General features: G+C 60.8%; 7 protein-coding genes across 17 annotated transcripts; 1 reads left to right on the forward strand and 6 right to left on the reverse strand.

Moving 5' to 3' along the window:
- Window positions 1-3315: 3315 nt before the first annotated feature.
- TCF15 (transcription factor 15) lies at window positions 3316-6779 on the reverse strand. The gene is made up of 2 exons (XM_009093044.4): window positions 5585-6779; window positions 3316-3753 (listed from the first exon to the last, which is right to left on the reverse strand). The coding sequence occupies exons 1-2, from the start codon at window positions 6059-6061 to the stop codon at window positions 3679-3681; spliced, it is 552 nt and encodes a 183-aa protein (XP_009091292.1). The 5' UTR covers window positions 6062-6779; the 3' UTR covers window positions 3316-3678.
- A 4983-nt stretch (window positions 6780-11762) lies between these two features.
- Window positions 11763-13428, reverse strand: SRXN1 (sulfiredoxin 1). Its single transcript, XM_009093045.3, has 2 exons — window positions 12898-13428; window positions 11763-12736 (listed from the first exon to the last, which is right to left on the reverse strand). The coding sequence occupies exons 1-2, from the start codon at window positions 13411-13413 to the stop codon at window positions 12533-12535; spliced, it is 720 nt and encodes a 239-aa protein (XP_009091293.3). The 5' UTR covers window positions 13414-13428; the 3' UTR covers window positions 11763-12532.
- A 1244-nt stretch (window positions 13429-14672) lies between these two features.
- On the reverse strand, window positions 14673-19600 carry SCRT2 (scratch family transcriptional repressor 2). Its single transcript, XM_050982020.1, has 2 exons — window positions 19419-19600; window positions 14673-17309 (listed from the first exon to the last, which is right to left on the reverse strand). The coding sequence occupies exons 1-2, from the start codon at window positions 19540-19542 to the stop codon at window positions 16603-16605; spliced, it is 831 nt and encodes a 276-aa protein (XP_050837977.1). The 5' UTR covers window positions 19543-19600; the 3' UTR covers window positions 14673-16602.
- Window positions 19601-23144: 3544 nt separating this feature from the next.
- On the reverse strand, window positions 23145-26134 carry SLC52A3 (solute carrier family 52 member 3). 7 transcript variants are annotated; one of them, XM_050982018.1, is made up of 5 exons: window positions 25520-25584; window positions 24883-25138; window positions 24071-24618; window positions 23694-23817; window positions 23145-23570 (listed from the first exon to the last, which is right to left on the reverse strand). In XM_050982018.1, exons 2-5 carry the CDS (start codon window positions 25093-25095, stop codon window positions 23358-23360), a joined length of 1098 nt encoding a protein of 365 aa, XP_050837975.1. In that variant the 5' UTR covers window positions 25096-25138; window positions 25520-25584; the 3' UTR covers window positions 23145-23357. The 7 variants fall into 7 exon arrangements, with proteins under 7 accessions (XP_050837975.1, XP_018772833.1, XP_009091294.1 ...); XM_018917288.2 differs by having other exon boundaries at window positions 24071-24177; window positions 24268-25138; XM_009093046.4 differs by lacking the exon at window positions 25520-25584 and adding an exon at window positions 26011-26134 and having other exon boundaries at window positions 24071-25138.
- A 143-nt stretch (window positions 26135-26277) lies between these two features.
- FAM110A (family with sequence similarity 110 member A) lies at window positions 26278-34108 on the forward strand. Of its 2 annotated transcripts, none has more exons than XM_050982019.1 (2): window positions 26278-30046; window positions 32300-34108. In XM_050982019.1, exon 2 carries the CDS (start codon window positions 32368-32370, stop codon window positions 33367-33369), a length of 1002 nt encoding a protein of 333 aa, XP_050837976.1. In that variant the 5' UTR covers window positions 26278-30046; window positions 32300-32367; the 3' UTR covers window positions 33370-34108. The 2 variants fall into 2 exon arrangements, with proteins under 2 accessions (XP_050837976.1, XP_009091295.3); XM_009093047.4 differs by lacking the exon at window positions 26278-30046 and adding an exon at window positions 30053-31207.
- Window positions 34109-35846: 1738 nt separating this feature from the next.
- Window positions 35847-45487, reverse strand: ANGPT4 (angiopoietin 4). 3 transcript variants are annotated; one of them, XM_018917292.3, is made up of 10 exons: window positions 44614-45486; window positions 40245-40400; window positions 39915-40036; window positions 39386-39618; window positions 38799-38914; window positions 38273-38374; window positions 38037-38203; window positions 37141-37271; window positions 36862-37055; window positions 36667-36763 (listed from the first exon to the last, which is right to left on the reverse strand). In XM_018917292.3, the coding sequence occupies exons 1-9, from the start codon at window positions 44929-44931 to the stop codon at window positions 36895-36897; spliced, it is 1506 nt and encodes a 501-aa protein (XP_018772837.2). In that variant the 5' UTR covers window positions 44932-45486; the 3' UTR covers window positions 36667-36763; window positions 36862-36894. The 3 variants fall into 3 exon arrangements, with proteins under 3 accessions (XP_018772838.2, XP_009091492.2, XP_018772837.2); XM_009093244.4 differs by having other exon boundaries at window positions 36622-37055; XM_018917293.3 differs by lacking the exons at window positions 36862-37055; window positions 37141-37271 and having other exon boundaries at window positions 35847-36763; window positions 44614-45487.
- A 642-nt stretch (window positions 45488-46129) lies between these two features.
- RSPO4 (R-spondin 4) lies at window positions 46130-54892 on the reverse strand. 2 transcript variants are annotated; one of them, XM_009093049.4, is made up of 5 exons: window positions 54257-54892; window positions 51150-51338; window positions 50736-50879; window positions 50467-50652; window positions 46130-47494 (listed from the first exon to the last, which is right to left on the reverse strand). In XM_009093049.4, exons 1-5 carry the CDS (start codon window positions 54333-54335, stop codon window positions 47421-47423), a joined length of 672 nt encoding a protein of 223 aa, XP_009091297.1. In that variant the 5' UTR covers window positions 54336-54892; the 3' UTR covers window positions 46130-47420. The 2 variants fall into 2 exon arrangements, with proteins under 2 accessions (XP_009091297.1, XP_050837978.1); XM_050982021.1 differs by lacking the exon at window positions 54257-54892 and adding an exon at window positions 51485-51629.
- Between the last annotated feature and the right edge of the window lie 10580 nt (window positions 54893-65472).

The raw sequence follows: 65472 nt of genomic DNA on the forward strand, positions 1-65472 counted from the left end.
TGCTGTGCATCCCTCGTGATGGTGAGGATCTGGCAGGTGTCTTGGGGGTCTCAGGCAGACCTTTTGCCTGTTTTCTTCCCCAGGGACCCTGGCAGGATGCTGGAGGGTCAGTACAGTCTGGGTCTGCTTGTATGGGGACGCAGGGACTGCCCAGCACCCCCACCTGGAGGACCATCGTGCTGCCCCTTGGTCATCCCATCCCATCCCATCCCATCCCATCCCATCCCATCCCATCCCATCCCATCCCATCCCATCCCATCCCATCCCATCCCATCCCATCCCATCCCATCCCATCCCATCCCATCCCATCCCATCCCATCCCATCCCATCCCATCCCATCCCATCCCATCCCATCCCATCCCATCCCTCCCTCCTTCTCTCCACCCTGCCTTGGGCAGCAGAGATGTGTCACCGTGTCCTCACTCAGAGCCATCTAGACCTTGGAGGTCCCTTCCCAGTCCAAGCCCTCGGGTCCAACAGGGCTTGGAGTGACCTGTGACACTCAGTTGATGGCTGTCACTGTCACAGGGAGGATTCCCCAGGCAACAAGCAACTGAGCTTTGCTCCAGGATACACTGGGGTCTTTATCATAAGCCTCCACTCGTGGGGAAGCCCAGGGAGGGTCAGGCAGCACCCAAAGGTGTTGCCAAAGGACAAGGAATGAGTAGTGCTGAATCCTGGCACCAAAATCTGTCTGTGTCCTCTACCTCTGTCTGGCTCCTCTTGCTCCACTGACTCAGACTCAGACATGATTTGACTCCACAGCCCCATCCTGGGGGCGGTGAGTCGGGAAGGCAGCGCTGCCCATGGACTGCAGGCTCTGCCTGACCCCTCTGCCCTCTGTCCTCCCACACCCCATGGCCAGACTGACCCTCCTGTGTCCCTCCTTGGCCATGGATCCCTTTTGAGCAGCCCTGGTGCATGGCAGTACCAGGGGCTGTCAGGTCCTGGCCCCTGTCACTGGGGGTGAGCCCTGGGCTGACCCCTGACCACAGCTCCAGCAGCTCCTGCCTGGCCAGACCCAGCCTCATCCGTCCCACCAGCAAGGCAGCTCCCGGCACCCGCGGGTGCAGCCCTGCTGCATTCCAGCCTGGCTGGCCAGCCTGCGGGGAGGCTGAAATATTTGGGAGGGGAATGGAGAAGGGAAAGGGGAAAAAAAATAATAAAATAAAAATCTATAAAAAGAAAGTTTAAAAACACAAGTTAAAAAAAAAAAAATACCAGGCACAGAGTGCAGCTGCGGTTCTGGTTCCAGTTCCCAGGTGATGTCAGGCCTGGAGCCTCTCCAGCCCTGGCCCCTCAGAGACGGTCTTTGTGGGTTCAGCACTGAGTGTTTTTCCTTCCTGAGACTCGGGGACACCTTCCTGTCTCAGAGAAAGCGGCCAAGAGCCTTTCCAAGGGTGTCCGCACGCAGGAAGGGGAGAGGATGGGAGGGGAGCGTGGCTGGGCTCGGTGCGGGGCTGTGGCTGCTGGGGAGCCGGCGGTGGCCGGGAGCAATCAGCGGCCACAACACTCACCCCTCACGGGGCAAAGGGGCACTCGGCTCCCACCAGCCCAGCAGCTCTGAGTCACCGTTTCCCTCTCATGGTGCAGGGAGGGGCTGGAATGTACTGGGACCCACAAGCTTGTCACTAGGACATGCTGGGACCCGTGGCCCCAGTGCTGGGATATGCTGGGATCCATAGCCTCAGCAGTGGGATGTGCTAGAATCCACAACCCCAGCACTGGATGGGGTTGGGTGCCCAACTTCTGGACTAGCACATGCTGGGACCCAGAGCTATTACACTAGATCTTGCTCTGGGGTCATTGTGCCATCCTTGGCACTGGGGTGTGGTGACACCCATGGCCCTAGCACTGGGACATGCTGGATCCCACAGCCTCAGCATTGGGATGTACTGGGATGCATTGCCTTTATACTGGAGCTTTCTAGGGCCCCAGTCTCTGGCACTGGGACATACTGGATGCACAGTTCCTGTGCAGGGATTCGCTGGGGCTCATGGTCTTCATATTGGAGCTTGCTGAGGCTCCAGTTGCTGGCACTGGGACATCCTGGAATGCTGGTGCTCAGCCCTGGGACATACTGGGACCTATATACTCAGTGCTGGGACCTGCTGTGCCCCCAGCACTAAGACCACCACCCCTTGCTGACCTCCTGAGGGCTCCAGAGCTGCTACTTCACGAGGACGGTCCCCTTTTATGTGCGGGTTAGGTTGTTTGCAGAGCACAGCATCCCCCACGGCCCCTGCCCCCCGATAAACCCGGGGGCAGGGATTCTGTGTCCTAGGCTGTTTGGAGAATCTCACGGCTGTTTATTGGGGTCTGGGACACATTAGCCACGCTGAGAACAAACCTCTCCCACCCACCCCGGTCCCTGCTTGGGACCAGCTCTCACAGCTGCACCGCGCTGTCAGCTCCATAAATCAAACCCGGGGGAGGGAGCCCGGGGCAGGCTCACCTCGGTGAGCAGGGGGCCAAGAGGTGCTGTGGGCTCCCAACAGAGCTCCTGCCTGGGGCAGGCTCCAGCAGGACCCCCAGCATGCTCCCCCTGCTCCATGCTGGCTCCAGGACCCTAGGGAGATAGGGCAGCTCCAGTTCTTCAGCCCTTGGCGGGAGCCCCCAGCTGCCCCATCCACAGCTGCCTCTGCTCCGTGGGACACGCCGGCCCCTGGGAGCCACCAAGCCCAGCACAGCACCATTCCCAGGCTCAGCTATCTGCACCGCCCAGCCAGTCCAGCCCCCTCAAGCAGAATCCCATGTGGGGATCTGGCCTGGGAACCCCCCATGTCCCCACCCGACCCTGTGCAGGTGCTGCTGCCTGCAGCCCCACTGTACAAGGCTCTGCATGGTCGTGGTGGTGGCAGTGGCAGTCACAGTGGGGACAGTCATTGTGCTGGTGGCAACAGTGGCGATGGTGGCAGTCACAGTGGCAGTAACATCATGCCAGTCTGAGGTACCAGGTGGAGGGCAGGGCACCAAAGCAGTTACACCAACTCGGACCCACCACTTGGGCACCCCTGGCTGCAGCATAGGGCTGGCAGTGCCATCCCCATCCCATGGCATGGCACTGACCCCCTTGGGGCTTCTGACGCCTTTGTGGGGCTAAAGCTGTCATCAGGGCCTGGGGACACAGGGACAGCTTACCCAGGGGTCTTACCCATGTGAATCCCACTGTGGCACAGGCTGGGATGGTCCCACTGTGGGTAGGGCTGGGATGGTCACACTGGTTCCAGCGGCACAGAGTAGCAGTGGGGCTCCAGAGCCATCTTAGGGACCCCCACCTCACCCCACATGGGGGTGACAGGCAGTCACTGGCCCATCAGAAAAATAAGGCTTTATTTTCCAAGCAGCTGCACATGCACAACCAGCATCCCCAGGGCCACAACACCGTCCCCCTGGAGCGCCTCGACGCTGGCCGCACACAGGCCCCTTCCAGTCCAGCCCCGGGGCGCGGGGACCCCCCTCCCCGGCCCTGCCCCGCGTGGGCAGCCTCAGCCACGGGAGTGTCCTCCCGCCCCACTGCCGGCTCCAGGGCCAGTGTCGGTGTGGTGCCAGCCTGGGCTCGGCCACTGCCACCTCAGGTGAGCAGCTCCCTCCCTCCCCGCTGCGGTCTCTGGGCTGGCGTGCGCGGGCTCCGTCCGCCTCTGCCGCTGTGTCAGGTGGGCGCTGCCGGAGCCCGGCTCATCTCCGCGACACTCGCAGGGGCGTCACCCCTCGCACCTTCAGACAGTTGCCCCCGAGGTCCCTCCGACTGCCCTGCAGAGAGAGGAGGGAGAGCTGCAGGTACCATGGGGTATCTGGGTGGGGGGCACCCCGTTCCTGCCCACTGTCCACCACACCGACTCCTCCATGGGGACCCACTGTGAGATGGCTGGTGGCTCAGTGCTGGGGTAGCTCTCTGCTGCCTGGAGTGGATAGACAGACAGATGGGGCTATGCCTGACGAGTGGTGGAGTGTGTAGCTGAGAGGTGGGCACTGTGGTGGAGCCCTCCAAGGTGAGTCTTCCTTGGCCTTGTCACCCTGCAGGACACAGTCCCCATGGCTGCTCAGCACCGCAGGGCTCAGACCTGTGGCAAGGGCCAGTAGCACCCCAGGACAGACACACGGCCCTAGACAGACCCACAGCCTTGACAGATAGAGTCCAAACTGGGATGGGGAGACTCAGCTCTACCTCACAGTTTATGAGAACAACATCAGCCCAGTACTGCCCAGTATAACCCAGCATGGTCCAGATTTAGCCCAAAACATTCCAGTATAACTCAGTGCAGATCAGCAGAGCCCAACAGAGCCCACTTCCAACCCAGCCTATTTCCAGCCTTGCACTGCCAAGCATGGTCCAGTACAGCCCATTTCCAGACCATTTCCAGTGCAGTACAACCCATTTCCAGCCCTGCCCATTTCCAGCCCTGTACAGCCCCTTTCCAGGCCAGCCTCAGGGCTGGGATGCAGAGTCAGATCCCAACCCAGCTCCCCCCATTGCCCTCTAGCAGGAGCTTCCCAGCCCCAGTGCCTCCACAGGGTTCCCTGGGGGATCCAGCACTGTGCCAGACCCCTGGCTCCATCCCCAGGAAGCAGCTCAGAGGATCCCAGCTCTGCCAGGGACCAGGGCTGGAGGACTCCAGGAGGGCTGGAGAGGCTGCTGAGGGATGCAGCAGGAACAGGGGAGCAATTAAAAATGGAGCAGCAAAATGTGAAAAAGCTCTGAGGGCTGGAGTGTGACCCATGGCTGTATTGCTTGGGGTAACACATGGGACATCTTGAGGGTCTGTGGGGACAGTAGCAAGTACAGCAGTCCCTCCTCACAGCCCTGCCAAGGGATGTCCAAGAGGTTGGGCATCTTCCAGCCCCTCACCCTGCACCCCATATCCTGCACAGCTATTCCTGGGTCAAGCACACCCTGGCACGGCCAGCAGGGTGGGCTCACCACAGGAAAGGTGTTCCTTGAGCCACAGGGTGCTGGGGGGAATCAGCTGGGTGAGCAGGACAGGGGTGCTCTGCCATGGCCCAGCTCAGCTGTGTCGGAGCTGTGCCAGTGCTGTCAGCAGACCTTGCATGGGAACATTGGATGGGGAACTCTATCTAGGCCCCCTTGAGGGGTGTCTGCTGGGCTCTTCCTGTCCTTATCACATCAGGGAGCTGCTGGAGAGGCCCTGCTGCAATGCTGGTGGGCTGGCAGGGTTGGGTATGGAGATGGGGATGAGGACGGGGATGGGGATGGAGAAGAGGTCAGCCAGCAAACTCGAAGCCCCCCTGGGACAACCAGTGCCGCCAGCTCCGGGGTGACTGTTTAACCCCTGAGACCTCCCAGCCCGGATGGACGTGGGGGAGCAGCCCAGCCCTCTGACGTGAGCAGGAGCTGTAGGCGTGTGGCTACAAGCAGGATTTGGCCAGGAGCAGCCAAAACCTCCAGTGGGAGCTGGAGCCAGAAGCTGTGGTTCTCACTGAGCCATGCCAAATCTCCTGCCCCGTTCAGCCCAGGCAGGGTCTGCTGCCCCCCATCCCTTGGGGACATGCTGAGTCTCCTGCCCCATTCAGACCTCCCCAGCAAGGGGAGGAAGAACCTAACCCATCCCAGAGTCCCACTCACCCCTTTCCGCTGGTTGCTGAGGCAGAAGGTGCAGATGCTGCGGGGCTGTTTGCTGTCCAGGTCGCCCTTGGCACCATAGATGGCACTGAAACAGGGCTGCCCGTCCTCGCAGCCCTCGCCCAGCAGCAGCACGTTGGCCAGGTGGGAGATGTAGCTGGAGGCCAGGCGGAGGGTCTCGATCTTGGACAGCTTCCGATCCACTGGCTCGGTGGGGATGAGGGTTCGCAGGGCGGTGAAGGCCGTGTTGACGCTCTGGGTCCGGTCCCGCTCCCGTGCGTTCGCCGCCTGCCTCTGCTTCACCATCACCATCGGCCCCGGCTTCCGCGGTAGCTTGCGGCGAGCCTCGGCGCCCTCGCAGCAGCCGAACGACTGGTCCGACGTGTCGCTCTCGCTCCGGTTCTCCTCGTCCTCCGACAGCATGCTAAGGTCGGGGTAGAGCACGCGGGCGGCCACAGGGCGCAGCATGGTGAAGGCCATGGTGGGGTGCCCGCCCGCACCCCCGGCCCTGCTGGGGGCACCCCCGGGGCTGCGGGGAGCCTTCCCCCGCCGGCACAGCTGCGACGGCGGCTCCGGACGCCTTCCCGCTGCTGCTCCGCCGCGGCAGCTGAGCAGGGCTGGGACGACTGTCTGCAGGGGGAATCGGGATTTATACGGCCGGGGAGGGGCTGGCTCCGGAGCCCACCCCCAGCCGGCCCCCCGAGCTCCGGCCAGCGGCCAGCGGCCAGCGTCCTCACCCCAGCCCTCGGAGCCAGGGCTGGCTCTGGCGACTGGCCTGGCCCCACTCCGGCACGCTGGCCTGGCTGCGGGCACCTTGACCCCAGGTCATGCCCACGGTGGGAACTGAACCGTGGCAGTGCCCGGGGGCACTGTCCGACGAGTGTTTCCTGTGCCATGGCCTCTGGCGCTTGCAGAGCAATGTCACACACAGTACACAGGCAGCGTGTACCCTGCCCCTGCCCTTGCTGTCCCTTGCCAGCCGTGGGTCCCACACAGGGTGGCATGAGAAGAACCTGGGGCACAGGGGCTGGGATAGGGAAGGCAACCACGAGTGGGTGGCACTGATGCAGTGCCTGGAGTGTTTATCAGAGGAGTGCCAGTGGGAGACGTGCTGCTGCCCACACCCTACCATGGCCCCTTGGGACAGGGTCTGTGCCCAGGAGGATGCCCGGAGCAGTCAGGGAGCAGCAAGGGCAGGCAGCCCCCCCCCGCCCCAGGGATGCATTCCTTGCTCCTCTGTTCCCGGTGCCTGCTCACCATGGGAGGTGACAAGGAGACATGGAGAGGCACGGGCAGCACTGCCGGCAGTGCTGCCAGGAGCATTTCCTCCCGCCCAGGAGGAAGGTGTGTGCCGGCAGTGGAAACACGGAGTCTTTTCCTGAGAGGCGAGCGATGAGCTGGCAGCAGCGGGAATCACCGGTGTCCTGGGAAGGGCTGGGAGTGCCCCCCAGCCTGACCGTCGCTCCTTGTCATTCCTTGGCACTCAATACCACAGACTATGGCCCTGCTCCTCCTCACCAGAGGGCTCTATGCAGGTCCCACTCTACCTTCAACCCCCCAGCCCTGAGCCCAACACTCCCAGGAGCAGGCGGGGGGTCGCCAGCTGAACTAAGGAGGCAGGAGGCTTCCTGCCTGCCTTCCTCCCCTTCCTCCTCCTCCACGATACTCCAGGCATGATGCAGGTCAAGCAGCAAAAACATGTGGAGGGCAGGACCTGGCTCCTGGCGGATGGCCCCAGGGCTGCTGGGGATGTGGCTGGGAGACTTGGCAGTGCCAGCTGCAGTCCCCACTCTCCAGCAGCTCCACAGCCAGAGAGGGATGCTGGGGGAAATCTTGGAGGCTTGACAGGGCTGAGACAGTGGCCATGGAATGCAGCTAGGATATCACCAACACCCCAGTGAGGTGGTCAGTGGGGTGCCCTGGGGGCCATGGGGTGGGGTGGCATCATGTTCCTCAGTGTCCCATGGGCAAAAGCAGATTGCAGTACTGCAGTGTGTGGTATGGCTCCTGGGGTCTAGGTCCCCCCATGGGCTCTCCTACTGCTTCCAGGGCTTGTGGCTGCTGGACCATGACAGGGGCAGCTGTGCTGCCTGGCACAGGCACCACTTCACTGCCTCCCATTCTGCTGGCTGTGAGCAAACGGCCCCTCTGCCCCCTGCGGGGTACAGGCAGCCCCTGGCTGGCGGGAGCCCCTGCCCTGTTTTCATTCACCATTTGTCTGCCTGTGCAGAGCCTGTAAATCACGCAGTGGGGGGCAGAGAGAGGGGCTGGGGGCTTGTGGTCTGGCTGGGGCTGGAGACATGTAGGGCTGCACCAAGGACCAGGGCTCCCACTGGAGCAGGGGATATGCAGGGCCACACCAGGGGCTGGGGACATGCAGGGCTGAGCAAGAGGACAGGGATCCTCCTGGGGATGAGGATGAGCAGGGGTCTGCACTGTGTCTGCACTGGCAGCTCTCACCATGCATCAGTCCCCATGAGGGACCACAACCTTCTCCTGTAGCATTTGCCCAAGTGCAGACCCCCACAGAAGGGTCGTGCAGGCAGTGCCAGGGGCAAAGCTGCAGATGGGCAGGCCATTGGCATGACAGGCAGGGAGCAGGCAGGGAACAGGCAGGTGCCTGTACAGAGAGGGGAACCCCCGCTCTGCGCTCCTCTCACCCCAGAGTCTTGCTGGGCCATGGCTGAGGGTCCACAGCAGCCCCTGGCCCTGACAGGTGGTAAGACGGATGGCAGCGGCTGTGTACTCAGCTGCACATCCCACACATGGCCACCAGCTGGGAGGGACAGGCTGGGGGGGGTCATCCAGTCCCCACACCCAGCTGAAACGCCCCAGGGCTTTTCTGGGGGGGCATGGCCACGTGTGGTGTGCTGGTGGCCTGTGGGGTCTAGAACATGGCAGGGCACAGGCAGGGAAGGAACAGCAGACAGGAGATGGCTCAGTGTGGGGTGGGGACAGCACACATGTGCCCACGAGTGTGTGTGGGGGTGTGCAGCTGCACACATCTGTACATCCAAGCATGCATGGACATGTGCACAGTGTGTGCACAGAGATATATGTGAGTGTGGGGCTGTGTGCATGTGTTTGTGCAGTTGCACATGGATGTGGATGTGTGCCTGTGGATGCCAGGTAAACCCCAAATGCCATCACCTCCTGCTGCAGTGACACCTCCGTGTTGGCACAGACGTGTATGTGTGACCACTGCCTCACCAGATGCTGCACACAGAAGGATGGATGGACAGGAGCTGTCATCCCTGGCTGGGAGAGCAGCAGGAGCCATGGGAAACAGGGTCTGCTGCCGGCTCCCTGCCTGTCCAGCTGCCTGTGGAGGCTGTGACTGCAGGGCAGGAGGACGTGTGGCAGCAGCCAGGTTTTCCTGTGCTGCCTGGCAGGCATCTGGTACAGGTGAACCCCTGTGCCTGGGCCCCCCAGCTCCCCCAGCACTGTGACCTGGGCTCTGGCTCAGCTGGGCAGTGCGAGGTGCAGTTGAGGCATCACAAATCTTCTACCAGCTCGAGTGGGTGCCAGGACATGGTGTGGTTTGGCACCACAGCTAATCCAGCCAACTAAGTGACCCCCGGGCAGAGGGCAGCACCAGGCAGTGGCTCAAGCATTCATGGGACCCTGCATGCGACAGAGAGCATGGAGGGGACGTGGCCTGAGCATGGGGTCACAGCTCTGACTCCAGTCCAGCCAGGCATCTCCTGCTTGGTGGGAATTGTGGGGTCAGGGTGCTGGGCACCCTCAGGGCTGGGTCCTGCCTCTGCTGCCAGGGAAATGCCCCCCTGCCCCCCACTCCAGGGAGTGTTTATCTTCGAGGTGATACTTAAGTGTAAGAAAATAAACAGGGAGCAGATGGGGCAGGGGCCGGGGCTGCCCCCAGCCCCACGGGAATGCTCCAGCCCTGCTGGGAAAACACCACGGCCGGCGAGGCAAATGGATTCCAGACCCGCGGCAGTGCTGGAACATGTGGCCACCAGGACACTGGGCCTGACCCTGCTGAGCCCTGGTGAAGCAGTGCTGGACTGATGTATTCAACTCCACTCCACCCCATCCCATCCTACTCAGTGCCCTGAGTCCACAGCCCCTGACCAGACCTTGGCACTGGGAGATGTCCAGGACTGGTCCTTCTGCCTGTGACTTCCCAGTTTCAGGGTGATCAGGCCAGTGAGGCCAAAGGCCTGGGAGCTGCCCCATCCTGTCCAGCTGGGGACACACTGTGTCCAAGTCCAGATGAGCCCAGTGAGGCAGGGGTCTCATCACAGGGGAGTCTATCCCTGCTCCCCAACACTGAGAGACCAGAGATAGCAAATCAGGGAGCCCCTGGAGCCCCCTGGGTGGGGAGGAGCAGTGAGTGCCATGGTGATTGGACATTGTGAAACACTTGGGGGAAGAGAGTTTCCCCATTTTCCTGGATCAGGGCTGTATCAGGGTGACCTGGTGGGTCCCCAGGCAGTGTGGGAAGCACCAGCAGCCCCCGGCCCCCGGGCTGTACCTGAGGGCTGGGGCTGCTGGTCTGGAAGGCATTACACGCCTGTCGCACGGGGAAGTCTGTCCCAGTTCCGGAGCTGGACCCCCCCCCCCACCCGGCCCAGGCTGGGGGGAGCCCACAAAGCTCCTTTGTTCCTGCCCTGGAACGAATGGATTGGAGGCAGCCGGATCGGCTGTCAGCCGGCGACACCAGAGACCCCGCGGGTCAGGCAGAGGGAAGGGGGACAGGTGGAGGACGGATAGATGAAGGCAATGCAGAGACCCAGCCCTGTGCCAGCCAGGGGCTTGTAGCACCGGCAGCCCCAGCTGGGAACCAGCTCCCACTGCCCACACCATGCCAGCCCCACAGATGCACCAGTCAGCCCTGGAGATGCTCACACAGCACCTTGGACACAGCTTGGGTGCCAGGGAGCTCTGGGAGTGGTGTCAGGACACCCTGGGACTGGCACGGACCTTTGGCACTGTTTGCAGGGATGATAAGCTGGAAAAGCAGATTCTGCAGCAGGCTTCCCAGCTGGAAGGAGCCTCCATGGCTTGCAGGAAAGCGAGTTGCAGGATCTGGGCAGCCTCAGTTCATTCCCACTTTGTGGAATTCCCAGTTCTGCTGAGCTGCCTCTTATCCAAGGGATGAGGGCACAAGTCCGGGAGAGTGGGACAAACAGTGTTCGTGCGAGATGCCCAGCCGTGGGGGCACACAGGATATGGGCAGATATCAGTCCCTGCCATGGGACACCCGTTTGGGGCCACTCTGGAAATGTCCACATTGCCCCAGGAGCTGCCGCAGGAGCTGCTACCTCCTTCCACCACCCCCCTGCTCTCTAACAAGAGGAAACTTTTTAGCACGCCACAATTCTGAGGAGAAATTTATGGCCCATCAGGGACCTGTGGGCCCGGGCTGCTCTCCGTGAGTGCTTGCAGGGCTTCCTCCCAGCACACAGCTGCTTTCACGCGGCACATGCAACTCTGCCGCGCTGGAGTCTCCCTCCCGTCCCTTCCCCTCGCCCAGCATCCCCAGCCCACCCTGCTCTTCCTCCCCAGCGGATCCTGCAGAAATGTGGAGGCAGTGGGAAATTGTGCCCTGTCCCATGCCAGCACTGCCAGCTCCTGCCATGCAGACGAATCGGCCGTGCCCTCCTCTCCCAGCCCGTTTCTGCCCTAGGGGAACAGGGTCCGTTCAGGGAGGAGCACGGCTGATGGGGCAGAAGTGTCCGGCCGAAGCTCCTGCTCCAGTCCTTCTGCTGACTCATGGCGTGGTGAGTGAGTCAGTGGCCTTTCCTCTCCCTGGATGGAGGCTCTCAACTTAAGAGGGATGCTGGGATGCCCAGGGGATGCTCGAGGCGTTTTTCCAGGCTGCACGTGGGGTGACGACGTGGTGCTTGCAGAAATGACAGCATCCCAGCATGGCAGGACCACATGAGTCCCCACAGCCGGGCCAGAGCTGACCCTGAATTCAGCTCCATGGCAGGGTGGGCTAGCAGAACATTGTCCTATCACAGTATCCATCTCCTAACACAGCATCCATTCCCTCACAGAACATCCATCCCCTTGCAAAGCCTCTGTCCTTGTTCTGTGTGCCCACAGCCACTGCTCTTGCTGGTGCCAGGCCACCATGCTGTGCTGTGCTGTGCCATGTTGGACCACTGCATCCCTGCCCCCAACCTCAGCACCCTCTGACACCACACCAAGTAGCTGCAGAGATTTTGCTCATCTTTATTCCAGGTGCAGCAGCAGCAGCTGTCCCCACCACAGGATTTTGGAGATGCCCCCCACAGAGACTGGGACACTGGTGAGCCCAGAGTCGCTGAGGGAGGGCTGGGGACTGGCCACACCAGGTCGGCTGTGTCTCTTCCCTGTGTCCTAATTCTGTTGTGTCCCAGTTCGCCTGTACCCCTTCCCGGTTCACCTGCGCCCCGAATGAGCTGTGACTTGTCCCAGTTCCAGTGTGCTCCGGTTCTGCCATTCCCGCTTGAGCCATGCCCCGGTTAAGCCCATTCCATCCCGGTTCAGCTATTCCCGGTTGAGCCGTGCCCCGGTTTAGCCTGTTCCATCACGGTTCAGCTATTCCCGATTGTGCCGTGCTCCCGTTCATCCCACCCCAACCTGTTCATCCCGGCCCGGTTCGTCCCGTCCCGTCCCGGTCCGCGCGGTCGCTCCAGGCTGCGCAGCGCGGCACAACAGCTCCACCTGCCGGTCCTGCCGGGCACCTGCCGGTACCGGTGAGGGCCCGACCCATCCCGGCTGCCGGGACCCCGGGGACCCTCCAAGTCTGGGGGACCCTCACCTCATCCCGGCTGGAGGAACCCCGCGGACCCTCCAAGTCTGGGGACCCTGACCCCTCCTGGCTGGAGGGACCATGGAGACATCCCAGGGCTGGGGACGCCGACCACGTCCTCATCAAGGGCTCACGGGTCGGAACCAACAGGGATAGAAGGGGCTACTGGGCATCCTGGGGGTGCTGGGCTAGCGCAGGTGAGGCGTGGAGGAGCCGAGGTAGGTACGGAGGTCGCTGAGGGTAGAGGGGATGATCTTTGCGGGGATGGTCTCCCGGCGGAGTGCCTGGTGGGCAGCATAGCGGTGGCAGCCCCCGAAGGAGTAGAAATAATCGCCGCCCTCACTGCCTTTGATCCAGAGCACGTCGATGGGGGGAACCCGCTCGGGATCCTCCTGGAAAGGGGAAGAGCCATCCAAGAGCAACACACCCCGGCACTCCCATCCTCCCCTGAAATCCCCGACTGTGCAGGGCTTGGGTGCTGACAGCTTCCCCAGCAGTGCCCTGTGAACGGGTGCAGGAGGGGCTGCCTCTGCATCCCGGGGGCTGTGCTTACCTGCAGGGTCTCCATCAGGCTCTGCACCTTTCCCGGCTCCAGCTCTGCAGGGATGGGCCGGATGAGGACCCGCATGGGCACGTTGTGCACGGCCGAGATGTGCTGGGTATGGATGCTCCTGTCTTCGGCCTCTGCCATGGCTGTGGCTGCCGGCCGGCCTCGGCCTTCCTCTGTCGTGCTCAGCCGAGCCCTCCGCTCTGCCCCGAGCAGTGCAGCGCCCAGCCGTACCCCTCTACTTCCTCCTTGCCCGGCCATCGTCATCGTCACGGCCTCCGCCCCACTGTTTTGCAGAGTCACAGTGAAGGGGCAGGGCAGACTTCCGGGCCGGGTGCCAGAGCCGGCTGGCCCGCTGCCTGCTCCGGAGAGCCTGCGGTCAGGGCTGCCCTCGGCTCCTCCTTCCCATGGGACACCCATGGGCATGCGGCTGCTGAGCCCCCCACCGTGTGTGCTGGGGGTCCCTGTCCTGCCCCCTGAGAGTCTCGGGTCCCACCTGGCCGGGCCGGGCACTAGGATCATCCTGCAGCTGAGCGTTGGGATATGACCCCGCCTGCCTGGCTGTACCAGGAACATGTCCCCAACCCAGAGCCCCCTCCCGGCTGTGCTGTCACCTGCGGGTCCATAGCAAGGAAGATGAGGCATGAAACAACTGCAGAGCTGAGCAGTGATGCTGGGATGCTCCACAGTTGGGCAGGCACTGAAGAACTTCAGCCCTGAGTCTTTCTAGGTCATTTCTTCAGACCAGTGCTCCAAACAGGGAGAGGCTCCCAGGAGGAACTGGGTCTCCCACCCCTCTGGCTGCTGCAGCGGGACACCCTGAATCCACAGCAGGGACACAATGACAGGGCATGGCTGCTCCCAGTGCCCTCACCCTGGCTCCCTGGTGTCATGGAGGGTCCCCAGCCCCAGATCTGACTCGGAAGCGTGCAGATGATGGTCAGGGATGGTTTTGTGAGGCTCTGGAATTAGTTTCTTGCAAGGTGAATCTGGTAGGTGATCATCTTGTGGGTGAAAGATTGCACTGGCGTCACTGGGAGCCCAAGGCTCAGCTAGGTCTATGCTGACAAGCTGGATGCTAAAAATAATTTGCCTTCCCCCATTGGCACCCACATCCGGGAAAGGATGAGGAAAGAGGGGTAGGGAGCAGGAATGGGCAGGTAGCCTGTCTGCCCCTGGGAGCAGGGGCTCTACTGGGTAGTCGTCACCGGCGAGTGCAAATAAAATTTGCTCACAGAATCCTCCCCATCCCGCGCAGCGGCGCCCCGGGGGTGTGTGAGCATTACCGGCGCCCTTCCCGGGCTGCCCGCCGGGCTCTGCGCCCGCTGCCGGGATTTCACACTCCGCTTTACTTCCAGGTCAGCGCTCTGCCGCGCTCCCAGCCCCCGGCGCTCTCACGGGCAGGGTGGCATCGTAACCCCTCCTTGTCACAGCAGGGGTTGTCTGGCTGCTGCCAGCTGGCTGAAGGGCTGGCAGGGCCACGCGGGCAGCGTGGAATGCCCAGGGCGCCTCAGCCACCCGTTCCCAACGGGCTACCAGGACATGTCCCCTCTATTTGGGGCAGTTGTCTCCAGGATGCTCCAGCCCAGGAGTGGGCGTGGGCACAGGGCACCGTGGGATGGGCAGGGTGGCGGCTCGCGTGCCACCACCCGCCACCGCCGACACAATTCCCCGAGACACATGGTTAGTGGCAGAAATCCCTTTTATATCCCTGAATTGCATTACAAGTAATACTGCGGGTGGCCGGATCTCAGTAGACTTGTCATACTGGGGCTGGCGAGTACAAAACCTGGCAGAAAAAATCTATCATGCACGGAAAATTATTGCTGTAGTATCTGCTATTTACAGGAGAGAGGGGCAGCAGCGCAGTGCTCCAAGCCTGCCGGCCTCAGGACACCGTGCTCCGCGGAACGGCGCCGGCATCGTGGGGAAAACCCGGCGGGGTGCCTGCGTGGCCAGGGCGATGCTCATCCCCTCTGTGGGGTGCGGATGTGTGGTCACCGTGCCATGGCTGCGAGGACCATGACAGGGACATCCCCACTCAACCCGTGACCAACACAGGCACCGAGGCAGCGGGAGGAAGACGGTGCAGGGAGGAAGATGGCGCAGGAAGACGGTGTGGGGGTGCGCGAGTGCGGCCCCGCGGGGTGCCGGGCTGAGTCCGGAAGTGTTGGGGACCGGCACAGGGTGATGGGGCTGTGGCAACTCGCGGCCCGAGGTAGGAAGCGGAGGCGTGGGTCGGGCCCCGATCCGGAATGCCGTGCGCGGCTCTTGCTCCGGGGCCGGTGCGGGGGCGCTCCGCCGGGAGGTTGCATAGAGTGGCTGGTTTGTCCCCGCTGGGCTGGCGCGGGGCACGGAGCAAAGCAGGAGCCCGTGGAAGCAAGGAAGACAAATGAGAAGGGCTTTGCCTTTGTGGGAGGCTTGCAGGACATGCAGCCTGGGCTGCCGGGCCAGCTCGTGCCCTCCTGCCTCCGTGCCTGCCACACAGTCCGCTCTGGGGTCCTGTCCCCGTCCGTGTCACCGTGGCTGTGTCCTGGGCACGGCAGTTCTGCTGCAGCTCTGCCACCTCCTGCGAGCCAGCGCTGGCATGGCCCGGCCAGTCTTGACAAATAAATAGTGAAAAGCATAAGTTATAAATAATATAAATAAGAACATTTAAATAAACTCACCCAAACTTTACAGCTACTCTGACCCCCTCCTCCTGAGTGCAGGTGGGGGGCAATGGCGAGGGAGCCGGGACCCGGCTGGAGAAGGGGCTGGAGATACATGGGGGGTGGTTGGGGGTTTGGGTACTACCTGCCCCAGGGCTGGGTCTCCAGCCCAGCTGCCAGCCCAGCCCTTCGCATGGTGAGGGGGGCTACACCTGCCTGGGGGGGCTATTCCCCATCTCCGTGGCAGGGGCCAGTTGTGCCTGGCCAAGCTGGGAACTGGGAGCCAACGGAGGTTGTGTCCTGTGGATCTCTGCTGGAAGCCCCTGGCTCCTCCCTTGGCTCTTCCCCTGACTCCAGGGCTGCAGATCTGCAGTGCCAGGGTGAACGCTGTGCCATGGGGCAGAGGGGCAGCTGGGTGCCCTGTGTGGTGGGCTGCAGGGACCCGAGGGTCCAAGGGTGACTGGCAGCCCTGCCCTCTGTCAGCCTCAGTGGCCATCAGTCCTGCCAAGCTGGCAGTAACACCAGCCCATGGTCTCATCAAGATTAGGGTCAAGGGGAGGGTTTGCTCCTAGCGGGGAGCAGAAAAGTGTCTTTTCTCCCCCGGGATCCCCCGGGAAGAGAAGCAGCAGCTCTAAATAAATAATAGTAATAAATTAAATAAATAGAGGTGAAAGTCACAAGCTAGGGGAGGAAAGTCTCTCCTGGGTTGGAAAGAGGTCCCCAAGTGAGTCCCCCGCAGAGAGACCTGCCTGGCTGCGGGGGGGGGCTCTGGGACCCAGGGGAAATGAGCTGGGTCCCACTGTGGGGGACCCCCTTCCCAGGGAGCAGATGGGGAGTGAGTCTGTGGGGATGTGTCCTCCAGTCTGAGCACAGCAGCAAACCAGCTGGCTGCAGCTGCAGGAGTGCTGGCACAGGGACTGGGACCAGGATGGGATGGGGATGGAGACAGGATGGGATGCATAGGGGAATAGGGATGGGCGGGGGATGACATGGGGATGGGGATGGGGATTAGATAGAAGGATGAGGTTGGGAATGGGGATGTGCCACAGGGCTTGGGGGTCTAGTTCCCTATTGCACAGCTGTGTTCGGAGCCCTTGAAGCAGGCGGACTCGTAGTGCTTGTTGAGGTACGACTTGAGGGCGAAGGTCTTCTCGCACTGCTTGCACTTGTAGTGCTTGAAGGCGGAGTGGGTCTGCATGTGGGCGCGCAGGTTGGAGCGGTCGGCGAAGGCTTTCCCGCAGTGGGAGCAGCCGAACGGCTTCTCCCCGGTGTGGGACCGCATGTGGCCCTGCAGCAGCCAGGGCCGGCTGAAGGCTTTGCCGCACACGTCGCACTTGTGCTTGAGGTTGTGGGTGAGGACGTGCATGGCCAGGGCGGGCATGGAGACGTACGCCTTGCCACAGGTGGGGCATTTCCTCGCCATCTTGCTGTCCAGGCTGCGGTGGGTCTGCTTGTGCCGGCTGAGGTTGGAGGAGGTGGCATAGGTCTTGCCGCACTCGGGGCAGGAGTGGCGGTGGCTGCCACGGCGCTGGCTCTCGCTGCGCCGGCGCGACCGCCCGTCCGTGATGAAGAAGGCATCCATGGAATAGCTGTCTGTCACTGCCGCCTCCCCGTTGAAGTAGCGGGCGGAAAAGCTGGACTGAGGGCTCTCGGGATCGCTGTACTCCTCATGGCTGGGTGTGTAGGCTGGGTCTGGTGGCGGTGGTGGCAGGCCTTGCTTCTTGTCAGTGTCGTAGCCGGCTGGCGCCAGGCAGTGCTGGAGGTACCCTGTGGGGACAACACAGTGGGGTCATTGTCCCTCCAGAGCAGCCACACCAGGGACAGGAAAAAGCCACAAGCTAAAATTTCCCATAGAAGGTGCAGAACTAGGGTTGTCCCCCCAAAACTGTTTCCTGTCCGTGCTGAGCCACTGAGCACCAGAGCTGCATTGTCCTGCCCTAGTTCCTATCTGCATCTGTCAGCAGGATGGGTCCCATCCCGCAGGGCTGCCTGAGATGGGAACTGGGGATGGAGCTGCGGAACGTCCAGCTGCGCCTGCCCTGGCTGCGGGCAGCCCCCAGGGGCTATTAGCTGCCAGACAGCTGTCGGTGCCGGGAGCTCATTGTTCACCGGGGCCGTGCCGGTAATGAGCTACGCTCTGTGGGCAGCCGGGATGAGGCTGCTCCAGGTTCTCCTTCCTCAGCAAAGGGGCTGAGAAAGACCCCCACCTCTCTGCTGTCCCCACAGGGCCTATTCCTTGCAGATGGGACAGCACCAGGAGGGCAGCAGCACTGAGTCCCTGACCTCCTGCCAAACTGAGCTACCAACAGCCCCCCAGATGTGGAGCCAGGCTCAGGTACCACTCCACTGGCGTCACACACATGTGACATCGGTGCAAGTCTGCTCATGACACTGCTCTGTATGTGGGTCTCCCAACCTGTGTCAGAGCAGGCACTGCATTGGCATCCCAGTCCCTCTGTGCTGTCACACAAAGATCACAGCAGGAGAAGCAGTGCAGCCCCCTTCCCACCAGGCCAGCAATCTTGGGGATGTACTGGCACCCCCCAAATTGGTCCTAGCAATCCTCTGTCTTGTGCAAACTGGTCCTTGCAAGCTGCTTCAGAGGCCTCATCCTCACTGATAGTGACAGAGGGGCTATCAGGGGCCTGGGGTCAGTGCACAGCTGGGCTGACCCATGCACACCATGGGGCAGCAGGAACATCCCAGCACAGCTGCAGCTGAGCATCCTCTAAATCCACACAGCCTCTGGCAGCACCCACAGGATCCCTTGGCAAGCAAGTGCTACTGTTTGTCCTGTGGTGGCCCGGGGTGCCTATTGTGGGGAGGGGGCTGAGCCGGGCCCCCCCGTCCCCCGCGCCGTGCTGACAGCGCGGGCTGTGCAGAAAGCGCTCTGCTCAGCAATTTCTCACGCTGCCTCCGAGCATGCAGCAAGGTTATTTCCAGGAGAGCAGCGTCGGCAGCTTCTGCCCAGCTGCAGCACATCCCTCCCCCACCGGCTCCTGCTTGATAGGGGGAAGCAGAGGACCCCCAGACCAGACAGGTTTCGTAACCCAGTCCCTGGCAGGGAAAGCCCACCAAGGGCTGGGAATCACTAGAAAAGGGGGGACAAGCACAGCAGCGGCTGGGCGATGTTAGCTTGTGAGTGGATCGGGCCCATTCCCGCATCCAGCTCCGTTTCCCAATCCACGAGCAGCCAGGACTTCCCAGCCTATGCAACAGAGCCCCCGACCCACGGCCAGCCCCTCTTTCTGGGCAGGAGCCTGGGCTGCCCCGTTGTGGGGCTGTGCCAAGCCCGGGGAACTCCGAGCCCACCCCAGTGTTCCCCCGCAGGACGGGATTCTAAGGACCACGCTCACCCCAAGTCCAGCCTTTTGCACCTCTCCCTATTCCGGGGTACCCCCTAGTCTCCCCCCCGCTCCCCGTGCCCCGGACGGCGCCGGCCCCCGCCGTGCTCCCAGGGGGGCTCGGGGCACCGCTGCGAACAATGAAATCCTCCGGCACGGCGAGGCTGCCGCCCCCCGCCGCCCCCGCAGACCGGTTGCTTCTTACCCCCCCAACTTGTCGTGGGAAGGAGCCCACATCGGTGTCCCACGGGCGGGGGGGACTCGGGGCTGCCCACGGGGCTGACGCTGTCACGCAGGGGATGTTTCCCCAAGGACCAACTTCGGCAGCGGCCGGTGGCCCCGGAGCCGGGGACAAGACGACCACTAGGGATGACACACCCCACCCGGCACCCCTCGCCCGCTGCGGGACACAACGCGGGGACCCCCTCCCCGTCCTGCCCTGCGTCCCCCCGTGTCTCCTTCCCCGTGCCCCGCCGGGCGCACAGACAATAGAGGCGGGGGGGCCCCTCCGGACCCCCGGCCCCGCACTCACCATCGCCGGCGGCGGGGCCAGGCAGCGTGTAGGGGGGCTCCAGGGGGGCGTAGGGGGGCGCAGGGGCCCCGGCGGCCGGGAACGCCTCCGCTTTCAGCTTCTTCACCAGGAAGGAGCGGGGCATGGCGGGGCCGGGCAGCGCTGGACACCTCCGGTACCGGCACCGCCACCGGCCCCGGCCCCCGCACCGGCCCCGGCCCCCCCCGCCCCGGCCCCGGCGCTCGGCCCCGGCGGTGCGCACGGAGAGGCGCGGGGAGGCGAGTGCGAGGGGCGGGGAGGCGGCAGGGCGGCGAGGAGGAGGAGGAGGAGGAAGAGAAGGAGGTGGGGAAGAGGGGGAGGAGGAGGAGGAAGGCAGGCGGGAGGGGGGGGAGGGGGCCGCTTCGCCCGGCCGCGCCCGGAGCCCCCCCAGAGCCCCCCGAGCCGCCGGTAGCGCGGGGTGCCCCGGGCATCATGACACTGTGGGGTCCCTGGTCCCTCCCCCTGGTTCCTCCCCCCACCCCGGCCACGGACAATGGGGACACAGGGGGACGGGGGGAGACGGGAGGGGGGGGCACATGCCTCTGCCTCCCACCGCCTTTGTCTCCTGCCTCCAGTCCCCGGGGCCAGAGAAGGACGGGTCTGCCGGGAGGGAGTACTCACCCCCATCCCTGTCCCCTGCCCCTTCCTGTCCACTGTCCCTTGTCTTGTCTCCATCCCTGTTCCTGCTTCTTGTCCCTTTCTCCTTTCCTTGTCCTTGCTCCCTGTTCCTATCCCTGTTTCCAGTTCTTATTCCCATCCATCTTCCCTGTTCTCATCTCTGTCCACAGACCCTTTCTACTGACCCCTCTTTCTCTTCTCCTTCCCCTGTATGTTTTTCTGTGTTCTCAACCCTTTCCCCTCTTCCCTGTTCTCATCTCTGTCCCACCTCCCTCTTGTCCCCATCCCTGCTCACTGTTCCCATCCCTCTTTTCCCACCTTCTCTCCCTTCCCATGTCCCGGTCCCACTCCCAGTCCCCAGGAAGCATCGTGACCTTCGGAGCCACAACAATAACCGGGCTCGTGGCAGTTCATTGTTCCCGGCCAGAGCCCCCACTCTCACTCCCCCCTCATCTCACTGGAGCCCCCACTCCCACTCCCCCCTCCTCTCTCCGCTCCGCTGCAGGCAGCTGGTGCTCCGGGGCTGCCTCTCCTGCAGTGGTGCCATCTGAAGGCCGGAGTTGTGCCATCTGAGGGCCAGTGGGTGACACGGGGACCTGACTGGCAGCTGGCCATGCTCTCCCTGAGCCTTGTGCAATGCCCAGAGTGTTGCAGCAGTTAATAAGGACGATGCCTCTGCTGTCACCACAGGCAGAGTGCTGGCACGGTTGGCAAGGGGCAGCCCTGGGCACACTAGCCCCTTTGGCCAGGGATGTGGCACTGGGTCTGGGGGCCAAAAGCAGCATCCCCACAGGCAGCACCATGGGCCTGCCTGCTCACAGCCACATCTGCTCGTTCAGTCATGCCTAGAGCCACATCTGGAGCCAGCCCTGCATCGCAGTGCCCTTGCTCACTGCTTTGTGTGGTACTCCACAGCCCAGGGCATCCCACAGCATACCACAGGATCCCATAGCCCAGGGCATCTCACATGCCTACATCATTCCACTACCTAGAGCATCCCCCAGACCACAGCATCCCACAGCATCTGATATCCCACAGCATCCCACAGCATCTGACAGCATTCCACAGCTTAAGTGCATCCCATAGCTCACAGCATCCCCCATCCCAGAGCATCCCATATCCACAGCACTCCACATCCTACAGGATCCCAGGGCTGCTCCCCATGTGGGCTGGGGTCTCTCCACTTGCTCCCGCAGCCCTTGGCCAGGGATTGCCGGCAGCACCACGAGTCCCATCTGTCTCTGCAGTACTGCCCTGACGTCAAGGCTCTGCCAAGTTCAAGGTCACCTCTCCCGCAGGGCTGCAGCCCCGAGAGGACATCGCCTGCCGGGCTGCTCGCGGCATCCCCCGCACACACACTGGGCTCCCGGCCTCTCTCTGCTCCCTAATTTATTTATCCGTGCGTGTGCCTGTTCTCTCCTAGAAGGCACGCTCGCAGAACGGGCGATTACTTACGCCCTAGTTGGGCCTGCCTGCCCGCTGCCCGCTGCCTGCCCGCCCGCTGCCTGCTGCCTGCCTGCCCGCTGCCCTGGGATTTTGTCTCTCTCCAGGCTGCGGTGTAATAAGGGAGGTAATTAAGTGTAAAAGGCAGGAGGAGGGAGGGCTGGGAGGGGGGAGCAGCCCCGGCTCCTTTCGGAGGCAGGGGACTGCGATAATGTATGGTAATAACCGCAGCCAGCCCTGCCGAGCTGATAGCGCTGACGGCAGCGCCTGGGCCCCCCCAAACCTGCCCCCCGCCCCCACTGTGGGGAGGGGGAGCAGCGCCAGAAGAAAGGCTCAGCCTTCCTCCACCGGGTTTGTGCCTTCCTGAGCAGCTGTATGGAAATAATTCCCATCGGAGGCAATTGTTTCCCTGGCAAGAGGGAGGGGGCTGCGGGGTACTGTGGGTGAGGGGTTTTGGGGGCTCCCAAGGGCAGGATCATCCTCTTGGGGGGCAGGAGGAGAGAGGTCAGGTCCCTACTCCAGCTCCCAGTCTACCCACAAGGGACATATCCTGCTACTGGAATGAGACGAACTGCCCTGCAGTGCCTCCACATCTCCCACTAGTCCTCAGCTCCCCCATCCTCCACGGATCCTGGACATGGGCTCTGGGGTCAGCCAGGATCTGCCAGAGGATGCCCACTAGTGCCAGGAGGCAGAGCCCCCACTCCTGCCCTTTCTGCTGCCTCAGCTGCAGGACCACTCCCCCCCACCACCACAGTGCCAGCCTGGGGGGCTGCTGGCCATTAGGTATTCCAGTCTCGTTCTTCCCAGAGGCGTCCGGGTCGCAGCCAGAGCCCCGAAGTGGCTCCAATCCGTGCTGTGGTGCTGCCGCCGGTGCAGGGAGCAGATGCCAGACAAAGGGCCGGGGACAAAGGCCCGGCTGCCTTGTGGCCCAGGGAAGGGGCGCAGGCGCGTGCAGGGCACAGCCACTGTCCCATCCCAGAGCTGTGCTGCTCTGACCTCCCATGCATGCCACGTCCCAGTGTCCACCCGGTCCCCGCCCTGCTGGCATGGCTGGGGCACAGTTAAGTACCAGGTGGGTTAGCCCTGGCACTGGTGCTCTGCCACTCCTGCCATGGGCACTCTGCTCTGATGCGAGGCTCTGCTGCGGCCCCCCTCCTCTGCTCTGCCCACCTCAAGGTGCAGTGGGGCTGAAATGGGGTGCAGGGGAGCACAGGGCTATGGGGGGGGGAGCAGAAAGCACGGATGGGACCACAGCAGAGGGTGGCAAATATCACATGTCACTCCAGTCCTACTGTGCCTCAGTTTCCCCAGCTGCTATTGGGGGCCTTGTGAATGTTCTGTGTTCCCCCACCATCCCCCTCCCCATGGCCGCCTTTGTCCCCACTCCCCCCAGCTGGCTGCAAAGCCCCTGTCTGGGGGCAGCTGCCACAGCACAGGGCCAGGAACGTCACCGGTGCAGCTGGGGCTGTGCCCACACACAGAGTCCAGGGGGGCTTTAGGGCACAATGCCAAATGGTGCCAGACCCCCAGGGAAGGGGGGGGACTGGGCATGGCCCCAGTTGAGAGGTACCCAGGTGGGGGGCACTGGCACAGACAGCCCCCTCAATATGGAGGTTGTAGGCAGCAGGGAGGCAGAGGGCTGAGTAAAATAAAACACCTTCTATTGTTTTCACAGGATGGGAACACCCCATGCCTCGGCTGGGGACAAAGCCCTGGAGATGCTGCGCCCTGGCAGAGTCCATCAGGGAACTATGTCTGTAGCCGTCCTGGTCCCAGTGCTGCTTCCCAGCCAGCCAGTCTCACTGATTCTGGGAGATCATGCTGGCAAGAGCAGTGGCCTTGGGGTGTCCACCCCACTCATGCTGGACACGGCAGGCTGCAGTAGTCAGCAGATTTGAAAAGGCCATAGACATTGACAAGGGGGAACATGAGCAGTGCCCCCAGGAGGGAGCCCAGCTGCTCCAGCACCCCGTACCACACCAGCGCGCTGCGGCTGCGGCTCCGCAGGATCACCCCGGCCATCACCTTCATGTAGGAGAGAGTCCCGGTGAACAGCACCCAGGAGAGGACCTGGTGGCACAGGTGGAAAAGTGGTCAGGGCCAGGGGTTCCCCATTGTGGGGACATTGTGATGAGGACAGGTCCAGGTGTGGTGTCAAAGACCTCCCTGAGTGAGAGGGACACCGTGACTTACGATGATGACATCGCCCCACTGGGACTGCTGGAGGAGCGGGCAGGGACTCATCACTGCAATGGCCATGTTGTAGGCACCAAAGCCTGTCCCTGCCATAGTGAGGATGACCATCAGGGTCAGGGACCTGCAAGGGACATGTGAGTGTCACTGGAGAACACTACCTTTCCCTGGTGAGCAGCACAGACATGCAGCAATTCTGGCTCCTTGCTGGCTCCATCCTCCTTTCCTGGACTGTCTGTGCTGCCAGGGCATGGGAATCCCACAGGCCCTCTCCCACCCAGTGCCTACACCCCCAACCCTTGCAAAGTAGGGGCCACTCTTGGGGCAGAAGCCCCTGGTGTACACCCTGCTGCAACTCCCAGGGCCCTGCAACTCACCTGCTGGGCAGGAACATGGCCACGATGCAGGCCAGGGGGTTGGCCATGGAGCTGAGCGTGGCTGCCAGGTGGTAGGTGGTGTGTCCGTAGGGCAGGCAAGAGTAGGACTGCACGGATGGCAGGATCCCATTTGTCAGGGCGCTCACCCAGGCAATGAGGAGATAGATGAGGGTGAGCTGGGTTAGGGAGTAGGAGACCTTCTGTGGCAAGATGTCCCCAGGTCCTTTGGGATCCTTTGGGCATGAGCAACCTCTGCTCAGGTGCGAGTCAGCTCCCTCGTCAAGAATCTGGTCAAATGAGTTCAGCACAATGTTGCTGGGAAAGAGGTGCTGCTGAGAGAGCTCCCACACCTTGGGCTGCCGGGTGAGGAAGAAGAAGGCCAGCAAGCAGATCAACATCATTGCAGTCATGAGCAGGAAAAAGATAAGGGTGGAGAAATTGGGTGGGAGGTAGCGGGTCTCCAGATGGAAGGTGCTCTCCTCAGTCTCATTGCCGGTGGTGTTGTTGACTTCATAGCTGACATTGGTGCAGCTGGAGATACCAGAGCCCTGGCCCAGGGCAATGAGAGAAGGAATCAGCCCACTTAGCCCTTCACCTATGAAGAAGGTGTTTGTGTACTGGGGCTGCAGCTGCATCATGAAGGGCAGGAAGGTGACAGAGGAGGTGCAGTCCACGAGGGCCAGGAAGAAGGTAAGGATTAGGAAGGGGATGCTGTGGGATGTCCCGGCAATCAGGGACGTGTGGTTCCAGAGGAAAGCCAGGAGCAAGCAGGCCACAACACCCACAGACACAATCACATAGATAACAGCCACCTCCTTCAGCAAGCCAGGCCGAAAGCGATTCATGAGGGTGACGAAGAGTGGTCCCACGTTGGCCATCTGGATGATGATGGTGATGTAGGAGGGGAGGTACCACTGCTCCGGCAGCACGGTCACCAGCAGTGGCACCTCCACCCACAGCCCATTGATGGCCACCCAGGAGCCCATGCCGAAGGCACAGGCCAGAATGTGGGTGAGCAGTGCCATGGCTCAGGGCTGCGTGCCTGGGCCTGTGAGCGATGCTGCTGTGCTGTGGGGAGAGACTTTGATGAGTGGTGAGGTGAGATCTGACCCTTCCAGATCCTGACCCTGTCCTCCCATGACCACTGCCTGTGTTGGCAGATCAGCTTCCCTCTACGTGCCGTGGGGGTGTGGGACTCACAGCCAAGCCCAGCCCCACTTTGCCCTCTGCAGGCCCCGTGGACCCCTCTGCCCCCTTGATGACAGGGTGTCCTCCTGCCCTGGGTGTGGATCCTGATGAGCTTCACCTGGTCTCATCCCGGAGGACTGGGGCTTGGCAGCAGCAGGTGCGGTACCCAGGAGGGCATTGAACCTGTGCCAGCTCACGTAGCACCTCCGTGCCGCCTGGAAGGGCTCGGCACAGCCGGGTGCAGGGGAAGGGGACTCTCACCTGGGGGCTGAGTAGCCTGGGCAGCTGCTCTGCTGGGAATGGACGCCTCGTACCTCCCACTGCATCTGCAGGGCAGGACGACTCAGCGCCCGTCCCCTTCCAGTCAGGACCCGCGCGATTCCGACACGCTCCGGTGGCCGCGGGCGACAGGCCCCAGCAGCCCAACCTGCAGCCCAGCCTCTGCTCGTACCGATCAGCTGAGTCAGCTGCGCTCCGGACACATCCCTTGCCCACTCCCATCCCGATCCTGGGAGGAACCCTCACGTCCCGTGTCCCTATGCTCCGTGTCCCCCCGGTCCCGCGGAGCCATCTCCAGCCCTGCCCCGGGGCGCTGAGGCCGCCAGAGGAAACTCACGGGGCTGAGCCTGGCGGGAGCAACGACCCCGCCATGGCCCCGGCCCCGCGGGAGGCAGCGGGGCTGGAGCAGGAGCCAGGAAGGAAACGGGCTCCGGTCCGACCGGTCCCTCGGCAATCTCCCAAGGGTAACTCACTGCGCTCTGGGGAACCGGCAGCACCACGCGGTCGGCAGCCAGTCCGAGCTGCCGGATCAGTGACGTGAGGCGGGCGCGTCACCACCTCCGGATGCGGACCGGTGACAGCCTGGCTCTGCTCTGCTCTTCGTCTTGGTCCCGGCTGGCAGAGTCCCCAGCTCAGGGGGGTTATTATTCTTGGCGGTGTCCTGGACTTTGTCCTTGTCCCCGCCTGAACTGCGTCCCACCTATCACGGACTCTTCTTGCAGGTGCAAGTGTCACCCGATGACGGTTCCTGTCCCCATCAGGATCTCTGCGGGGTCATGGGGTTGGCATGGGGCGCTGGGGAACCTCCGAATGTGGCAGTTGTCCCACCGCGGGACACGGCGGGGACCAAGCCGCGAGCCAGCGGATGAGCCATTTGCACCGGTAGGGAGGTGACACGGGTGAGGACACAGACCCCTGGTCACCCCCAGCAGCAACCCCTCCCCCCTCCCAGCCCAGAACCCACCGCCCCAAGAAGCCTCATGGCGGCTCTTCCCCCAGCACCCACCGGGTGTCGCTGGGAGAGCGGGCTGCAGCCCTGCAAAACCTGGGGCTGCCTTCTCCCGTCTGCTTCCCCGCCTGCTTCCCTGCCCTACCTGTCTACAGGGCCCCTACCTGTTCCTGACCATCCGGGGGATTGCAGTTTGCTCCTCCACCCTGCCCTGCGCCTGTGGGAGCACCCATAGCAGCCAGGACCGTTGGATGTAGTGGAGACAAGTCTTTTCCCCGGGGCTGCAGGGACACTGGGTGACAGTGGGGGGGATAGTCACAGTTTGAAGTACTGCTATGATTTAATCCCAGCAGGCTGCTCAGACCCCCTCAGCTGCCCACTCACACACACCTCTGGTGGGATGGGGTACAAAATGGGGAAAGATAAAATGGTAAAAGGGACTAAACTGACAGATCAGCTTATTAGGAAAAGCAAGGATGTCCTATAGTCTGGGGTATCCCGGGGCGGGAGGGGGAGCAGCAGAGGTGTTCCATTCATGTCCCCTCCCAATTTCTATGCACCCCCACCGCGCTCAGTCGCTGGTGTGGCAGAGGGAGGAGCAGAGAAGTCCTTGGGGCTCTGTAAGCACTGCTCAGCCAAGATCAGACACTCCTGGGTTATCAGCACTGCTTTCAGCACAACTCCAAAACAGTCTCGCCCTGGCTCCCATGGGCAAAATGACCTCTATCCCAGTCAAACCAGTACAGGACTCCAGGGGACCTGGAAGGTTGGGAACAGGTGCAAGGTGCTGGGGAAACCAGGTGCAGGGAGCCTGGGGTGGGCGCGGGGCAGCTGAGGTCATAGTGTGTCCGTGGGTATGGGGACAGTGAGGGGACGGCAGTTGTCCTGTGTTTAATTTGTCGGCACAAAGAGGCAGCTCAGCCGGCAGTGAGACCCTTTCCAAGGCCCAATGGCAATGGGGCAGAGGCAGTGGGACCCCCATGTTGCCCCTTCACGCTGCTCACCCAAATGCACCCTACACGTGCTGCCCGCCCTGCCTGTGCCTTCTCCGCCTCCTGCCCGCCCCGCAGCTGAACTCCCGGCCCCGGGCCCCTCGCCCCTCTGCACCCCCGGCAGATGCAAGCAAAGGCCCCGGAGCAGATGGCAACATTTGGTAGCCGAGTGGTCCCTGCCTGCGGGACTTTGCTGGGCTGTGATGACCATCCCTCCAGGAAGCCCCCTCCTCACCCAGCCAGGGCTGGGGAGCCCATCCCAACTGCAAGCCAGCACATGCCAGGGGCTGCAGAGGGGATCTCAGGGTGGGCACACTGCCATGCCATGGGGGTGACAGGGTGGCATGGAAAGATCGGCAGCCCAGAAAAGCAGGGGTCTGTCTTTGAGCTCAGCCCTAGTGAGGCCCATCCCCTAATATCTTCTTCCATGTGTGAGGAGTGGGGATGGTTTACCTGGGCAGAGGGTGGCTGCTGTTCAGTCGCTGGGGGACAAGGGGACCCCCTCACTCCAAGGACTATTGGCCACCCTATTTGAGACGGTATGACCCCCAGACTTGGGGACCTGCTGGCGGCTCTCAGCCTGGACCCTGGCAGCCCCAGCCCTATTTGCATTCCATTTCCATGTGAAAGGAGCAGGTCAAGTTGAAAGTGGAAAGGCTGGTGGGGGGCAGCAGGGAAGGGGCCGCTGCCGCTGCCGGAGGTGAGACCCCAACAAAAGGGCCGGATCCCCAGGGCCCAGCGCTTGCCTGGCCATGGGCTGCGGCCACGGCCCCACTGCTGCCGCCATCTGCGGGTCTGCGCCGCCACCACCGGCCAGACAAAGGCCTCGTGCCCAGCATGTCCCCATCTGTCACCTCCCTGGCTCCCGGATCCCTGAGCACAGACGAGTGTGAACATCCGGGTGCATCATTCCCTCTGCCCACAGGGAATGGGGTGATGCCGGGTGCAGCGGGTGCTTCCCCATTCTGTCCCCATGTCCCTTCTGGAGCAGCTCTGTAGAGCTCTTGCTGGGGAAACTGAGTCAGGAGCAGGTGGTGGCTTATCCTGGGTCTGGGCACAGCAACGGGCTGAAATAAAACATTAGGAGTTAACACCCAAGATGAAGGGGCTGGGGACCTCTCAGCTCTGGGGGTGCCTCTGCGTGGGGGTGCCCACACTGCCGAGCCCCAGCCCTGAGGCTTGGCAGGTGTTGCCAGGCACCCGTAGCTGCCTCCACCCAGCACTTCCAGGGGTAAATTGGCTGCTGAGTGTGTTTTCTGTTCGTTGGCAGCTTAATTTAGCATCCAGGAGGTCCTGGCAGTGGCACGAGGGTGTCTGTAGAAGGTGAGAGCAAAGGCATTGCCTGCCAGGGCCACATTGTCCCTGTGTTCACAAACACGGTCCCACGTGCTCCTGGGGCAGCGGTGGGGATGAGGCACCGGGTGCTGGGGGAGCATTCCCGCAGGAGGCTGCTCTCCCGGGGCATGTCCCAGGATGCTCCCGGGGAGGGCGAGGCTTGGGGCGCAGCCTGGATCCAACGCCCCGCTCCAACGGGCCAGACGTGCCTGAGCAGCTCCTGCAGCCTCCTGCCTGCATCCGCACAGCCTCGGCACCCATGGGGGGACGCAGCCTGCGGGCTCTGCCTTCGCCCACCAACTGGGATTTTCTAGCTGAGCCCGTTGTGCGAATCTGGGCTCAGGGCAGCCCTCTGGCTCCCAGACTGTGTGCTTCCTCTGGCCCTTCTTCCTCCACCAGCTCCTTGTCTTGCTCCAGGAGCCATTTGAACAATGCAGGGCTGTAACTGAGCTCCACAACATGAGCCAAATTCTCATTCCCCCTGTGCAGACATGAATGGAGATGCCTGTACCATGGGGCAGGAGCCACCCTGCCTGGGCTGTGTTCAGGCCAACAGGTCCAGGTGGCTGCAGGCTCGGTGACACTGTTCCAGTCTGTCACCTCCCTTCCTGCTATCCAGTTTATTTTCCTATGTTTTGGAGTTTATTGCTGCTGGATGAGTGGGGAAACAAGATGAGATTTCCAAATCAGAGCAGACCCTGCCAACTGACCGTACCAGTGATATGAGGAAATCCGGGTGCCCACAACAAGGCTGGGATTTTCCTCTGTGTCCCTGAAGCCTTAACCCAGCACCAGCACCCTCTGCCCACAGCGAGCAGTGACATCCAGAAGCATTTTAGATTTGTCACTGTGAGCACCTCGGGCCGTGTGTGTATCCAAGCTGCCCAGCCAGCACCGCGGGCTGAACCGGCACCTGGGACGTCACTGGGCACCAGAATGCTGCGTGACGCAGCCTGGCACGGAGGAATGCCCCGTGGTTTCCATCCCATGTGAGCACTGATTTGCCTCGGAGGGCGTCCTCGCCCGGCGCTGACTCAGCGGCAGCCGCCGCATGCAGAACTGCTCCAGCACTGTCCAGCTGCCATCAGCGGGGAGACGGGGAGGACGGGGCTGGGGAGCAGGAGGGTGGGGACAGCAGGACACCATCGGGACACCCTCGCGAAGAGAGCAGGGAGAAGAAGGGAGGCAGCTGATCTGTGCCGACGAGGCTCCCACGCCGCAGGGCCAATCCAGGTGAGTAGCAGAGATGGTGCGGGTCCCGTGCTGGTCCAGTGCCAGCAGAGCGGGGCTGGGTGAGCCGGTGAAGGGGTCACGACCGTGTTCCTCTGGATCAGCTCCTCCAGGCTGGAGGTGACCTGGTGTGCCATGTGAGCCTGACTGGACTGCCTACCCCGGCAGGGAGAGGAGCTGGGATCACACTGGGCAATGCCCAGAGCTCAGTTCCCCGCACTCCAGCTGGGTTTGGGGCATGGGATTATGTTGCCGAGTTTTTGGGGCTGTTTGGAGGGCGGCTCCGCTCGGCTTGGTGCAGCCCAGCTCAGTGTGGCCGTGCCAGCACAGTGGCTCAGCTCCACAGGAATGTGGAGCAGCAGGTTGTGCCCGGCCGGGCTGTCCGTGCTGGGGAGAGGTCCCCACGCCGGCCACTGGTGGCTGTGCTGGGGCTCCAGTGTCCTTCTCCCTTCACTTCACAGCCATCTCCTCTGTGGTTTGGCTGAGCATCTGGGACAGGGCTGAACTCCAGTGCCTGTCATGGGGATATTTTCCTGCTTTGCCTTACCTGGGGGACACTTTTGCACCCCTGTGCTGAACCGGGGAGCCCTCCCTGTGCTGGGCACAGGTACAAGGGCAGTGAAGCTGGCCATTGGCGCAGGGGCTGGGCAGCACTGGACCTGAGGGGTTGGGCAGAGGGGTGCAGAAAGCTGCCCCAGGAAGGAGGTAGGAAGATCTGTGCTGGTGCTGGGACCGTTCCCAGCTGTCACCACGCCTGGCCGCCCCCCTGCAGACATTTTCCAGGTCAGAAGGCAGCATGTCCCCCCAGGCAGGGGACGAGAAAGGGGAGAGGGGCAGCCAGCCTCCCCCATGGCCACTCGTCTGTCACAGCGTGTCAGGGGCATGCACCGTGTGCTGTGCAGGGATCCTGCTGGGGTCCAGATTCTGGGGAATTTGGCACCCGTGGTCTGGTAGGGGGTGCTGACATGGCTCAGCTGTGGCTCAGCCAGGGCTCTGCTGTGGGTGCCAGGGCTGGCTCCTGCCGCTGGGACGTGCGCTGGGCTGCTCCCAGGAAGTTTGTGCACGCAGGTGAGCAGGTGACGGTGGCAGCTGCCTGCTCGGGGCTGCCACGGGAGCGAGTGAGGCCACAGCACACCTGCCCTGCTCTACCTACCACTGCACCTGGTGAGTGCTGGGGCTTGCTATCACATCCTCGGGTTCATCAGTGCTCCAAATCGGGACCCTCAGGAGGAATCTCAGAGCAGCTTGGGAAGGGGGTTGGGTGAGGTGACCCACATATGCTCCTGTGTGCCCTGCCACTGCTGAGCCCCTTTGGGTATTTGGGCTACTCTGGGTGTGTCCATCTCTGGTCAGGGGGCTGCAGAAGGGTGTAGGGCTGGTTTGGGTGCCCTCCCCCCCTTTTTCACTGTGGGCGGGCTGGTGCCTCTGCGCGACCGTTGTGGCGGCTGAGCTTGTTGGGGTTGGCAGGGACCCAAGGACACGGGTGCACAGGGCCTCACGCTGCCCCAAGCACGCCGGGGAAGCACGAGTGGAAACCCCCGTGTACTCCCCTTACTTTCCAAGGAGCTCCAGGGTGAGAGCAGGGAGCCTGGGAGCAGCCCCGGAGCTTGCGAGGAACAGCAGAGGGAGCGGAGCACGGAATCCAGCAGCCCGGCAGGGTGGTGGGTGATGGAACCCTGGGCATGGGGGATGCACGCCTGGGAGCAGGCAATGCACCCCTGGGCATGGGTGATGCAAGGATATAGATGAGGCACCCCGGGAGCAATCAGTGCTCCCCTGGGAGTGGGCGATGCACGCCTGGGTGAAAAAACTGCGCTCCCCTGGATGTGGGCAGTGCACCCCTGAGCATGGACGAGGGGCACATGCAATGCACCCCTTGATGCGGGCGATGCACCCCCGGCACCTGCAGCTTGGGCAGAGCATCAGTGAGGGGTGCTTGGCTCTCTCCGCCCCCGCTCTCTCCCCAGGGTGCCCCTCGCCGGGACCGGGGCGCCCTCCCCGCCGGCGCCATTGGCCCCGGTGCGGTTTGAAGCAGGCGTGCGGCGCGGATTGGCCGGGGGACTTGTCGGGGAGGCTCGGCGGCGGCGGAGGCGTGGTGACCGCCTTCAAATAGGCAGCCCGAAGCCGGGGGCGCAGCGAGAGCGGTACCGCACAGCCTTGGCTGTCTTTGTCTGCCGTGGGGCCGGGGCGCGGGCAGGGGCAGCATCGCCGCCGCTCTCACTCCGGCCCCGCTCTCACACCGGCCCCTTTTCGCAGCCCACGGCACCTGAGCTCCTCGCTGCCCGTGGCGGCCGCTCACCCGTGTCCCGGTGCCGGCACGGAGGATGCCCGTCGAGGCGCTGCAAGTCGGTGACACCATGAAGGGGGTGACGGTGACGGCGCCTTTCACCTCGGCCATGCCCGTCCGTATCCTCCGCAAAGGGCCCGCATATTTCCGCCGGCACGCTGAGCCGGGGGCCGGGAAGCCCAGCGCAGTGGAGAGGCTGGAGGCCGACAAGGCCAAGTACGTGAAGAGCCAGAAGGTCGTCAGCACCAAGCAGGAGCCTGTGAAGCCACTGCTGCTCAAGCAACCTCTCTTCACCCCCGGGGTGCGCCGGGCTGTGCTCACCCCCAGCCGCAGGGCACCCCCGGGGCCACGCCGCGCCGATGCTGCCAGCCCGAAGACCTCCCTTGACCTCGAGATCCTCAACAACCTCATAAACCTCTGTGACAGCCCCTTTCCTAAGGCGGAGAGCCCGCTGGGCAGGGAGTGCAGGTGGCGGGCGGAAGCGCCAGCGGCGGAGGGGACTCTCAAGCCACCGGAGAGCCCGGCCACCCCCAAGCCCCCCGGCAACGTGGCCGTGCGGAGGGTGGACGTCCGTCCCTGTGGAGCTCCGCGGAGCCCAGTGACACCGCTGCCTGCATCCCCCATCCCAGGTGGGCTGCCTGTTACCCCGTCCCGGAGCTCACCCGCCCGCCCGGAGAGCGCCCGCCGGCAGCCGCTGCTGCACCGCTCCAAGTCGGACCTGAGCGATCGGCTCTCGCGGGCCACCGCCGACCTGGAGCGCTTCTTCAACTACTGCGGCCTTGACCCCGAGGAGCTGCAGGACATGGGGGCTGAGCGCTTCGCCCGCGCCAGCTCTGACATCGTGTCCCTCAAGTTCCACAGCGTGAGCACGGCCAGCTCGGAGGGCGGCCGCTCGCCGCCCAGCGCCGCCACGCCGGAGGGGCGGCCGGCGGAGCGTGTGCCCTACGGCATCTCCATCATCGAGCGCAACGCCCGTGTCATCAAGTGGCTCTACGGGCTGCGCCAGGCCAGGGAGCCCCAGCAGGTCTCCGATGTGTAGCAGTGCCGTGGTGGGCACCGGGGATGGGTCGGTCATAAGTGGGCAGTGCTGGATGGGGACAAAGTGCTGGCTGTGCCCTGGGAGGAGCAGAGACCTCTTGGTGGTGACAGGACCCTTGAACTCAGCCCTGCTGTGCCGCAGCATCACTGGCCTGATGTGGCCAGGGATCCATGGTCAGACCCCTGTGCCAGCACTGGAGAACCAGATCCCATGGGAAGGCAGAGGACACGTGTCCCTGGGTGTGTGGCTGGTCCTCAACACCCACAGGGCCTCAAATGTGGCTGCCCTGCCTGTACTGCTGGCAGCTCCTGCCTGTCCTGCTTCTCACCAGCACCGTTGGGTGGGGTGCAAGGGGCTGGGTCCCCCTGCACGGAGCAGGGACACTGTACCCTTGAAGGAGCTGCCCCTTGCAGCCTCCACGGAAGGGGTCCCACTGCCTGGGGTGGTGGCCACATCCAGGTGGTCCCATCTTATTGCTGAAGAAAAGCCTGATGCTTTGAGGGGTGAGGGGAAAACCTGACCCCCTGCTTCAAGCTGCTCAGAGCTGTGTGTCTGTGTGAGTGTCTGGGTGCCTGTGTTCCCCTTCCTGGCTGCCAGTGGGCAAAAAGCCCCCACCATGCTGGGCCTGGTATTTATGAAGACAAAAGTTCCTCTTTTCTACTCTTTTCCTTATGTTTGATCTGTAAGTAATAGTAATAATTATAATGCAGCCAGTTTTATTAAATGCCTGTGTTTTGGAGGCTGTGTATTGTCTTTTGGGGTGGTGGATTTTGGGATGGGACAGAGACTCTTGGGGTGCCTGTATCTCTGCAGGGCTGTGGGTGCTGAGTGGATGGGTGCTGGAAGGGAATCACGGGTTCCATGCTGCAGCGTGCCAGCGCGGGGCCCGGCGGGCAGGGCAGGGCGGCGGTTGGGTCTGGCAGGTCCCAGCAGAGCCCCAGCTGCTGGGATTCCCCTCTGTGCCACGCACCCTCCCCTGCCTCCTTCCCTCCCTTCTGCAAAGCTTGGCCAGGTCCCGGCTCTCCAAGAACTAGAGATGGAGGCGGCAGTAGCAGAGATCTCCCAGGTGGGCTGGGATGAAAGTTGGTGCAGGGAGCGCTTTGAAGAAGAAAAGTGCTCGTGGTTCTCCCAGGGCAGCCTCACATGGCACCACAGCTCTCCCGGCACCTCAGGTGCCACCTGCGCCCTGCAGTCACTGTGCTCCTGATGTCCCATGTAAATGGGTGTCTGCTGGGGAGGGTGACATCAAAGCCATCAGCAAGTACCTGCACCCAGAGACCCAGCCTGAGCCTGGGCCTGCTGCTGCCTCCCTTCAGTGGCAGTGCCCCAGCAGGTGCAGGCCAAGGCAGCACCATGGGCCCCTTGACTGCAGCTTCCATCCAGTGCTTGAGGTCCCCAGAAAAGCTGTCATAAAGAATTTACCACCCCAGCTTGATTTCTGCACTGTTGTGTGTCCACACAGATCCCCTGCTTAGGGTGCAGGATCCACGTGACTCCTGCTGGGTTATTGTCAGGTCCAGCTGCTGGGAATGTGGAGGGCAGGATGTGGTGTCAGGAGGTGGTGACAGGACACAGGGATGGCATCTGGCTGTGAGTCAGGCTGATTAAGTGCTCTGGGGAGGACACGCACACCCAGGGGATCCTTAATGATGGCACATGGGGCACTGGGTGCCTCCCCAGGGAAAACACCCTGGAAGCCAGAGGGTGACAGGGACCCTGGGCAAACTCCTGGGGACAGGCTTTGCCCCTGGGGAAATCGCTGAGGGAACCAGATCCTTGCTGGTGGCTGGGACCAGCTGTGCTGCTGGATTCCTCAGTGTGGTGTGTCCCAGGGCTTGGTCTAAATTTGTTGCTATTGCTAAGGAGAAGGGAGGGGGCCCACCAGTCCCCAGCCAGGCAAGGGCTGAGCAGCCACATGTCCCTCAGGTGCTGCCAGTCCTTGGAGTGGCTCTGGTGTCCTATGCCCTGCATGAATGGAATCTGACATGGTCATCCAAAGCCCTGTGTGCTCATGTGCGCATGATCCTGTGCATGCAGGATGTCTGTGTGTCCATGTGCACATGTGTTTGTGAGCAGTATTTCAATGTGCACACACAGATGCACACACAGCAGCCTTGTTTCTGAACCAGGAGTCTCCATCTGACCTCCACCCATGGGACTGCCAGCATGAAACGCTGGCACAGACACGTTCAGACACATGTGTCCCCCCCAGAACGCCCCCCCCCGGTGCATGTCCCCACTGGGGACAGCAGGACAGCCCCACACTCCCTATCGCTTTCCCTGGCAGCTGCTTCCCGGTGGCTCAGGTTTCACGGGGAGCACAGCTGAGGCCATCAGTTATTTCTAGGGAGGAGGGACAGCAGAGGAAATGTCCATCACCCTCACCCTCTGTGCTGAGATTCCCCATGGGTGCCCCATGAGCAGGCAGGAGGTGCAGGCAGGCAGCCAGGACAGAAGGAAAACCGGCAGCACCGCCCCCCGTGTTTTCCATTTTTTAATTATTCCCCACTGATGAGCATCTTCTGGAAGCGCCAACAACGTCACGTGCTTTAATCAGCGTTAATTAGCGGGTGCCTCAGGACAGTGATGAGGGCAGGCAGCAGGAGCCCCCCCGCTGCTGCGTGCACAGCCGGTGTTGGTGCCAGCACCCACCACCTCCCGCCTCCCACCCCTTTAACCCACAGCCCCCTCCTCACCCACGACCCCCCAGCCCCTTCCTGCCAGTCCTGGGGCCCTGCCAGCCCCTGCCACAGCAGTGTCTGTTCCCAGAAAGGGCCTTCCAGAACTGGGCCACTGGCCATCCAAGGTCCCCATGAAGGTCCCCAAGGACACCCCCTGCTCTTCCTGTCCTCTCTGAGAGCTGGAAAAACCCAGCTCCATCCCGTGAGGAGCAGTGCCTGTCCTGCCATACATGGGGACAGTGGCTTGGGCCATGCTTGGAAGGGGACAGCCTGTGGCCGTGGCTGTCTCTGGATGAAAGGGGAGGGAGGGACCACCAGCCCCCATGCTTATCAGGATTCCTGTCCCATCTAGCTCCTCTAATACTGCAGTAAAGTGGGATGGTGGGGGATTTACAATATCCAAAACCAGTGAGAAGGCAAAGCCCCCATTACATCTGGGGTCCCTCTGAATGCACATGGTCCCAGGGGTTCTCAAAGCCCCATCACTGGGTTGGGGGGGGGGGTCTTGGAGCCCTGTCCCCAAGACAAAACCCTGAGGCCCAGCAGAAATTCGGGGAGAGAAGCTGAGGTCAGATCAGGGGGTTTCCATATGCTGGAGCCCACTTTGGCAGGTCTGGCTTTGTCCCACTCCTGCAGCTCCTGCAGCTCCAGCTCCAGCTCCTTCACCCCTGCCCACAGTTCCTCCAGCATGGCCGTGGTGACACTGCAGACTTCTGAAAAATGGGATAAACAAGAGTAAAAAATAAACTCATGGCAAAGGTTCCCTGCAGCAGCTGGGACATCTTAGCCCCAACCATCCCTTGTCCCAGACTTGTCTCTCAGTGCTGGCACTGCCGTGGGCACGTCAGAAGCTGGAGGGTCGGATCATCATGCGGGTGCCCTTCAGGGAGTAGCTGGGCCCCTGGAAGTGGTGCCAGCGGATGCCGTTGAGCTTGCGGATGTTGTTCCGGGCTGGGTAGTAGATGCCATTCAGGTTGGAGAGGCCACAGGCATCAAACCACCATCCTGTGGGAAGGGACAAGGGCGGGGAGGTGGCACCGCAGGCTGGCACCCACTGGTGCTGCATGAGGGTGTCCCCTGCTCCACTCACCTCCCGAGAGCATCTGGGCACACTTGCACAGACAGTTGTCGTTGTCAGCATCACGGGTGCTGAACTGGGTGCCCTGCAGTGCCAGGCCACTCTGCTGCCCAGCTGTGCCACTGTAGTCCTGCAGCGACAGCCTGTGCCCAGCAGGAACACAGCCACTGTCACTGCCGGCTGCCAGGGGGTCACAGAGCACCCAGCACTGCTCAGGGGCTGCCATGAGCTGAACACAGCACAGAGGGATGGGGGCAGAGATCCTGCAGTTCCAGCTTGGCCTCCTGTCCTTGGCCCCCAAGAGTGTGGGTTGTGATATGCTGGGGCAGAGAGGACCCCCAAGTATCCTCCAGTCCTCTTGCTGGGGGTCAGCTCGGTGCATGCATGGGATGGATGGTGCAGGGCATGTCTGGGGGCTGCTTCCACCTCCAGCCCAGCAGTGAAGGTCCCCAGCTGCTTTCCACCCTCCTGCCCATGGCCAGGAGCACATAGTCATGGCAAGCTGAGCATTAGGAGCATAGCATCCCTTCGTGGACATGGATAGCCTGGGGATGCCCAACACCCCTGGGAATGCCTGGTGGCCACAGCTGTGTCACCTCCCTTGCCCAAACAAAGAGCCTCAGTGCAAGTGCCCAAGTTGCTTCCACTGGGATGGCAAATCCCACTGCCTTGATGCAATTTTATACATTAAAAAGCAACTTCTCAGAAGCCTGGGGAGAGATGGAAGTGTCACAGCCATGTGCCTGGCACCTGGCACCATAACTGCACCAGGACAACCCAGTGAAGCCCCAGGTGATCCTGCACCTCCCACACCCAGCCCTGCCCCCTGGCCACTGCTGCCCGCAGGGCTTGGGGATGGTCAGAGATGGGGAGTGTTGGGTGGCCGTTCCCACAGTGCCTCTCCCTACCTGTAAAACTGCCGCTCGCTCCCCAGCTGGAATTTCCCGTAGTGGGCATACACCTGGCTGCCCTCCCAGTCCTGCAGCTCCACCCGCAGGGCGTAGGGCACCCGGCTCGTCAGCAGGTGCACGGCCTCATTCCCCAGCCAGTACTCCCCTGACGCATCCCCAAAGCCCTGTGGAGCAGCAGGGTGGGTGAGTTCAGGGTGGCCCCAGCGTGTCCCCCTCCCCGGCCAGGCACACACCTGCTTGTACTCCCTCCAGCTCCTCTGGAAGCTGAGGCTGCCATTGGCACGAAGCTGGATGATGGTCCAGCCCCCTCGATCCGTCTCCATGTCACAGTATGCCTGCAAGGGAGTGAGGGACAGTTGGGGGTGGCCTGGAGTGGGCAGCCAGGTGCATCCCTGCCAGGCTGGGCAGCTCAGTGTGGGTGCCAGCTAGAGCTGGCTGAGGGGCTAGCAAGAGTGTGCTGTGCCCAGTGCCTGGCTGAGTGGTCTCTCCTCCCTCCATGGCCATGGGCAGGGGCTGGGGTCTGGTACTTATAGGTCAGGGTGCCTAAAATCAGTTTTATGCCCCATTTGGAAATATGTCCCAACCCTGATTTCATCCTGTGGGTGCTGCCTTCACCCCTGAACAGCCCCCAAGGCTGGAAGGGGTGGGGAAACTGCCCTGGGATGTGCTAAGCAACAGGAATCTGGTGTGGGGCTGGTGTGCACTGGGTGGGCAACACTCCAGGGTGAGGCAGGGAAGCCCTCTCTGGGCTGTGCTCACCTTTTTGGGCTCGCTGAGGTTGGCAATGTGCAGGGTGTAGATGCCACTGGCATGGATACCTGCCCGGCGCACCTCGGCACAGTCCTGGAATTGCTGCTCCTGCCCAGGTGACATGGCTGTGGCAGAGGGGACAGTGAGAAGGCAGAAGTCTTGATGGCCCTGTAGCCCTACCATGTTTTGCTGCTCTTCCCTCTCCCTTTATGCTCCCAGATTATTTTTTTATCTTCTGTGCCATCTCCTGAAGGCTGAGCAAGGCAGCTGTGCCACCAGGCTGCTGCCAGCCTAACCCCTGGGGCTTTGCCATAGCTGGGAATGGCATCAGGCTATGGAACCCACCCTGGGGCTCCAAGCTGCTCCTTGGTTGCAATGAGTGGATAATTTTCTAGTGGAAGGTGTTCATGCCCATGGTGTTGGAATGAGATGAGCTTTAAGATCCCTTCAAAACCCAAACCATTCTATGACTGAATGATTCTGTGACTTTTGAGGTGAAGTCACCAAGCTGAGCAGACCACAGGGGGCACCCTGGCACGCTGCTGGGAGGACAAGGAGCTTTCCCACTGCCCCCACTCATCCCGCACACCGCTCACCTCTGCCCTGGGAGACGAGGCGCACCAGGCTCTGGACAGACTGGAGGAGCTGGAGCTGCTGGCGCTGGAGCAGGCTGGTGTTGGCACTGGCAGCCAGCAGCGTTTTTTCCATCTCCTCGATGGTGCCGCTCTGCCGGCTCAGCAGCCGCTGCAGCTTCTCCTTCTCTGAGTGGGCCCCTGCCAGCTCCGCCCGCTGCTTCGTTTCCATCTCCAGCACCCGCACCTCCAGGATGCTGGGAGTGGGATGCAGTGGTGATGGGGTGGCAGACGGCCCCAGCATGTCTGCAGGGACCCATTGCTGTCCCCATCCCCTGCTGCACCCCCTGAACTGTACCCTCACTTCTGGGATGTGCCCAGCCAGGGGAACCCAAAGCCCCGTGGCTGTGCTGGGGCTGTGCAACCCCCCAGGGACCACAGCCAGCACGTGGAGGGGTTCAAGCCCCCGCAACGTGCAGTGTGAGGTGGGAGAGACCAGCCTCCCTGTGGGGTCCAAGGGCTGTGGGGGTCCCTGAGCCGCACCAGCCCCTACTTGTTTCGGTTCTGCAGCTTGTGGATCTCATTGGTCTGCAGCAGCAGCTGCTTCTCCAGCTTGGTGGTGGACAGAAAGTTCTCCTGGAGCTGCATCTCGATGCGCCACGTCTGATTCAGCACCTGCCTCAGGAGCAGAGGGGACTCTTGGCATCAGCACCAGGGCCACCCACACCCGTGCTGTCACCGGGCCGGCCGGACTCTGGCACACAGCCCTGGTACCTCCATCAGTGGTGCATTAAACCCTGTGTCATCTCAGGGCATCGCTTTTATCTGCAGACACACCGTGCCACCCACCAGGTCTCAGGGTGGCGGGGACGTAGGGACACACCTGGGCCTCCACGTCGGTGAGCTTGCGGCTCTGCTCGGCGCTGCGGTTCAGGAGGGAGCTGCCCATCTCCAGCATGGCTGCGGTCTGGTTCTGCACCGCCGTCTGCTGCAGCTCCGCCACCTCCGGCTTCACGCTGCTCTGGATGTAGCTCTCCAGCTGTGCAGGGAAGTGAGGGTGCAGGGGGTCATTTGGGCACCTCTTCGGGCTCTGTCTCAGCATCCCAGCTGAGCCTGGCACTGCTGGGCACAGCCCCCAGGCACAGCCCTGTGTCCCCACAAGGCCTGACCCACCTCGGGGCCCTTGGAATCTTATCAGACAACAGAGCGAGCTGAGCTGCTGCAGGGGAGGCTCCTCAGGCACCGACTGCCAAGATTCCTGGGCTGTGGTACCAGCTGGAGCCTGGCATGGGCTCCTGTGTGCCCAGGTGTGCTGGCGAGCTGGGGCTGATGCCCAGCCAGGGTTGCCTGTGCCAAGCAGCCAGGCAGAGAGTGGCTGGCACTGGCATCGGCATCAGCTGCCAGCCCCCAACCACTGGGGATATGGAGGGTGAGGGGACAAGGTCAGCCAGGGAAGGTGGGTGTCCGGCACCCGGAGCCGCTCCACCACGTGGAAGTGCTCGGGGCTGGGAAGAAGCTGGCTGCGAACACAGCTCGGACACAGCTGAGCTGACGCTTCCGCTTTCCCAGCCCGTGGGGGAGCCGCCTTTCCCAAAGGCTTAGCTATTTCTGGCAGCCCCGCCATGAGGTTCCCATTCAGCCCCTCCCCAGGGCGATGGCCTCGGTGGGGGCACGGTCCCTCGGCAGGGGCCGCAGGGAGCGGAAGGGGCCACGCTGCCGCCCACGCTGGGAAAGCAGCCCCTGAGAGCAGGAGGGATGGGGGCTGCCCAGCTCCCTGCATCCCGCAGATGCTGATTCCCTGCTTGCCCAGATCCTGCTCCCTGCCTGAGCTCTGCAGTGGTGCAGGCAGAGCCCCACATCCCCCTGCATCTTGTGGGGTTGTGGAGCAGAATCAGCAGGGTTGGGATGCTGCTCTCTGGGCAGTGTGGAAAGCAGGCAGTGGTGCAGGGATGTTCTGCACCGTGGTGGGAATGCAGTGCTGCTGGGATGCTTGGCACGGTGGCAGGCAGGCAGGCAGCAGTGCTGGGATGATTGGCATCATGGAATACCATGGCAGACAGCAGTGCTGGGATGTTTGGCATCATGGAACACCACAGCAGGCAGCAGTGTTGGGATACTCAGTGTGGGAGTGGGGCCGGCAGTAGGCCAGGGCATAGGGCTCTGCACTTGTTTGGCATGACGAAATCTCACTGCTCCCTCCTCCTCTGCACCAGGCAGTGGCAAAACCATCACCCCACTGCGAGCATCTGTGTGGGGCAGGAGGGTCTTGGGGCAGGAAGGTCCCAGGGCTGACCATCCCAGCCAGCACTGCCTGCACCCGTTTCCCTGGGGATTTTCCCTCGCAGGAACATGCTCTAAGGGAGGAAGCAGGGAAAGGTCGGGAAGCCGCGTCTGGAAAACATTTCCCCGAGCTGAGGGATTGCTGGAGAGTTTCCCTTTAACCACGTCGTTAATCTTGTTGCTTCACAGGGCTCGGGGAGGCCTTTTCTCCCTCTCAATCTTGCCTCTTTTTTTTTTTTTTTGTTTTGGTTTTTTTTTTTTTTTTTTTTTTTTAAATAAACATATCTGTGAGCTGAGGGCAGAACATACCCATAGAAAAGGTCAAGCTGGCACAGGGAAGGCTGAGAGCCCTGGAGATGGAGCCCTGGATCCTGGCCCCAGCAGCTCCCTGGGAGCTGGAGGGGGGCACAGTGTCCCCAGGCATTTCTGGCATAGGGGACACAAGTGGGGCAGGCTCTGAGCCAAGGACAAGGAATCCAGGATCCCCCCTCCTTCATCTCATGGGTGCTGATGTGAGCTGGGCTCTCCTGGCCTCAGAGACTCATTTCTGCACTGTAAGGGCAGAGCTGCTGTGACAAAAACTGTGGTGCTCTTTTGGTCACCCCAAAACATCATTGTGGAGCAGGAGGAAACTCAGCCACTCACTGTCCCCATGCTGGGATCCCATTGCCCACAGCTGGATCATCCTGTGCTGCCTTCTTGCAGCCACATCCCCCCCCTATGGCCCAGTTCCTATCCTGCCCTGGCATTTCTAAACATTTCACAAGCACCAGTTCAGGAATCCTTGAGTCACAGGTGGGTGGAAAACCCTTCACCTGCTCCCTACATTGCTGCACACATCCCAGGGTGAGCAGCATCAGCCCCTGTGCCTCAGATACCTCAGAGCTGCCAAAATGCCACTGCCTCTCTGGAGACCCATCCCACCCCAAATTCCCCCCTAGACCCAGTGGCACCATCAAGTGTTTGTGTTTGAACTAAAATTAATTCCTCCTGAGACAGAAGTGGCCAATGTGTCCTTGTGTGCTGGGTCCTGGCTATGTCCCCACCAAGGGGTGCTGAGTGGGGAGGGTGGGCCAGCCCCAGTGCCATGGATGGGCATCCTCGGGGAGGCCAGTGCTGGAGATGCCTGAGGGGACCTGGGGAACCTGTTGGGTACCAGGAGACCTCCCAATTTCTCAGCACCCTGCAGGGCTCCCCATGCCAGGGCAGAGCAGACAGGGATGCAGCGTTGTTTACGAGCTGTCCCTAAACCCAATGCCTCTTCTGAGCCCTCGTTTGTTTGTTCAGGACTGGAGTCTGACCAAAACAAGCGTTCTTGGGCGGCTCTGCCGAAATTTGGGAAGCTAAGGAACAACAGCAAAAAACATAGCTGCAAACTGCCTCTAAAAGGAGAGAGCCATGCTGCAGGATGGGATGGGATAGGATGGGATGGGGTGGGGTTGTTGTGATGGGATGGATGGATAGAACAGGATGGAGAAGGAATGGGGTACTGGCTACCCACTGCTCCACTGCCTTGTGTTCCTTGGGGCTGGGGTGAGGGGCATTGCTGCCCACAGCTGCCCAGATGTGCAGTCCTACTTTGCCTGTGGCTGTCTGCTCTGGACAGGACCATGTGCACCTGTGGTGGGACCCTGGTCCCCTGCCTTTCTTGGCCATACAAAGGTTGCCCTCATCCCAAGAGCTGGCCTGGGCACACAGGGCACAAAGACACCAGAGCACAGGGACACCAAGGCAGAGAGCTGAGGTCACAGGGACCCCAGGCACAGGGACCCCAGGACTCGTGTGCACCCAGCAGGATCCACAGTGACAGAGATTTGGTGCCACCAGCCAGGTTGTCACTGGCCCTGCTGACCCCTCTGCAACACTCTGGGCTGGCTTCCAGCAGAGCCACGGTTCAGCGTTTTCCCAGCTCTTGAGGAATTTGTTCTCTAGGATGGCTGAGGGGACAAGGAAGAACGTCCTGCACGTCCCTGCTGCCTGCACTGTCCCCCACAGCCAGGGTGGCTACCCCAGCAGCATGGCTGGCACAGGCCATCCCCTGGACCCTCACTCTGTGTGTTGGCCCCATCCTGATCCCTGAGTGCTGCAGGGCTTGGCACGGGGACATCACCCAGGAAATGGGACTGCAGAGGCACCCAGGTCCCATTGCAGCCTGGTGGCACACCACAGGACAGCCATGTGGCTCAGCTGGGTCAGTGACAGCTGGGGACAAGCTGCTTGCCCTCTTATCAGTGCAGGTACCCAGTGTTCCTGGCACGGGCTGTGGGGCTCAGGGCCCCCAGGGAAGAGTCCCTTGGGATGGGCTATTCCTGGGTCTGACGCAGGCAGCCACACTCAGCTGGTGGGGGCTCCAGGAAGGAAATGCTGCTTCCTGCCTCAGGCATTGGGGACGGGGCGAGCCAGTGGGGGCTGGGGGTGGCAACCCTGTGAGTAGACAGCCCCTCTGGGGTGGCACCCCACTGCTCCCACCATGGAGCCATGGGTCCAGCACTAAGTCTCACCAAGTGCTGGGAGCTTTTGCAAAGCCTGTAGGAGGGAAAATTATGAAGCTGGAGAGATTTTGGTGGCCTCTGCCCTTGGGACCCTCTTCCTGCCACTGGCCAAACCCCTTCTCAGACTCCTCACCCCAAACTTGGAATACTGATCCCTAAGGGATGCTTGGCACAGCTAACCCATCCAGGACCTATGGCAAGGATGGACAGGGAATACAGCCTCAATGGGGAGCGCTCTGGGTGAGTGATCTGCAGCACCCATGAGCTGCAGCACCCACAGAACCCACAGCATGCATCCCCTCCATGAAGGCAGTGCTTGATGCCAGCTGCACACCTGCAGAGACCTGGATGATCAGGTGGGCACAGGCCCCAATGCCCAAGCTGTGCCACAGGGATGCTGCATGAGTGGGTGCTGGACACAGTTCCCTGCCCACACCGCCCCGCTGCTTGTCCCCCCGCACCCCACATGCTACAGCGTACCTTCAGCAGCCACTGGGTGCTGTTCTCCAGGATCCTCTCCAGGTGCCGCAGGCGCTGGGCAGTCCCGTGCCCGGCGGTGCCGGCCGGCGAGTCCCGCTGGAGCAGCACGTTGGCCGGGCCGGGGGCAGGGCCGGGGGCGGCCGGGCAGGGCAGGGGCTCGGCCTCGGGCAGCACGAAGGTGTAGCTGCAGTGGCCGTGCTGCACGCGGTGGTAGCGCCGGCGGCCGCCGCCCTCCAGAGCCCGGCGCTGGGCTCCGGCAGCGCACAGAGCCGTCGTGGCACAGGTCAGGGCCACGAGGCCGAGGCTGAGCGCCCGCATGGCGCTCACGGGGGTCCCCCCGAGGCCGGGGTGCCACGGCCGGGGATGCGCCGGCAGCTTGCTCCGTGCCGGGATGGGTCAGTGGGCGCTCGCCGCCGCGTCCGACCGCGGAGATTTCGGCATTTCCTCCCTCTGAGCCGGCGCTGGCCGCCCCGGCCTTTTATCGCCAGCCCTCGCAGGGGGAGAGGAGAGGAAAAAAAAAAAAAAAAAAAGAAAAACAAAGGAAAAAATCTGTTTAAAAACAATACTTCTATCTTTTTTCTTTCCTCTGGGTCCACTGCGGGGAGATCAAGTTTCACACGTGATCTATAAATGTCTCTCTCTCTCTCACACACACACACACACACACACAGACACACACTCACAGTCGCACACGCAGCCCCGTCCCTCCCCCGGCCGTTCTCTGCACAACTCATCGCACGTCCCGGGATGGACAGCGCCACGGCAGCACCGAGCCCTCCCAACCCCCCGGCCCTGCACCCCACGAGTCCCCCCGATCAGCAGCCGCTGGGATTCCCCACACCCAGGCACCCCCATCCCAGGCAGCGCAGCTCCCTCCCTGAGCCCCGGCTATTTATAATGCCAGCGGGAGCCAGGCCTGCATTTCGCTGCTCTGGCCATGGGATGAGCCCGTGGGGACCAGGAGGAGGGAGGGCTGTGTCCCAGGCAGGGCTTGGCAGGACACAGCCAGACTGTGCATGGGGCTCGGCGTGCCCAGATCTGTCTGTCTGTCTGTCTGTCGGGGGGTGCCGGGTCTGTCAGGGGCTGATGACTCCGACCACAACTGGGGGTCAGAACATCTGGCACCCCATGGACTGGGATGGGATCTGGGCTGTGTCCCCCAGTAGGAGACAATCCCGGTGTGGGGGACAGGCTGCCAAGGGGATGTCCAAGCATCTTAGCAGAGGGGGATTTTCTCCAACACCCAGAAAAAAACCCTGGTGGTTCCCAATCCTGGGGAATGGCAGTCCCAGTGTCACACTTGCTGCTTGCCCCACTGCTGGCTCAGGCAATGAGTGATGTTTATTAAAAACTTGAAATCAAATCTTTCCCCAGTACTCCAGTGCTGGGGGGGCAGGGCAGGGTGTCCCCCCACAGGGACCCAAGCTGCAGAGCTGTGGAATACGGGATTGCACCGTGGCCATGGCCAGCATCCCAAACCCCCTCCGGCATCAATTCAATGGGACTGGGGAAAACAGGGACGCAGGAGCGATGCTGGGGGTTTAATCCATTTATTTGTCATGAAGCGATTGGAGGCGATGCTCCGGCAGCTTTGTGCCGGCTCTGGGGCTGGCTCGGTGCTGACACCCAGCGCTCCCGTCCTGAAGGGTCTGTGCAGCCCCCGCAGCCTCGACACCCCGCGGCCAGCCCCGGCCTCCCCCTGCTCCCGCTCAGGGCGGGGACGGGGAGTTCGCACCCCGGCAATCCCCAAACGCAGAGCTGCCTGCGGCTGGACAGCGATTGAAGCACACACACGGTATATATCCCGATAGAGCCCTCTGTGCCTGGGACACACACAGCGTGGCAGGGAGGGACGCGCCTGGGCTCAGCACCCCACGGTCACGCCCTGGTGATGGCTGGGAGGGGGCTCAGCACCCCACGGTCACATCCTGGTGATGGCTGGGAGGGGTTTGCAGCGCTGCTTGGGGACGCGGGACGCGGCAGCATCCCCTGCCTGGGCTTGTACTCACACTGTGCCTGTCCCTGTCCTAGACTGAATACAGACACGGTCACCCCAAAATCCTGTGCCCACATCCAGCTGGGAGAGAAGCTCTTTGAGCCTCTCTGTGAGCCTGAGGATGGCAGGATTTGGCACGTGCTGAGTCCTGGGATGGCAAGATCCCAAGAAGGGTTGTCAGTCTGGAGGTCCAGCTGCCCTCTGAGCCCCAGGAGAGCAGGATTTGTCCCTTGGTTGTGCCAGTGGGGATGCTGAGCACAAGGCTGGGCTGTTTTGAGCGATGACACAGTCCCCAGTGGGGGCCCAACCCCAGGAGTCCTGCAGTTTCCCAAGCCTGGGGATGGCGGACACTATCCAGCACCTGGAGCAGCTCAGTGGTGCACTGTGCCCCCAGCACTCCCATAAAATCAGGACCCTGTGGAGCCAGGACATCTCCCAGCCCTGGGGAGCACTATCCAGGCAGGCATCAGCTTCATTAGCGGGGTCCAACCCCAGCCTAACCCCATCTCACCCGTCTGGAGGAAGGGATGGAGCAGGCTGGGGGAGAGGGAAGACCAGAGAAATAAAGGAGCCACCCCCTCCCCAAGCCCTAGGGCTCTGCTTTGGACATTGCAAATTAGATTTTCTGAAAAGGAAATGTTTTACAGGCCATAAATTGTCTCAAAAGAAAGGGGGGAGGGGGGGTGCAGAGAAAATTGTGCAATTTTTTTTTCCTGTGGACAGAAGACCAGGGGTGATGTGGCTGGAGCATCGTGGCAGGAGTTAGCTGGGAGCTCCTGCCATGGTGCCCCAGCTCCCGTGCTGGTGCCCGCTAGGTGCCCGTGTGCCTTTCTGTCTTCGGCTTCTTCTGTCGCTTTTTGCCTTTATTTTTGGGTTCAGTTTTCTCTGCAACAGAAAAAGGAGAAGAAAAGGAACGCTCGCTCGTTGGCCAGGCATGATCTGACCTGAGCCCCATCCATGGGATGATGATCCCCTATCCTCCCTCAAGGTGTTAGTGCTGGACCCAGTTTCTGATTTTGGGGATCCCAGAGCCCTCTCCCAGTCATGAAACAGCAGTGTGGGTCTGTGGGGAGTCTGGGTGTGCTGATGGCATGGGCACAGGGACACTGGCATGTTGTCCCCACATCTCCCATGGCTGGACTCTCAGTCCTGGTACCCCAAAATCCCTAGGAATGGGGTGGGGCAGCTCAACCCAAGTGGAAGCTGCTTGGAGAAACCCCAGCTCCTCTCTGAGCAAGGACTGTGCATGCTGGAGAGGGGCAGTGGCTGTGCCGACACCCTACAGCCATGGCATAGCCGTGCTGAGCTCTGCCATGATGTGGGAACCTGCCCTCCACCATGGGACCCAGTCATCCCTGGGAGGATTTGGGCATGCTGGGGAGCAAGGCAGCTTTGGAGGGCATCCTTGCACAGGTGCTAATTCTCTCTCCCTGTGGATGCCCTCCACGGGTAGATGGTCCCCACACCAGTGGCACAACCAATGTGCTGGTGGAGCCTGTATGCATCCCAGGTCAACCCAGTGCCAGCTTTCCAGGGTCAGGCTGTTGGGACCCAAACCTTTGCTCACCCCAAGAAGCTGCCACACACCCTCCAGCTGGCTGAGGTGTTGGTGCTGAGACACCAAAGAAACAGGAACTCAGGATAAACCCTGCTGTGCCAAGGGCTCCACTGGGAGGGCGAGTCCATGCTACAGATCAGAATGGTTGCCCCAAAAACTGGGCAGCTTTGTGGGTCCTCGCCCCCCTGTGCCCACTCCAGTTAGTGTCACATGAGGGGGTTCAGTGTTGTGAGAGGCACAAGGGACCATGACTGTCCCACCAGGGACAGTGCGGCGTGTGCCAGCACTGTTGTCCCCAGTCCCTTCTGAGGGCTCCAGTTCTTGTCCTGGCTGGCTCTGAAACCCTGTTTCTCGGCTCTGATCTCCAGACAGTTGCCACCCACAAAGGAGAGGGCACGGCACGCATGCCAAGTGTCTGGAGAGCGGGACAGACACCCAAGGCAGATTTACAGCAGTGCGAGGGGTTTGTGCCACGGCCAAGCGCGGCGGCTTTTCCCTTCCAGCCGCCTGGATGGCTCAGAAGTGGTGGCACAAATCTCTCATCACACGGTCGGGTTCGGCCGCCTGCCCTGGCTTGCCTGGGCTGGGGGTGCCTCAGATGCATCAAGTGAACTCCTCGTCCTCCTCCAGCATCTGGATCCCATAACCCAGCACTTGGCCAGGCGGGCAGGAGCCTGGGAGCGAGGGCAGAGACACGCTCTGCCGTGGCAGGGATGCAAACAGCCTGCCCAGGAGAGAGACACATGGAAGGGCTGCTCTCTCCTGAGGGGCTTGCCTGGGGAGAACTCATGGGATTCCTTCTGCTGGGCAGGGGACAGGCCTGTCTCTGAAGCTGATCCCAGACAGCAGCCTCAAGAGTAGAGTCCTGCCAGTCCCTGAGCCCACCACTGTAGCCCCACGGCTTCCAGCTTGCAGGAGCACGGGCAGACGCAGAAGGCCAAGCACTTTTCTGAGGTGCCAGTGCCTTCCCAGTAACTTCACAAGACGAAGTGACCCTGAAACACAGGCACAGCAGTCCCTGACAGTGGGACCCACTGTGTGCCGGGCAGGGCAGGGCACGGGCACGGTGCTCCAGGACATAGTGCTCCAGAGCAGCCTGTCCTCCCACACTAAATTTCTTGCATCAAACTGTCACCAGCTCTGCGGGTCTGGAGCTGCCACACACCAGCAGGGAGGAGAACATCCTCAAAATCGAAGCCACCTGGCACCCCAAAGACGTGAGCTGAGACCTGGGTGGGGAAGGGAATCAGCTCCTCTGCACTGTCAGCAGGAAAATATTACTTATGATTGATGCTGCTGGGATGAAACCTCTCTCCTGGCTCCGTGGCCCTCGCCCAGCACGCACGTCCTCTGCTGCTGCCCCCCTTCTTCATCCTTTTTCTCTCCCCCCCCAGTGCTGTCCTCCCTGATCCCCGCCACGCTGGCGGAGCCGGCCAGCTCATCCCACGGCGCAGCAATCCCGCAGCTCCGAACCGCAACCCTGGCTGGCTCAGATCTGCTGCCAGGCACTTCACTTCGGTATCTCATGCATCCCCCTTTCTGCCAGTTATTAAGTGGAGATTTATTAGGGTAGCTTCAGTCCAGGCGCCTGCATCCAAAAATGACATCAGCCACGTCCTGGTTCCCACCGCCAGCCCTGCACCCGTGCACGCACTGCCCGGACAGACCCTGCAGTGGTCTGGTGTGTGAAAGGTGGGGAGATCCCTGAGACAGGGAGCCCCAGCCTGGGAGTGAGGTGGGGGAAATGCAGGAGCATGAGTGAACATCTGGCCAGATGAGCCATGGAGGGGCACTGTGCCCTGGGGTGTCTCCCAAAACTTTGGCCAGAAAATTCCCTGGGTGATGCCCTCCTGCTTCACGAGTGTTCCTTCCAGCTTTTAGGGAGCTCAGAGGTTTTTGCAGGAACCTCCTCTGTGTGTCTCCACCCTCCTAACCCACAGCTGCAGTACAGAAAGTCTCCCTTCACGTCGTGGCAGGATGGGAGCTGGAGCTTGGCAGCCTCATCCCACCACGGCGGTTCATGCCAGTGCCCAGCCCAGCCCAGTCCAGCATGGAAGGGGACACTGGCTCGTCCCAGGCAGTCTCGAGGACTGCCAGGTGGGAGCAGCCAGCCCTAGGGCTGCTCAGCACATGTGCCTGAGATGACGGCTTTACCCAGAGTTTCAAAATGCTTGGGAGATGACAGCATGGTTCGCCGGCCACTGCCAGACCCCTGCTGCCACCGTCCTCCTGCAGCGCCCCTCGGGCTCACTTTGGAGGGACGAGAAGCTGTCCCCAGCCCCGGCGGCGCGGTGCTCACCTCCCGGGCAGTGCTTCTTCATGCGGCACCTCCTGGTCTCCAGCAGCGCGGGGCAGGCAGTCCCCTCCTCCCGGGCAGCCTCAGGCACCTCCCGTACCCGCGTCTCCACACCCCACTTGCAGCCGCACGTGCGGCTCTCGTGGGTACAGGCGCTCCACTCGCTCCACGGGCCCGGCTCGCACGTCTCTGCAGGGACAGGGACAGAACGGACTGGTGACCCCTCGGAGCCAGGCACGGGGACGGCGGGCACGGGTGCGGGTGCTGCTTACCTTGGCACTCGCGGGTGCCGGGCTGTGCCGCGGTGCCGGGGGGACACTGCCGGAAGCACTGGCCCTTGTACAAGTAAAACTTGTCCTTGCACTTCATGCAGAAGTCTCTGCTGAAGCAGCTCTCGCAGCTGGGCGACCTGCACTCTGCCGGGAGGGACGGCCGGTCAGCGGGACAGCCCGGGGTAGCCCTGGCACCCGCCGGGGACCCAAAAGCTGCGGGGTCCAGGCTGCGGCTCTGGGCAAGGGAAAAGGGGACGAAGCCCCTCCGACCCGACCGCCCCTGGATCCAGTGCCACCAGGGATGCCGTGGGAAATAAAGCCATCGCCCTTCCCGCACCACTGGGACCCGCAGGGTGCCGAGGGGAGCAGGGGGCACTAGCAGGAGCAGGGGGGCCCGGCTGGCGCGGGACGTACTTGTGCATCTGTTGACCTCCAGACCCCGCACACCAAAGTAGCCTGGGGGACAAGTGTGGACGCACATCCCGTACTGGCGGATGCCGTCCCTCCAGATCAGCAGGAAGAGCCGGTGGTGGCAGGTGATGCAGCCGTTGTCCTCAGAGCACAGGACGCAGCCCGTGCAGTTTTCCAGCAGGCCAGCACTCGCTGCGGGGACAAATGGAGGAGAGGGGCTGTGACACAGGTGCTGAGGGGGGGCCCAGCCCTGTGGCCTCTCTCTGACACACTAGGGGGACAGTGCTGTCCTGTCCCTGCAAATGCCACCCCCCTCTCTCTGCTCCTCAAATCCCCACCTCTGTCCAGGCTGCAGCAAAGGGACAGGAGGCACTGCTGGCAGTGGAGGACACTGGAGGCATCGCTCCTAGCTGGGTCAGCACTGATGGCCTCCAGCACTCCAAGATCCAGTCTGAGGGTTTGCCCCATGCCCAGCACATCCCATGGGTGACAGTCTGAGCCACACCCCAAGCCAGCCTTGCCCATCCCGTGGGAAGTGGAACAACCACTGGGTCAGCGGGTAGAAATATGATCTGACCTGGATTAATCAGTTGATGCCTCTTAAGTGTCAGAGGACAAAGGGCATTTTGGATGCACTCAAGAGGAGCTGAGAAAAGAATCTGTCTGTTTGCTCAAGACCCCTGCTGCCTCCCTGGCTGCCTGTGCTGTACTCCCAGGCTGTGGGAGGGTGACTGACCCCGAGGTGGGTGACCTCTGTTCCCAGGGACAAGGACATGGTGCCAACATCCACCAGGCCACAGAGACTCTGCCAAGTGCTCCCACTCTCTGAGCCCATAGAAAAGCCACAAAAGGGGGCACTGAACTCCTGCATGCAGGCATCCAATGCCTTCACCATGCCCCTTTGTTGGGAGCTGTTTGCTTGGATCTGGCACCACAGCCTGAGTAGCAGTGACCGTGCCAGAAGCCCAGGTACAGCCTGCTTAGGACCTGGGCTCTATAGAACCATAGAATCACAGAATGGTTTGGGTTGGAAGAGACCTTCAAGATCATCTTAAGCCCCCTGCCATGGGCAGGGACACCTTCCATGACACAAGGTTGCTACAACCCCGAGCCACCTGCTGGGTGTCTCCCGGCACAGACATAGACTCAGCCCTGGGAGCAGTGGTCCCTCTGACCCCAGAAACTGCATCAGAAGGGTCCCACGGCTGTGGGGCTGGGGCAGAGGTGCTGGGAAGCTGGGGGGATGCTGGCAGAGGATTCTGTCAGACAATGATGGCACGCAATGCCTCGCAGCCCCGTGTGCTGGTCCCTGGCGCAAGCCAGTCCATAGCGCTATGGTGCCATGCAGCTGTCCTCAAGCTGGCTCATGCCAGTCCCTTCTCTAGGGCACACTGTCTGGGATGGCAGCACTGCCAGAAGCCCTCATTAGAGCTGCATCTGCTGGGAGTGCTAACGACGCACCTTGGATCCATTAAGTTGTTATGGTCTCTGTTACATATTTACCAAATGCTGACAACATTTGTGTTCCTGGCTGCAGCTGGAGTGGCTTCCCTGGAGACCCATGGATTTACGAGCCTCTTTCCCTTCCCTAATTCTTTCTGATATTTAGGGCTTTTTTTTGCTGCTCTCCTTTCACCTCCAGCCAGGGCAAAGAAGGTGGGGAGCCCTGGATGGGCTCCAGGGCCTCCTTCCTCTCCTTGGTTTTGGAAATAATCCCATGGTATGGAGCTGGGAGAAGTGGGGTTGTCCTCCTCCACTCCACAGTGGTGCTGGCATGGCACAAACGTCTCTGCCACCAAGAGTGACACTGGGAGCAACAGAATGTGGCTCACTCCAAAACCATGGGCTTGGGGATTAGGAACAAGAGGGGTTCATCTCCTCCTGTCCAATGGTGATGGCAGAGGGAAGGGCTGAGCTGGGGTGGGCACTGGGCATGGGGCAGTACCTGAGTTTGCTGGACATGGGTGTGACAACCCCCATCTCTGCCCACCCTATGCCCAGTCCTGCTGGGAACCATGAGTCCCTGGGGCACTGGACTGCCCAGACCAGATCTCTCATGGCAGTAGGGAGGCTGTGAGGTGCTGCAGCACCTTTTGTGGCTCCTGGACCCTGTGCTGGCTTTTCTGTGCAGGTTATCCCAAGGTATATAACATGTCTGGGGTGTGAAGCCACAGCCAGATCCCCAGGCTGCCAAGACCTGAGGTCTTTGGAGCATTGTGTTACCCAGCATCAAGCAGTGGTAGCAGGAGTCCCTCTTGGTGCTTGGCTGTTTCCCATCAGGGGTGTTTTGGCCACCAGCCTGGCCACCCACATCATCACCCACACCTACTGCCTCCGCATGCCTTTAACATGGAACAACTTCAAGGGAAGCTCTCCAGGCTCCAGCCCTGAGAGCCCTGGTCCTGGCAGGTCCTGCCCCTATCCTGGCACATGTTGGCTCCAAAACCAAGGTATTCCTGGCACAGAGCTGAGAACCAGCCCTGGACCCACTCCACACAGCCAGCTGGCACTGCCTGGCACTGCTGGGTGAGGGGACATGAGCCAGTGCCCAGGCACATGCCTCGACACAGCCCCAGCACACTATGCCCTTGCCCAGGCACTGAGCAGGGGCTCAGCTGGTTCCTCTTCCTGGGGAAAGGATGGGGAGGGGACAAGCAGTGCCTGCCATGGCTCTGAGCATCCTTCCAGGACTTTTTACTCCTAAGGCACTTGGTGTGCTATGCAGAGAAAGGAAATATCAGAAAATCAGCCCATTTTGTGCTATCCCCACTGTGCCTGGCTCTGCTGGGGCTTGCAGAGCTGTCAGCCAGCCAGTGTCCCTTGTCTCCTGCCAGCCCCAAAGGCAGGGCTGGCACCGGGCAGGCAGGGCTATGGGGCTGTGCTCTGCATCTTCCCACACCGCCAAGCCAGCCCCGCGCCACGCACCCAGGAGGGAACACAGACGGTCCCCAAGGGGGCTCAAGGCGAGGGGTTGGGGGTGTGCTGGTTGCTGGCACCTCCAGCCCTGGTTCACCACTCCTTCCTGCCCCGTGCAGGCAGGACAGGCAGCCTGGTGTCCCAAAGCCACCCCGCAGGAGCCGAGCGGGACAAGCCCACTGCGCACACTGTACCTTGCTTCTTCCACCGGTTCTGCGTGAGCATTTCCATGGAGCTGATGAATAACAGCAACATGAATATTATCCACTGCATCTGGGCAGGAGTGATGTCGGACAGGGAAGAAATCAAATCATCCAAGCGGCTGGCGGGCTCGGCTCCTGCCAGAGCCGGTGAGGGGTGGTGGGAGGGCGACGAGCGGCTCCGGGCTCACACCATCCCAACCCGAGCTTTGGACACACAGCCACACTCTAGGACAGCTTGAGCCGACGACAGTGGGGCAGGCTGGGGCTGTCAGGCCCGGGGAGTGCTCATGGTGACGGGGAAGTGCCGGCTGCTCCAGGCAGCTCTGCCTTTATAGTCAGTGTCAGCCCCCTCTCCTCACCCTCCCTTTCAAAATAATAATAATCCTAAAAAAAAAAATAAAAAATCCCCCAGCAGCAACAAAGCGACTGGCAAACGCCCTGGCTGGATCCCCCCGGAGCACTCCAGCCACCACCTCGGCTGGGAACCGTCCCGCCGTCCCGCCGCGGTCCGACTGTCCCGCTGCCATCCCAGCGCCGGGGTCACAGCGAAGCCCCCTGCGATTTTGGGGGGGTGGAGCCAGGAGGGTGACGCTGCCTGCGCCGGCCCCCCGGCTCAGCTCCCCCGGCTCAGCCCCCCGCTCCGAGTCCCCGCAGGGCTGGGGGAACCAGTGCCAGCCCCCGGGCAGGGCTGAGCCCCCCGGTCGCCGGGAGCCGTGGTGGGTCTCCGGCAGCTCCGGCGGCGGCTGCGGGTCTGCCCCGGCTGTCCCCAGGATTGCAGCTGACTCTGATTTTCCGAGCGCTTCTTAACTCACCTCCCTCCGAGCTGCGGGAGCGAAGCTGAGCTGACCCGAGCTGTGCCAAGCTGTTCCAAGCCAAGACGAGCTCACTGCGCTGTTCTGGGCTCCCATGCGGCTGTCCACACCCCTTGCTGCATGCTGTGCTCCTCAATACCCACCTAGGGGCTGTGCTTGAAGTGGGGTTCAGGACAGGAGGGGGACATCTCACTTGTCAGGTAGCCAGGTGACCTACAGGCACAGGTCCCCATCGTGGGAGCCCCACGTGCTCATCCCATCGTCCCAACCCTGAGCCAGGATCCGCACCCTGGAACAGCCTGGTGACCTCCCAGCCAGGTCTCCAAGGCCACTGGCCACCTGTGACAGCCCCAGTGACAGCGCATTAACTCTTGTCCTCACCACATGCAAACCAGCAGACGGTGCCCCTCTCCTCCCCCCAGAGGGGGCACAGAGAGATTTTCTGGGCACACAGGACCCCCCTGAGCACCCTGGGGCAAGTCATCATCCACCTGCTCATCCCACACACCAGTGAGCTGCAGGGCCCCTTTCCACCCGGGATACTCTGGGTCTGCATTGCCTGGGAGGGACGAATGGGCTGGGGGTGCTGAGAGCCAGCAAACTCATTGCACCAGAGGGGACCACCCACAGGGCTGCAGTGGACATGTCCATCTGTGTCCTGGGGTGTCCAGCCATGCCTGGGACAGTACATTGGGGTTAATCTTCTCTCTACCCCTCGAATTTCTCCCTCCTGTTTCCCTTCTTTCCCCCAGCCCCCCTGAACCTCTCTCCCCACCGCTCCCATCCGGCACTGCTGCCTTTCATTCCTGAAGGGTTAGTGATCAGACAACAAAGGAGCCATTTCAGACCCCTTTGGCCTCACTGTAGGAAACCAGGAGTAATAATGATTGGGATCACTTTAGGGTTTTTTTTTTCCTAATTATGAAATAAATTAAAAAATTACACATAAAATGCATAAATTGCAGCATTTGGCTCAGACAAAATGTCCATAAACAACCAAACCTGCAGCATGGCATCACCATCAGGAGTTTGCAAGGGCTGGGGCCCATGTGGACATGGGGATGCTGCTGCCATCCCTGCACAGAAGAATAGGGACATGGCAATGGCATTGGGGATATCTGAGTGTGTCCAAACCCTGGCTGCAGGCAGCTGCATCGGTGTGGATGGCAGTGACTGGGATGAGACATGGATGCCACAGGGCAAGGAGCTTCCACAAGTCCTGTTGGGTGCCCGCACAGCTGCTCTGTAGCCCATAGGGAATTTCCTCGTTCAGACCCGGGAGGCAAACACTGGGCAAGGGCCAGGTCACAGTCTCTGGCTGCTGGCACGGGTGAGCAGATGTCGGCACAAGCCTTGCCAGGGTGACCCGTCACAGGAGGACGCGCTAATTAGACAGCTCTCGTTCGTGCTGGATCCTGGGGGCACCACGTGGCCATTGCTCAGCCCATGCCCAGCTGTTTGGGATCACGGGGGATTTGCCAAGGGCGGCAGTCCCCATGCCCAGGCTGCTGTGTGCCAGGTATCCCTGAGAGAGCACGTTTCCCTTAATTTGTCTATTTATGACAAATCCTACTGTCGGCGGGAGGAGAGGTGGTGTCTGCTGTTTAACTTTGGACCTGGCAACCCTGTGTTGTGCTGAGAGAAGTTTGGGGGGCTGCGGGGAGGGGGAAGCCCAGCCCTGATACCAGGGCAGCAGCCGCGGTGACTCAGGGATGGTGTCGGGGAGAAGCGAGGCTGAGCCGCGGGTGCCGCCGGCAGCTCCGGCTCCTCACGCAGCCCCGCTCCACGCCAGCACAGAGGGAATGAAATGTTCCTCCTCCGTCTTCCAAAGCAGAGGGGAGAAAGTGTCCAGAAAGATAATTTGGAAAGTTTGTTTGACACTTGAGCACACTTTCATCTTCGGAAAAATCTTGGTGACCTTCCAAAGCTGCACCGCCTGCTTCCCGGCACGGCAGGCGCCCCAGGGCACACGCCCGTGGCACCATCCCATTGGCTGCTTTCGGGATGCTCAGGGCTCTGGAGGGGACAGTGTGGTCCCGCCGGGCCCACAGGTCAGCAGGGATGCGGTCACAGAGGTGGTGGCACAGGGATGCAGGTGCAGAGATGCAGGCAAAAGGATGCAGGTGCAGGGATGCTCCTAGCAAAGGTAGCAAAGTGAAAATTAAATGTCTGGAGCTGGCTAGCAGCAGGGGACAGGAAGGGGCAGGGGTATGGAGGGAGCCCCTGGATGAGGGCGGGGTTTTCTCCACAGGTGCCATGAGCTCCCAGCAGCCACGAGGGCTGGGAGGGATCTTCCCCAGTGCATCCCAGGCGATGAATGTGGGTTTGATCAGGGGAGGGTTTGAGCGGATGGTAGTGGATAAGGAAGAAAAATACTTGGCATTCCTCTCCCATCATAACAAGCCCAGATGCTTGGACGGTGGCAGCCCACTTCCCACAGGAATGGAAAGTCACAGCTGCTCTCGCGCCAGTTAGGCAGAGGCCCTTTCCCTGCTCTGAAGAAAAGCCAGCTCCACCTCACGCTGCACCACAGCCCTCGCTGGCATCCCGTGACACGGCTCCTCCATCACTCGGGTCTCTGCAGGTGGCACTGCCCATGACCCCGCTCCAGGAGAGCTCGGAGCAGGGAAATGTGCTGTGAAAGGCCAATCTCAGATTTACTGCTGCTGTGGCTGGTGCTCCTTGCCACATGCCAACACGTTGGGAATACCTGGACTAGCACAGCCCTGCAAAGGAGGAGTGCTCTGGGGAGGCTGATGCCGTGGGAAGCATTAATGGGAAGCAGCTCCTGTCTGGTCAGAGCTAGTGGGAGCAGCTCCAGCCTTCTGGCAGCCCAACTCACCACCTCCCATGCCAGCACAGAGCCAGTGAGGTCCCTCAATGCTGGGGTGCCATCAGCTCTCCCAGATGAGAAGAAAGGCGTGAAGGTGGCTGATTTTAGTGCTGACATTGCCAAGTGCAGCCTGCAGCACGCTCATGGCACATTTGCTCTCCCCTCCTCCTCCTCTTCCTCCTCTTCCTCCTCTTCCTCCTCTTCCTCCTTTTCCTTCTCCTTTTCCTCCTTCTCCTCCTCCTCTTCATGCCACACTTCTGCCATTCCTAGGTTTGTGCCACCCGCCATTCCTGCTGTTCCCAGGGAATGTGGCATCCCAAGAGGCTTAAGATTTGCCATAAATCACATCCTTCATCCCAGAGCAAGCTCTGGAGCTCCATCTCTCTTCTTGGTTCCTCTAGCTTGCTCCAGTTCTGGACACCAGCATGGCTACACAGCCTTTAAGTGCTCCAACTGCCAAAACAGGAGCAAAGCCCAAGGAGGGAATTGGCATCAAGTGGCACTGTAGGCCAAGGGGCAGCAAGAGTAGGAGAGAGAGCCAGGAGGAAAGGGAAGACGAGCAGTGCGATGGGAGGGAAGGCTTGGTGTCGAAACTGAATTCCTGGTCCATGTCAGCAGAGCAGATTTCCAGTGTTTATTTTATCTCTTTAGTTGAGCCCCTTTGAGGCAGAATATATTAAATGGCCTGACTTTATATAATGGAAATAATTGAAACAATACTCCTGCTTCCAGCCGCAACGTGCCGTGATTTCAGCCAAGAGTGGCCAGCCTCCTCGAGGTGGTGGGGACAGCCGCCGCCGCCGCCGCCGCTGGCGCTTGTTCGCTGGTTATTGTTGACACATGTCAGCGTCGCCTTCCAATTTCCGTCCAGCTGTCAGAGAGGGGAGAACACCCAGCGGCTGGCGCAGGGAGGGCTCAGCGGCGGCAGCACCGACGGGCGCGTGGAAGGACGGCATCCCCGTGCCGGGATCTCCGCTCCGCGGGGCTGGTGATAACGGCTGGGCTGGGATTTCCCAAGGGGAGGTGGTGTTGGGGCAGCGTGCCCTGGTAGCCAGGTGGGGATGGTGGAATGTGGAGAAGTTTGAGAGGATGGAGGGTGTGCTTGCTCACTGCATGAGCTGTTGAATTGGGATCTCGGTATTCACTGGAGAAGGTGAAAGAAGGAGGTGAATGTGAAGGCTGGGGGTTGTTGAAGGTTTTATCCAACTCTGCCCCAGCAGTGGGTGATGTTGGGGCAGGGAAAGGCTCCCAGCATCCCTGTGGGAAAGCACTTGCACCAAGCACCATCCTTGAAGCCAACATCCATCTCCATCCCACAAGAGCCACTGAAACTCTGACAATCTGTCATTGCTCCTTGAGCAGAGCTGAAGCGATAAAATGAGCAAACATGGTGGTGAGGAGTCACCAACATTGAGCCAGGCCATAAACCAATTCCCATTTGCGGCACTGCAGGATTCCAGGGAAAAGCTGGCAGGAGGTGATAATAAGAGCAACAGCAGGCAAGGTCTTCGAGGAACAGTGACATGGTGTGAAAAGTGCTCCAGAATCTCTTCCCACCATTGTAGCCACTCTCCCTGGCTGTGCACAGTGGGGGCTCGGGGAAGGTTTTTCCAAGGAAAAGCAGGAGATAGGACTTGCAGTGTAGGACAGGGAGCCTGGGGTTTGGGGCAGCTGGACTGCAGATTCTTTTGCTGTAGGGAGCTGGAATTCCCCAGATGAGTTGGCTGCTGCTACTGTGCTCAACAGGACCCCTTAGCCTGGGCAAAGGCTGCTCTCCCAGCAAAGCCAAAGCATCAGTGACCATGGAGCATCCTCCTCTGAGCCAGATGTGCCTCTGCCTTCCCTGCAATGAAAATCATGTGTTTGTTACTGGAAGGGAGCGAGGCAGCAGTATTTTAGTATCTGGCCCTCTTCTATTCTCCTCAGAACCATATATGCCAAATTCCAACAGACCTTTTTTTTTTTAAATATTTGGACTATTTAAGGAAACTATTGAGAAAGACAGATGGAAGCATCAGTCAGATGGATGTTCCTGGCTCCACGTGAGACAGCACTCAGAAGTCCCATTCTTTTTCAAATAATTTTAATGTGACTACATGGTTCCCTCTTGCACATCATTCCCCAGGAGGGTAAATCCTCTGACTCTGGTGGATGACTCTCACCAGCTGGAATTCAGCAGAAGACAAAGGCTTTGAGCAGGCTGCTGGTTGGGGATGGGGAAATTCCCCTCTGCAGCCACAGAGCCCAGGAAGGGCTGTGGAAGCAGCTGCTGCAGTGGTGGCTCTGGTGCCCAAGGCCAGCCCTGCCCATGACCTGCCCTGCCCTTGCTCTGCCACAGCTGCAGCTCCCAGTGGATGTGGTCCCACTCAGGGGACGTAGTGAGAGGCTGAGGTGACCCTGGGCAGAGGAAGGCAAGAAGGGTGCCCATCTGTGTGCCCTCAGGGAAGCAAAACTTGGGCTATGTGGCTGCACCTGCACCTCAGCTTGTGCCAGGGCTGAGAGCCTGATGTTGGTGCTGGCATCACTCAGCTGGGACTCGGCCACCAAAGGCTCTGTCTCAAAGTTTACTTTTAAGCCATTTTCCTGATAATTCAACCCCAGTGTCTCAGCTCTGGGAACTGCCCTGGGTCCTCTGGTTGCAGTTGAACATGGACTTTTGCAGCATCCCAACCCTCATGGACCCTTCTTGGCAGCAGGATGTGATCATTCCGTGACAAAAGCCAGCGGCTCCTCAGCTCCCGCCTGCCCTGGCCAAAGCTGCAGGGATGTACTCATGCTTTGGACACCAAGCCAGGAGGAAACAGCGTGTCTAGGAGCTTTGTCCTTCGATAGACCCTGCTGTGCTGGCACAGGATTGGGAAACACCCAATTTAGGTTCATGGTCCTCAGGAACTGGAATTTGGGTCCTCCACAGGGACATGGGTCCCTCCTCACCCTCCCAGCCTCAGGATACATCCTCAGTCCAGCTGACATCCCAACTCCTGGCTCTGTCCCTGGTCTCTAGGGCAGTCCCTCCCATCCCTCCCCTCCAGAACAATCCAGGAATGTGGCACAGCAGGGCCAGCCTGGACTTTGGTCACCAGCCCTGCTGTGGCTGCCAGCACCCCAGGGCCAGCGGCCGTGTGCCATGGTGACTTATAAAGGCTTTTTTTCAAAATTAATAACAGGAGAAACACAAACTTTAATATTTCTGAAGTGAAAATGGAGTGATAATTGTATTTAGCCAACATTCAGGAAAATTATTACCACCTGGCAGCCCCATTTGTGGCTGACGTCAAAGAGCACCATAAACCACCGTTAGTTTGGAGAACACCAGGGGAAAAAAAGGGAAAAGAGCAGAAATGGTGACCTTTGTATTAAAAAATCCAGGATCAGGAGTATCCTGGGATGCTGGACAGAGCAGGTCCCCAGGGCCTGTTTGTCATCAGGAGTTTGACTAACACTCAGGAGTGTCAGCAGATATGGTCCTCAGAGGTTGAAGGAAAAGACATGGAGAAAAATGTTCCCCTCTTCTTTTTTTTTTTTTTCAGTCTTTTATATCCTGTTTATGCCACTAACAAATTCAATTTTCAGGAGCTGGAATAAAGACAAAGCTGTTTAAAATGGGTTGTGGGCAGCTCCTGCTCGAAGCACACAGAGAAGGTTCATCACCCCAGAAAGCACCAGATTTCAGGAGTGGGGAGAAAAGGGAGTTGGAGTGGTACAGCGGAACTGAAGCAGTGATGGAGAGGGTGCCAGCTGGGTGCCCTGAGCCTCGTGCCCATTTCTGAGCATCCATGCTGCTGAAGTTGGAGGAGAGATACAGGGACATGGTCTCTAACTGGTCCCCAGTGCCACGGCCGGGCGCAAAGCCGTGGCAGCAGCCTCTGGCTCATGGAAAGAATTCTTCACTTGGGAATTTGAGCAAAAAAGATTAAATGAAGTAAAAAATGCATGTCACACTATGAAAGCAGAAAAAGAACATTTCCAAATATCCCCAGCCTCCTCCATACCCCGCACGCACTTCAGGCGCTCTCAGCTGCCACCTCTTCTTCCCACGGCATTTTGGGGGTTCATGGCTCCCCACCAGAGAGGAGAGCTCTGTCTCAGCTCTGAGGCAACCACAACATGGAGAGACATCATAACCTGGTGCTCTCATCTCTTTCCATCCATCCCCCCTCTTCTCTGGCTGTCTGGGAGGTTCCCAACAGAACCAACCCGGCCATCCATTGCAGTAGGGAGGTTCCAGCACCTTCCTGCAGGCAGAGGGTCCCTCCTGCTGAGATCCCAGCCCTGGCCTAAGGGTGCTCTGGGGTGCAGAGGGTGATTCCAGTCCCAAGGGAACCGATGCTGCTCAAAGTTCCCTGGAGACAGGGAATAAACCTGCATCAGTTCTTTGCTGGAGGAGAGATATTCCTGTGCAGGAGCAGGGGTCCTGTGAGGATCACAGCGGTGCTTCCCATGGATGGGGATTTCCAGGGTCCTGGCATAGCAGTGCTTTCCCACTGTGGGCCTGGAGCAGGGCTGCTTTCAGACATCAGCACTGAGGAAAAATCCCATCATACTGTGATGAAAGAGCAATGTGTGGCATGGCCTCCCCAGGTGCAAAATGCTTCCTCCCTAGGAAAAGGGGATAATTAAAGGGTATGGATGTTTTGAGCTGTTCAACAATGCTGGTTTGTTAATTTGAGCCCTCCTGGAACACCACACAACAATCCCAGTGCTCCCACACTCTCCCAGCCAGCCCGACAGAGGCAGGGCCAGCATAGGTTCCATCAGCCAAACCAGTTCTGGCTCCAGTGCTCCCAGTTCCAGTGGAGCCACTGGGATGGGGATGTCTGTCTATCCCCACATGGGGATGAGCCCCAGCTCTGCTGACAATGGCAGGGCTGGGAGTACTTGGGTTTGCAGCAGGTTTGGAGTGTCCCTGTCCTTGGCCATCCCAATGGCATCTCCTTGAGCCTCAACCAAACAACTGGACATCACTGAGACCACAAACAAACAGCATTTGATTAGATTACTCTTTTTTACATTTTTTTTCCCCTGAAAAACAAAGAGAAGAGGAGAATTCATATTTCCTGTTCTTGTGAAAGGAATTTGCCAGCATGAGGCAGGGAAAGCAATGCTGGTGGCCTGGAAAAGTCACCACCTCCTGACTCTAGGGGCAAAGAGGAGCCAGGAGGTGGTTGGCATGGAGGCTCCACACCCAGACACCTGCACAGGGGCACAGTCTGGAGCAGGGAGCTCTTGCCAAGGCTGCAGCTCCCTAACCCTGGGTGCTGGGAAGAGGCAGGATGGCGTGGCCAGGCCAGGCTCAAGCTCCAGTGCTGCCAGGGTCTGAATGTCTCAGCAAAGCGGCAGCGGCTACCAGCCAAGGCTTCAGGAAGGAATTTCAGAAAGGGCTTGGTGTGGCCTCTCTTTTCCCAGAACAAAAGCTGGGATCTGCTCAGCAATCCTCCTCCATCATTTTGCCAAGTTGCCTGGAGGGGTCAGAGGAGCAGAGTGAGGCTGATCTGAGAAGGCCTCGGCACCCTGGGGTTAGGGAGAGGATCTGCATGGGCAGAGGGACCATCAGGTCAGGACTTGCATCCCTGCATCCCCACAAGCCTGAATCTCTGCATCCCTCCATCTCTGAGTCCCTGCATGTCTGCTTCCCCCAAATCCCCACATTCCTGCATCCATGCATCCTTCTATTCCCATATCCCTGCATCCCTGCCTCCCCACAGCCCTGGAAAGCTATTCTCTTCTCAGCTTATTCAAACATCCTGTCATTCTTCCCAGACAGTCGGTGCTGCTGCTTCTCTGGCACATCCTACTGCACTGGACAACTCTGCAGCCCTGGCATCTTGCTCTCGATCGAAGTTACACATTCACTGAATTCTTCCATTTCCATATTAATAATGGATAAATCCTGTTGCATAAGTATTTTCCACATCCTCTCCCTTGCCTGGTGCTGAGAGGCACCAACCACCCTACAGATCCCTGCATAGCTGTGGTAAGGGTTGGGCACCCTGGTGCTGCAAGGGGGAGTCCTTGTCCCTAGTCCCTTGAGGCTGGAGATGCTCTGGGTTTGAGTTTCCCAGTCCCTGGATGTGTTCAAGGCCAGGTAGAATGGTCTGGTGGAAGGTGTTCCTGCCCATGGCAAGAGAGTTGGAACTGGATGATTCTATCATTCCCAAAGCCTCCAGCCCCCTCCTCAGTGCTGCTGAGGCCCCAGGAGCTCTCAAAACACTGAAGGGTCTCAACCAAATCTTCACCAGACACCAGCACAGCTCCTGCATCCTCCACCAAGTACCCCTCGGGCAGGCTGCAAAGGGGAAATATGTTGGAGAAAGGCAGGATGCAGCATGCCAGGGGTCCTGTGCCAGGCAGGGACATGGATCAAGGTGCAAAAGCCCCTGGGGGACTGGCAGCAGGATGCAGTACCATCTACATCCCTGGAATGGGCCCTCCTGCTGGTTCTGGGGACAAGAGCGGCTGCGGGCGAAGGGAGCAGCAGTGTCAATGCACGGCCAGTTCCCAATTTGCACCAGCCTAGAACAATGACAATGACAATGGTAGAAATAAAGAGATGAAAAATGTGTCTGTGATTTGAAGAAGCTGGAAACATCCAGCATAGGGGACAGAGGGCAGGAGGGTGGCTCCCGACTGGCCATTGCCCTGGCAGCAAAAGGGGTCCCTAATGCCTCCAAGCTGTGCAGCCCTTCATGGAGGGCAGCCTGGCTTTCCACAGTCACAGCTTGGGAATAATTCAAAGATTTTCTTGTTGGGAATTTCTTGCTGGGAGCGGCTGTGGGCTTTTATGTCTGCACCAAATGACTGTGAAGGGTTGGAAAGGCATGCAGGGGGCTCAGTGGAGCCCCATGGCCTGTTGTAAAGCATCTGTGTCCTGCTCCCATATGGAGAGCAAAGGAAAGGGAAAGGCTGAGTGGTGGCAAAAGCCACAATCATCCAGGCCTCAGCAAATGGCAGGTCCCACTCAGGCACCCGTTCTGAGGCAGTGGCCACATCTCTCTCAGCCTGGTTTTCCATCTAGGATGAAGTGGGAGCAGGAGGGGGCAACAGGGCTAGACCATCCCTGGCGCCTGCCATGACAGAGGCGGCAGTGGCTGCTCCCAGAACCACCCCACAGCTCATCCCCTTCTTGGGCTCTTCCCCTTTCCTCCCTGGAATTTTGCCCTCCTGATTGTTTTTTCTTTTTTTTTTTTTTTTTTTTTTTTTTTTTTTTTTTTTTTTTTTTTTTGTAACATAAATTTTTTCATAGCCTTTTAAACACTGTAAAATTTAATACAAAGGAAATTAAAAAACCCAGAGGAACTATTCTCAAAATAATTTCACAATCCGCACACATCCCTCAGCAAATTGAATTTGTAGGAAATAAAGAACAAAATATGACAATAAAGGGCTTCTAAACAAATCCTAATGTGTCACATATGGAAGTGCAAATGCCAGCCTGTGTGCAGGCACTTGGTGGAGGTGGGTGGCATGTGGGTCTGGGGGGCACAGCTCTGCCACCCCCCAACACTGCTGGGAGTCCCTGCACTCCTAGGGGCAGATTGAAGGAGCCAGGGGGGTTTTGCTGC

This window comes from Serinus canaria, chromosome 20 (assembly GCF_022539315.1).
Source record: "Serinus canaria isolate serCan28SL12 chromosome 20, serCan2020, whole genome shotgun sequence".
NCBI lineage: Eukaryota > Metazoa > Chordata > Aves > Passeriformes > Fringillidae > Serinus > Serinus canaria.

Excerpts from the sequence above, each read along its gene's own strand:
- TCF15 (XM_009093044.4), bottom strand. The coding sequence starts at position 6,061 with ATGGCCTTCACCATGCTGCGCCCTGTGGCCGCCCGCGTGCTCTACCCC. Across the intron at positions 3,754-5,584 it reads TCAGCAACCAGCGGAAAGGG|GGCAGTCGGAGGGACCTCGG; the intron begins GTGAGTGGGACT and ends CTCTCTCTGCAG.
- SRXN1 (XM_009093045.3), bottom strand. The coding sequence starts at position 13,413 with ATGATCCTAGTGCCCGGCCCGGCCAGGTGGGACCCGAGACTCTCAGGG. Across the intron at positions 12,737-12,897 it reads GCCTGATGGAGACCCTGCAG|GAGGATCCCGAGCGGGTTCC; the intron begins GTAAGCACAGCC and ends TCCCCTTTCCAG.
- SCRT2 (XM_050982020.1), bottom strand. The coding sequence starts at position 19,542 with ATGCCCCGCTCCTTCCTGGTGAAGAAGCTGAAAGCGGAGGCGTTCCCG. Across the intron at positions 17,310-19,418 it reads TGGCCCCGCCGCCGGCGATG|GGTACCTCCAGCACTGCCTG; the intron begins GTGAGTGCGGGG and ends TTGTCCCCACAG.
- SLC52A3 (XM_009093046.4), bottom strand. The coding sequence starts at position 25,095 with ATGGCACTGCTCACCCACATTCTGGCCTGTGCCTTCGGCATGGGCTCC. Across the intron at positions 23,818-24,070 it reads GCCATGTTCCTGCCCAGCAG|GTCCCTGACCCTGATGGTCA; the intron begins GTGAGTTGCAGG and ends TGTCCCTTGCAG. Across the intron at positions 23,571-23,693 it reads AGTGGGGCGATGTCATCATC|GTCCTCTCCTGGGTGCTGTT; the intron begins GTAAGTCACGGT and ends CTGTGCCACCAG.
- FAM110A (XM_050982019.1), top strand. The coding sequence starts at position 32,368 with ATGCCCGTCGAGGCGCTGCAAGTCGGTGACACCATGAAGGGGGTGACG.
- ANGPT4 (XM_009093244.4), bottom strand. The coding sequence starts at position 44,931 with ATGCGGGCGCTCAGCCTCGGCCTCGTGGCCCTGACCTGTGCCACGACG. Across the intron at positions 38,375-38,798 it reads ACCTCAGCGAGCCCAAAAAG|GCATACTGTGACATGGAGAC; the intron begins GTGAGCACAGCC and ends ACTCCCTTGCAG. Across the intron at positions 37,272-38,036 it reads AGCGAGCGGCAGTTTTACAG|GCTGTCGCTGCAGGACTACA; the intron begins GTAGGGAGAGGC and ends TGCTGGGCACAG.
- RSPO4 (XM_050982021.1), bottom strand. The coding sequence starts at position 51,614 with ATGGGGCAAACCCTCAGACTGGATCTTGGAGTGCTGGAGGCCATCAGT. Across the intron at positions 51,339-51,484 it reads TTGCTGCAGCCTGGACAGAG|CGAGTGCTGGCCTGCTGGAA; the intron begins GTGGGGATTTGA and ends TTGTCCCCGCAG. Across the intron at positions 47,495-50,466 it reads GAAGAAGCACTGCCCGGGAG|AGAAAACTGAACCCAAAAAT; the intron begins GTGAGCACCGCG and ends TTTCTGTTGCAG.